The sequence below is a fragment of the Chenopodium quinoa genome, unplaced genomic scaffold (genome assembly GCF_001683475.1).
Source record: "Chenopodium quinoa cultivar QQ74 unplaced genomic scaffold, ASM168347v1, whole genome shotgun sequence".
NCBI classification, from domain to species: Eukaryota; Viridiplantae; Streptophyta; class Magnoliopsida; order Caryophyllales; family Amaranthaceae; genus Chenopodium; species Chenopodium quinoa.
The window spans coordinates 780611-851624 of NW_018742410.1; the positions used below are offsets into that span (position 1 = coordinate 780611).

The window sequence follows — 71014 nt, forward strand, 5'->3', positions numbered from 1 at the left end:
GGAGCGGATTAAGACCCATAGGGGGCATCTCACCACTTGGCCGAATGATACTTCAGACAATGATTGTCGGGGCCAATGGATCTGGGTTTGGGCACCCTTGGAAGAGGACCATCCAGACTATTTTTGTGGGCCGAGTTACTTGAGCGAGCCTGATCCCCAAATGAGGAGCATCGGGCCTAAAGAGTTCGATGATCATGAGAAAGAGTTGTTGACTCTCTTCTTCAAGAAGAGGAATCCAAGGGGCACGGGCCGAATGGCCTAAGTTCCCACCACTTGGCTGCCTTGCTACCATTACATCTTCCAGGAGAAGATGCTTACCGTTGTCGGCCTCAGCTGAAAATACCAAGGGGGTAAGGAGTTCGGCCGGGACCGAAGGCCTTTGCTTTTCTCTTTTTTCTTTTACTATTTGCTTTCTTCATGCCGACTAACCTTTGAATTTTGGCTTTTCAGTGCTGCACGAGGGAAATTTTGGTATTAACTACAATCGGCTCGGGATCAATGCTGCAAGGCGGGTGACGAAGAACGCTCCTGATATAACTGAGTTGTCAGACCGGCCCCCTTCTTTGCGCAAGACTAAGCTTCAGATAGTCAGCACTGCTGAGTACGAGGCGCAAAAGGTCTGGTGGAAGAAACGTGACCTCTTCTTCCTTCTGAGCACTGCGGAATAGATTGTTGTTGTTGCTGCTGCTGTGAGGGCGGCAAGGGTTGCCGAGGCCTCTAGAAGCGGTGCTAAACCTTCTACCTCTGCTGCTGATCCTCAGGCGGAAGAGGAGAAAGCTGAAGAAGAAGACGGGGCGGCTGAAGACGAACGCCTGTTGAAGACTTTGGTGAGCCTTCTAGACTTGTCTTGATGCTGGCTTTCTTTCTCGTTTTGTTGTTGCTGTTGTTTTGTTTTTTTTTTGACTTGGTGTTCATACCACTCTTTCGCCCCCCCCTATTCCTTCTGCTGCAGTCTGACGAAGAAGAAGGAAATAGAGGAGAGCCGGCTGAAGAAGAATCCTCTTCAGACGAAGAGATGTCCGGCCTAAAGAGAAGAAGGGTCGTTTTTAACCCCAGGCAGTTTCAACCTGCCCTTGTTCTTGCCAAGAATCCTCGGCTTGAGGAGGACAAGCCAAAGGAAAGGAAAAAGAAGACTTCTTTCCCTCCTGAGGTTCGTGCCGAGGGAGATAATCTGACGAAGACTCCTCCTCCTGAGGCCATTGGGGAGGATGAGGCTCTATCGAAAGCTCATCCTGAGACTCAGGAGGTTGAAATTTCTAGCTTAGCTCCTCCCTCCTCTCCTCGGCACGTGGCCGAGCCTTTATTGACGAGGTTTAGAGGGAATCTGATGCATTGCTCGTCCACCCTAAGGACGAAGAAGTTCCAATTTTGAATGAAGACCCCAAGGGTCTAGGTGCTGATGGTCTGAAGGAGGCCGAAGGAGAAGAGAAAGCTGAGGAGGCCAAGAACATCGATATGCCTTCAACTTCGGAAACTGAATCCTTCACGACATTTCAGTCTACGGAGATGGGGTTCGGTTCTGCCTCTTTGGTACCCGTTCCCGACTATGCCAGGAACGTCTTCGAGTCCAGGCGTAGCTCAGCCATGGAACACTTCGGCAACCTCTCTAGCATGTCTGAGCTGGAGAGGGTTAGGGCTTGGACCGTTGGGACTGTCGCTCGGGCTTCTGCGCCACTTGCTATGGTCCCGGACCCTTTGTTGAAAATCAAAGGCTGCTGATGCAGGTGAATCTTTCGGTTCTTAAGCTTTTTCACTTAAGTTTAGGTTCTCTCTCTCTCTATTTTTTTTTTATTAACTTCGGCTAGTTATTAATTGCTCCTCAACTTTGCAGGTCATTCATAACCACTTCTTGGCTACGGAGATGAACGATGAGCTGAAAGCCAAGGTAGAGAAGGCCGATGAAGCTGAATGCCAAGCAAAGATTGTTGTGCTGAAGAGGCTAGATGCCTAAGATACGGCCACTGCCCTTAAAGCTGACCTGGACGCCATGACTACAGTTTCCGGACCTTCTGCCAGGATTTGGAGCAGACTGTCTTCCCTTGGTTAGACGAGGGTCATGCGCTGGTCCAAGAGTACGGGGCTGTAGACATTCTCAGCTTCAAGGCCCGCATTGAACAGAGGGTGCAGCGGGAGGTTGAGACTCGGCGTCTGATGGTCGAGGACTTCAAAGTAAAGGCTGCCCAGGCCAAAGCCGAAGCTAAGAAGAAGCAGTCTGAGCTTAAGGCTGAGATTCTGCGGCTTAGGAATGAAGTGGAAGCTCAGGACGCGGAGCTCTCTAAGGCTAAGATTGAGCTGGAAGGCAAAGATGCTGAGCTTTCTCAGGCCCAAGATGAGCTGAATGATGTCCGAAGCCAGCTGAAGGCTCAGAGCGAAGGGGATGCCAAGACTCAAGCTGACCTTGAGGCTGCTCGAAAGTTGCTAGAAGTCAAAATCTACACCCAAGATGAATATGACGAGGGTTTTGACAACGGCTTCCAGAAAGCTCGACGCCTTGCTTTCCATGCTGATCCCAACATTAATTGGGACGAAGCTGAGGAATGGTCCATGGATCTTAACGACCCGCATCTACATATGGCCCATCCTGCTGAGATTGCTTTTCTAGCTCGTCAGGCTGAAGTAGAAGCCCGAGCAAAGAAGGAAGCTAAAGAGAGGAAAAGAGAAGAGGCCAAGAGGAGAGAGTCTGAAAAGACTCTTGCTCAGCTTGTCTCCTCTTCAGCTGGTGCTGAAACTTCTAGCCTGATCCTACTAGTGCTGAAGCATAGGGATTCGGGCATTCGTCTTCAGAATCTTGCAGATCAACTTATGCTTAATTTGTTATGTTTGTCGCGTCTGCTTTTGCCTTAATCTTTTGCTTCAGCTTGCCTCGATTATACAAATACTAATTTATTTTTGCTTTGAGTATTAGTTGTACTTAGTTTGGCAGTTGTATTTTTCCGCTTGTGGGCGGCTGCCGATATAGAATTTCCTTGTATTTGCTTTAAAACTTTTAACTTTGATGTGGCTCGGAGATCTGAGCATATTTGAATTGCTGTTAATGCTTTGCTTTTCTTCCCACTTCCTTGCTCTCTTTACTTAGTTCTCTTGTCCTTTTCTTGGATTTTGAACATTTTGCAAAATTTTCTTACAAAATTTTCTAAGTATCGAACCTCGCCTTGGGAATTCTTTCGCAGCTGAGTATCTCTTGCCCCCCCAGGAATCTGAAGTTGAGGACTTCAGGTTCCTAAGGTGCTTGACTGAACTATTTCGGTCAGATGAACGTTCGTCTCAGCCAAATTTCAAGGGTTGGCATAATTTTCGGAGTTTGGGCTTTTTCTTTTCTCTTCTTTTATTTGAGGAATCTATGAGTTCACTGCTCAAAAGTCTTTGACTCCAAGAGCAGCATCTCTCGATTCTTAAAAAAATTTCCGAGGGAATGACTATTCGAAACATAAGGCCATCATTCTGGCAATGTTTCGGATATAACTCCCCTGAAGCATAGTGCCAATGTTTAGGCTATACCTCATATTAATCCATGGCCTCTTTATTTGCCCCCAGGAACTGACTCATCCGAAGTACAATGCCAACGAGTGGCTATAGTTCGGGGGTGAAGTCATTGTCCCCTATTGGGCTGGTTCCTCGCAATCCGAAGCACGATGCCACTGTTGGGATACACTCCGGACAGTGCCAAGGTAAACCTTTGTTTCAAAAATTTAAAGAAGATAGAGAATAGCAACTCGCCAATTTGGTGGAAATAGTGGCTTAAAGGCCTTTCATTGATTTGAAGATGCAATTACATAGATTGTTCTGCCCTGAAAATTTTACACATGATATTTCTTAAGTACATCAGCATTCTAGTGATTCTTCAGCTCAGTCCCATCCAACTGCCGAAGTTAGTATGTTCCGGGCTGAAGTTCATCATAAATTTCATAGGGGCCCACCCAAGTTGCTCAGAGTTTCCCATGAATGTGTCCTTTTTGCACAGCTGCAGCATTCTGAAGAACAAGATCACCAATTTTGAGAAGTCTTGCATGAACTTTTCTGTTGTAAAATTTGCTGATCCTTTGCTTATATGCAGCCATTCTGTTTCGAGCCGAGCCCCTGACCTCATCAAGCAAAATCAAGGGATTCTCTCATGAGCTGTTCATTTTCCTCGGCTTAGAACAGATTTACACGTAAACTCTCTGTGCCGATTTCCAATGGAAGGACGGGTTCAGATCGATACACCAGCTCAAAAAGTGAATATCCCGTAGCCTCTTTTTCAGTTGTCCGAAGTGACCAGAGGGTTCCTAGGAGTTCCTCTATCCACTTGGACTTTTGATCTTCAACCCTCTTCTTGAGAGCATTGAGGATTTTCTTGTTTGTAGCTTCGGCTTGATCATTGCTCTGCGGATGGCACACTACCGAGTATGCCAACTTAATGACGAACTGGTCTGTGTACCGCTTCAGCGGCAAATTATCATATTGCCTTCCATGATCAAAGACAAGAGCCTTCGGAACCCCGAAGCGAGTGATGATATTCTGCCAGATAAATTTCCTGACAGTTTGCTCTGAGATGTTCGAGGCTGCCTCGGCCTCGATCCATTTGCTTAAATAGTCAATGCCGACTATCAACCATATTTTTTGATACGGGACATTAGGAAAGAGTCCCAAGATATCCAGCCCCCATTGGGCGAATGGAAGCGGATTCAGGATCGGCTGAAGATCCCGGGCCGGCTGATGGATGACTGGCGCAAATTTTCGACATTTCTCGCATTTTTTGACCAGCTCCTTAGCATCCGAGATTATGGTGGGCCAATAATACCCTGCCCTCAATGCCTTGTGGGCTAAAGCTCTCCCCTTGATATGGTTTCCACATATGCCGAGGTGGATCTCCCGAAGGATGTAATCAGCATCCGTTGGTCCTACGCATTTTAGTAGTGGGGTTGAGAAGGATTTTTTCAGCAGTTTTCCTCTGAGGACGACGAACCTTGAGCTGATTCGTTTCAGTTTGGAGGCCAAGCTCCTGTTCTCGGGAATTTCTCCCCGAAGCTTGTAAGCTAGGATGGGGTCCATCCATCTCGACTCGTGTGTGACGCAGCAAACCTCAGGCGCTTCGTCCATACTTCTTTCTTTGCGCACCTCCACGTACATAAATCGGTTCAGCTCAGTTAAAGTTGAACTTGCAAGTTTGGATAGTGCATTGGCTTGTGCGTTCTGACCCCTTGGGATCAGCTCGACTTCAAGAGTTCTTAGCTTCGCAATAACTCTTTTGATCTTTGCGAGATAAGCTATCATTGAGGGCTCTTTGGCCTCATATTCGCCTCGGATCTGATTTGCGATGAGCTAAGAGTCTGTCTTTAGATAGACATGCTCGGCTTCTAATGATATGCACAGCTCTAATCCTACGATTGTCGTTTCATATTCAGCTTCATTGTTTGAAGCTTTGAATGAGAATTTCAGTGCATACTCAAAGGACTTGCCTTCGGGTGAGATTATGACTACCCCTGTCCCCAAACCATTTAAGGTGGAGGATCCATCCGTGAAAACAGTCCAAACTTTCTTTTCCTCGTCCAGTGTCTTCTGGTAAGAACATTCGGCCAGGAAGTCCGCTAGGGCCTGAGCCTTGATGGATGTTCTCGATTGGTAGCTGATGCTGAACTCAGTGAGCTCGAAGGCCCACTTTGCTAGCCTACCAGATTTTCCAACTTTGCCGAGGACTTTTTCCAGCGGCTAATCAGTCAAGACCACTATTTGATGGCAGTCAAAATAGGGCCTAAGCTTCCAAGCGGCTACCACTACTGTATATGTAACCTTCTCGAGTAAGGGGTAGCGAGTCTCAACATCCGTCAGAGTGGGACTGATGAAATAGATCGGCTGCTGGACTTTTTCTTCTTCTCTCAGCAAAACTGCGCTTATAGTGGTCGGGCTAACTACCACATATAAATGCAGAGCTTCTCCTTCGGCTGGCGTGCCAGCGTCGGGAGTTGAGCCAGATTTTCACGGAGCTGCTTGAAGGCTTCTTTTTTCTCGTCTTCCCAAATGAGCTCCTAGGTTTTTGGGAGTTTTAGCGCTTTGAAGAAGGGTAACCCCTTGTCTGAGGCTCTGGAAATGAACCTGGACAGGGCAACCATTCTCCCGGTGAGACGTTGAACGTCCCTCTTTGTTCTCGGCTCGGGAAGGTCGAGCGCCGCCTGCACTTTGGCGGGATTGGCATGAATCCCCCTTTTGTTGACCATGAAGCCGAGGAACTTGCCTGACTTCACGCCGAAGACACACTTCTTCGGATTCAGCTTCATTTGGTGTTTCCTTAGGGTGGTGAAGGTCTCGGCCAGGTCCACGGCATGGTCTTTGTCGTTTTTGCTTTTGACGATTGAATCGTCAACATAGACTTCCATGTTGCGGCCTTTTTGCTCGGCGAAGACCTGATCAACCAACCTTTGTGTAATACCCCGTATTTTTATACGTATTTTAATTTAAATAATTCGAAATGAATTATTTATGGTGTTTCATTAATTTAAAAAGAATTATTTTAACTAAAAGTTTAATTTTAATTATTTAACAATCTTGAAAATATTTTATTTCATAATTTTGGAAATATTGGGACATATTATTTTATAAAAGGAAATTTAATAGCCAATGAGTTTTTAAATAAAGTCAAATACTAGTTTGACTAGGAAGGGGATCATTAAAGGTAAAAAGGGAATTTAAGTCTAGGAGGGTTTTAGAAAAGAGAGTATAAATACCCATCACATAGGCATTAAACTTTTCCCAAGGTGGAGAATACCCAAAGGTTACTTTCTTTTTCTCTCCTCTTATTTTCTGTCTTTATCTGTTAATTTTCCCTTCCCCTTTTATTTTATTTTTGGTTTATCACCACCCACACACACACCACCACCGCCGGCCACCACCACAGCTGCCCACCGGCCGGCGGCCACCACCACCAGTACTCGCCGGCAGCAGCAGCCACCAGGCGGGCACGGCAGCAGCCTGCCATGGTGGTGTTGTGCGTCGGTGTTCGAACAAAAAAAAATCCTTTTTGATTTTAAATTAAATCTACCCTTAATCTAACTATTGTTTTTGGGTTTTGTGATGATTTTTATGATGTTTGAAGATAAGTATTTGAATATAAATTTTCATATTTGGTTTCGAATTAAAAAGCCCCAAATTATAAACCCTAGGTTTCTAAGTTTATATATATTGATGAAAATTATTTATGGGTGATTTAAATTATTGAAATAGGTGTTTTAAAACACGATTATAGCAATTTTAGATGATTTAATAAAGTTGGAATTTTTATATATAAGCTATAATTATGTTTCTTGAAAGGATTTTAATTACCCATTAATTGAGAATAAAAGTAAGGGTTTTTAATTAAAGTTTAGCTTGTTTTAGAGGGTTTATGAGTGATTTAAAGAGTCTATATGTTGCTGGAAATTTGTGTGGAATAGGTATTAATGCCTCTTTGTAATTTTGGTTTGTAGGAGTTTTCCAAGTGAGTGATTTTATTTAGTTGTGGCGATTTTGAGATCATATTCAAGGTACGTTCGCATACTCGGTAATTATTTAAGTGTTTAGAAGCATGCTAGCCTTTGTTTAATTAATTCCAAGGTAGTATCATGATAGGTAATGGTTGGAATTGTTGATTGGATTGATGTTAGTGATTGATTTGTGAAGTATGAATTATTTGTGGTGAATTGATAATTGGAATTAATTATATTGGCATGTTGGATATGAACTATACTTTTATTATTGGCATGATTGAGAGCATGTTTAATTAAACTAAATGTTTAATTTGGTTTGGAATATTGAAAGGGAATTTTATTATGGTTCATATAATTTTTATTGATGCTTTAAGCATGGGAATTGAGCTATCAAGAGTCTTAGTACACAGGGATAAATTATATTGCGGTGCCTTATGCACTTAAGGTGTTATTTAACACCGAGGTAGTTTAAAAAGGATTCAACATTAAATTATGTGGTCACTAATTATTCAAGAATTAAATTGGTATGTTTGGTTGCTTGAATGATTTATTATGATTGATTTTGTGTGATGGTTTAAGAGTCGTCACCAAGTCTAACAATATGTAAACAACGTAAAGTGAAAGTGATTGGGCACCAAAACTCTTGGAACGTATATACCTTGAGTATGAACATATGGGGGGAGTTATGGGGTTTTATATTTAACCATGACATCTACTGGGAGTACAGGACGCTGTATTTTCCCTTTTATTTTATGCGCAGGACGTCCAATCACTTCATGTGACATTTTCTTACCCAGTTAGCTCCCGGTGTAGTTTACCTCAATTTATTTGGGGTAGGGATTTGGTTGGAAACCCGTTCGATACGTAATCAAAATTAAATGGACAATTGTATTTGTCTAGTTAAGTGTTGAGTGTCTTGTACGCTTGTAAACAGGTGCAACAAGGTAAGTTGTGTGATGATAGGATGAAAGCATGTTAGCGTGTTTTTATTATTCTTATTGATGGGCGTTAGAACGGTCGCACATTCCACACTCATTCAAACACATTTATAAGCAAACACCTTACAAACCAAGCACAATGATAAGTAAGAGTTCGGTCCATAAGGAACGGGGTATAATTGCTAAAAATCTTAACACACAAGCTAATTCGAAGTCTTTTGTTGAAAGGGGTGTTCGTCAAGTAGACAACAAACTATTGTTCTAAATCAAGTAATTAAAAGCACTAGGGAATGGGATCCACTCAACCATGGAAATTAGGTATATTGGGAGTAAAAGAGACAAGAGATAGCAATGACTATATGTAAGACCAACCTCATGAAATTAAGAAAACAACTCACACCACTAAACTTAGATCCCTCATTAGTTTAGCAATAAGAGATACATAATCAAATTGCAATAAGTAATGACATACTTAATCTACATTTCCATGTCAAACTAAGCATAACATGCCATCAAGCTCCTAAATCAAAGGGTAGCTAATCCAATCATGAAGAACTAACAAGCAATCTCATACAATCAATTTTATCACAAATCAAATATCAATACTTCTCCCAAATTTACTTAACTAACCATTAGGTTGAGCTTCACCTAACCCCTAGTAAAGAGGACTACTCACAACTCATTTCAAGTGACATGCAAACCAAGATTAAAGTTCTAACTAGTTCAATAATTAGGGGAAAGTGATTAACTAATCATAAAACTAACATCCAACAACAATTTATCAAGATTAAGAGAGATTCAAGTGACTTGCAATAAAAAAATAAAATCAGAAAATAAGTAGAGACAAGTGAAAGAAGTTACTATTGAAGCTTCAAATGTTGAATAAATGCTGAAAATCTGAAAATAAACCTTGAAGTTTTCTTCCACAATGATTAGATTTGAGAGTTTCCAAACTAAATTATCAACTAATTTAATGAAGTAAGGTGCTAACTAAAAGGAATTTTGCTGAAATCTATTCTAAAACTGCCTCCTAAAAATGAACTAAAGGGATAGAATTTATACTCCCCGAATTACATAGGGAAGTTCGTCAAAACCCGGATTCCCAGTCAGGAGCGCCCGCTCTTCCAACCAGGAGCGCCCGCTCCCCTGTTCTTCAAAGGTTGGCAGATTCAAAACTCCAGGGAGGAGCGCCCGCTCCTCGTAAGATGCGTGCCCGCTCCTCGTTGAGGCAGATTCTAGCAAACCAGCTAGGAGCACCCGCTTCGTTCTGACTACACGCCCGCTCCAGCTATTCTCAGAATAAAGACAGAATGTTGAAGCCTTGGAGGAACGCCCGCTCCAGCTCGAGTGCACGCCCGTTCCTCACAGGTTAAGAAACATGGCAGAATTATGTAAACTTTGCAGAAGCGCCCGCTCCTGGGGAGGTGCACGCCCGCTCCACCAAGAGCGGCCTCTCCCTCCATCACATTTTGCCTCTAATCTCGAACCATGAACTTTGTTTGCTTTTCAAAGCTAGTCTTATACCTGCAATCATGGGCAAACACATAAAAAGAGGTGGCAAAGCCAAGATACAACATTTATACGCAAAAGGGGGTTTGAAAAAGGGGAAAAGATTACAAAACTGGGTTAAAATCACCACAATAAGTGGTCTAATAAACCACTTATCACTTATGTACTCAGCATTGTTGATTGTGTGTTGTATGTTTGTTTGGCCTTGTCTTTACCTTGGCCCTACGACGATCCATTTCTAATGGCGAGTAGTGGGGACAAGTAGAGAAAAGCTTTTTTAGGTGATGAAGCATTTTCATGATGGGCACGAGTGAAGAGCGAATCATGCTTAGTTCTGATAGGAATATGATGTGTTTTATTTGCTTTGAATATTATTTATTTTATTGTGCTCATGAGACTAACGTAAGGGTTTTCAGTATTGTTTGGTTTTAAGGGCCTACAATGGTTCTAAGTTATAGGTTGACTTTGGTTGACTGTGTTTGACTTTAATTTCTTTTGGTTTGACTTTTTAAGTTGACTTGTTTTGAATGGTTTTAAAGATAGTTTTTCGCTGTGTGTGTCTTTGATATTTTGCCTTAGCCGTTTTCACGGTGGCGGTAACGTCTTAGATTTTCCTATTTCGTATTTTAAAAGGGCAAAATAAGTATTTTAAAGGAAAGGAATTTCTAGGGTGTTACACTTTGATATGTTGCCCCCGCATTTTATAATCCGAAGGGCATCATTTTGTAGTTATACACGCCGGTGCTTGTAACAAAGGCCATTTTTTCTCGATCGTCGGGGTGCATGAAGATCTGATGATACCTCGAGAATGCGTCCATGAAACTAAGCAGGGCATGCCCACTTGTCGAGTCGATTAGCTGATTGATCCTCGGCAAGGGATAAAAGTCCTTCGTACAAGCCTTATTTAGGTCCGTGAAGTCAGCGCACATTCTCCAAGTGTCATTTGTCTTCTGAACCATCACCACATTGGCTAGCCATTCCGGATACTGACAAGGTTCAATGATCTTAGCACATGGAAGGGCGTGATGAGTATATGATTCGTATCTTCCCACGAATGGGGTTTTTTCTTTCTTCAGCTTGGGAGCCGAGGATGGTTCTGAGGCTTTCGCCTTCCCTTTCCTCTGGCTCTGGCTTTCGGACTGTTGTCCCTTTGTCTTACCAGCCTCGGCTTGAGACTGGGATTTGGTTTTGTTCCAATCATCGGCTCGGATGTATTTATCCGAGGCATCTAGAGCTTCCTCCAAGGTCTGCGGGGGATGCATGACCATGAAGTCAAGGAACTTTCCAGCTTACAGCCCGTTTTGCAATGCAAAAACGGCTAGCCCTTAGTCCAGACTTGTAATTCTAGATGACTCATTGCTAAAGCGAGTCAGATAGTCTCGGAGGGTCTCGTCCTCCCCTTGCTGCAGACTCATCAGTTCTACAGTTGCCTACTCTCGGCAGTTCGCCGTAGAAAACTTGCTCTTGAACTTGTTGGAAAAGTCTTTCCAACCGGTTATCGAGCCTTCCTTTACTCCCTTGGTGATCCACGCTTGTGCAACACCTTTAAGAGTGGTCGGGATATATTTGCACCAGGTCGCTTAGGACCTGGGGTTCAGATACATGTGCCTCTCGTAAGAGGCAATGTGGTTCTTCGGATTCGAAGTACCGTCATAAGTTATGTGTGCCGGGATTTTCACCGTTGACACATGCTCTTCCAAAATCCAACATTGGAAGGGTGAGCTGTAGGGAACCATCACGGCCTTTCCCTTACGTCTAGCCAACATGACCTCGCTCCTCCTTCTCAGAGAGGTTGAAGTGGTTTTCGTCCTCGGCTGGGACGATCCGGGACAAGCCTCAGTTCCCTCAGGGTAGGTGAGACGACTGTGTACGCTCACCTCCCTTGACCCGAGACGTTCGTGAGTTCGGCCACGCGGAGGTGGTGTTGCTGCTTTTGTAGCTTCGGGAGTTTTGGGTTTCAAAATTTTCGAAGAACTGAGGGTTCTTTTTCCTCTCTCGTTCAGTCCTCCAAGTGTCCTCCTCCCATATATCCTCGAGCTCCTTGAAGGATGGAGCTCATCCACTTTCCACTTGGCCGGTCCTCCTTCTCAAGTTTCTCGGCGGAAGAGGCGAGTAGTCACGGGATGGTGGAAAGTTGCCTCCTTGGGCCTTCATGAGGTCCATGAAGACCGCAACGGCTTGTGCCACTTCCTCCGTAGAGGGCCCCGTTTGAGGAGTTGTTCTCGGCTAAGACCGAGAATGGAACTTCGAGGGGGACTCTTAGCATTAAACTGACTCGGTCGATATGAGCTGGTCGGTTGGCGAGTATGATGGGATGGTGACCTCTCCGGCGTTGCCCTTTCCTGGGAAGAAGGAGCTTTTGAAGAAGAAGAAGAAGGTTCCGGTGATGGTGGAGCAAGTGGATTCCTCCTCACCGGAATTGGACCTTTACTCGAAGAGGAAGGGCCATTCTTTTTAGTATTCTTAGCACTCTTACCACTCTTAGTCATTTTTACTAAGGTTGGTTGATTTTTGGTTTACTTTTGAATGTCCTTTCCCCACAGACAGTGCCAAATTATTTCGGGTAAAAACAATTGAACCTTCGGCGAGGTCCTTTTCTGTGGGTTGAAGACTAATCTCGGTCCAAGTGATGACTGGGCTGAGGGTTTCCTGCAGAGCAAACACACGTAAACTGGCCTCGGGGATTGTGCCGAGGAAGGCCCCTCCGATGCCGAAGTCAATACAGTGTTTAGAGAAAGAAAGCTATGCAAGAGTATCAATTGCTTGAGGCTTGAATTGAATGAATGTAGAGAGAAAAGATTGAAGGCTTTTATACCTTTGCTCAATAGATAAATGGACCTTAAATCAAGTGAGCTTGCCACGTTGACTGACCCTGATTGACTTGACAATTGTTTGGAGAGTTGAACCTTGCTTTGAGCTTTGTGACTAGATCATTTATAGACCGGCCCAATTGAAGTAAATTGGACCCAAACAAAGATAATCTAACAAAATTGTAATTATAACTCTCCTAACAAAGATAGATGATTTGAATCATAGAAATTTGCCCTCTTTGATACAGTTTGTTTCAGTGCTATATATCATTTGGTTTACAAAACATCATTTTAAATTTGACTATGCAAATATGGTAACCACTAGTGAGTAGTGACTAATCCACTAGGAATTCAATACTTTATTTATTTATTTATTTATTGAGGGAATTTAATACTTTATTTAAGCTAATCCTAACATTTTTTTTTACAAAAATATAAATATCCTAATTATTTCATTGGTTGAGTATTTAATCTAATTTATTAAGGTAACCCCGCTCAAAGGATCTTCTTAAAATGGGAATACAACCTCAATGAGTTTGGCTCTTTCATTTTCAACGTTACATTATAAAATATAAACCAAAATTCGCTTTATTTGTAAATTACTACGTAGTTCTTATTTTCTTAACCTATAAATTCTGTGATAACGAGAAGAACTCCTTAAATTTTCAATGGCAAAAGGTGGTAATTTTTGGTTTTACGCAATTCTCATTTTGGGTCTCCTATATACAGGTACAAACTCTGCTTCTTTTTGGGTTTTTTTTTTTTTTTTTTTTTTTTTTTTTTTTTTTTTTTTTTTTTTTAAAATACCTTTTGGGCTTTTGGTCATGGAATTTTAGGATGAACCATTTTTTCAATTACGGAATACCTTATCGTCTAATTGTCTGAATTTAATAATTATGCTGATAATGTAATTGATTTGAAGAAACAACATTATGTGGAGTAAAAACTAATTTTTAGATGAAGTACTAGAAACATTTTATGATTTTTAATACTCAAAAAGCTTCGTCATTAAATTTACCAAAATAACTCTGCATGATATACTTTGTTGTCTATACCAATCATATATTGAGTTGCCCTCTTCACTACACGAATATACGCCTATACGGCTATACCACTATACCAGTCATATATTGAGTTGTCCTCGTACTATATATGGTCCATCACATTCGTTTATTCACTCTTCCTACTTTGGAGAAATGCATGATAGTTCAAAATATCTAGTTACATACAAATTTTTTACCATGAACGCGACTTGTATTATTGATAACATCTTTGTTTACAAAATTGACAAGGATTCACGTGTGATTTGAACAACCTCCAATATGAAGTCGAAAGAAGTGAAAGAGAAATACTAGGGAAACAAGAATGGAACGTGACAATGCTACACACCTGCCAAGATTGTTCATTAAGTAACATAACTTTTAGAAACTGCAACAATTGGCTAACTGTTGAACCAGTTGATCCAACTATTTTCTCTAAAAATGGAGATAAATGTGTTCTTATTAACAATAATATTTTGAAGCCAGGTCAACATGTCAACTTCTCTTATGCTTGGGATACTCCTGTTGTTTGGGTCCCAGATTTTGCGGTTGTTATTTGCTAGTAAATGTGGTTAATTTGCTAGCTTTAATTTCAACTTATTGACATCGTTTAGAATAAATCTAGTGTTTGTTGTCTTTTACAAGAACTTGATCGATCAATGTATGTTTTTTCTTAATGTCATGTGGTTATTCCGAGACTTCGAGAGTATATGTTGTGTGAACTCTTTTCCCCGAGGTATTGGTACTTATTTATTAACATTACCAATCATCGCTTCTAATAAACCATATGATTTTAGAATGAGAAATTTCTAAAAAATATTTTGAAAATCCGTGATTAAGGGGAGGGATCTAGGTACGTGTTAGATGAAAACATGGAGAGTAAGAATCAAATGAAGATGATACTCAATTGCTAGGAACAAATCCCATTTATAATACCCAATTTCTAGGATCGAATTCCATTTGTATCGCTTTTATAACACCCCGTTTGTATCGCTTTTATACACCAAACAAGACATACTCCGTACGTATTGATAAAACAAGCATGATGAAGAAACGGGGAAGAGTATTATATTATTGCTAAAAACATGAAGTGGTACACTAAAAAAAAGTAATTATTTTCTAAAATTGGTAACATCACATGGGTTAATACATCAACACTTCAATAATTTTTTTTTTCTACATTCGTAACAAGCTTAATCCTCGCATTTGAACAAAGGCTACCCAACATTTTTCAGAATCCTCACCCCTTGAAAAGAAAATTGAAAAGGAATAAAAAAGTGTTAAAAGGGGTTTCTCTATTAAGCTCCTTTCCTCTTCTTAGATGGTGGCTCCTCTCCCTCTTCTTCATCTTCTTCTTCCTCGTCTTCTTCTCCACCATCCTCATCATCATCGTCGTCGTCGTCATCATCATCATCTTCCTCCTCATCGTCATCATCATCTTCTCCCTCCCCTTCAACTCCTTCTCCATTGGCCTCTGGCTCTTCCTCATCGTTCACCTCCTCACCTTCGTCCTCACCACCTTCTTCACCACCAGCCTTCTCATCACCTTCAGCGTCGTCATCATCGTCGTCATCATCCTCTTCGTCTGCATCTTTATTCTCTGAATCAGGCTTTTCAGAATGGTGGAACTCGGATAATGGAAGCCTGCAAAGACATTAATATTGCAGTTATATGAACTTGCAGCCTCAGCATGACAATAGTTTTAAACCCTAAAGGGTTACTGACCAATTGAACAAAGCAGGTTCCTGTGGCAGCACAATATCACCTCGTGGCAAAGATCCTAGCTGAAACAAACCAAGTTGCCAAGGATGAATGTCAGCTGAGAAATATTAAAACACGATAATAGCTCTCAAAGATAGACAAGAATAATCAGACAACAAAAAAAAAAAAAAAAAGACCCAAGATTAGCTAGGATTTGAAGAAATTAAATTACAAGTAGCATCACTTAGATTAGATCTGCTAGCCTATGGCTCTGTTTGGCAACCAGCCAACATTGCATCAGATATTCTTAAGCAAAATTCTCTTTTGATATCAAACATTCACACTTGTCACGGTTACAAAACATCTGGGCCAATGTATCCTAGTATTAGGTTATCAGATTGAAAAAAATACATACTACGTAATTAAATTGCCTAGGTTTGCCAATCAATCAAAAGCAAAATCCAGCAGTTCAATTACATGTGCAACCAGCGTCATCTGGCACTATCATTTTATCCCTTGGTCTGGATTGGCTTCACTCGTTGATTGCCATAAATTTGTTCTATGGAAAAGCCTTGAGTGGATCCGAACTCCACATTTAACCCAAATAAACAGATATGGGAAGCCCTTAATTGAGGATGCTATTGTAAGCGTATATATCTTAGCTTTAATAAAGATCATATCCCAAAAATCAATCTCTTGATCAATCAATTTTCACAAAAAGTCAGAGAAAAAGCCCTTTATATTATTGACATTGGCTTGGCTGCAACGCTAATGAATATTATCTCAACACCAAGGGAAGTCATGCCAATTCAAATTCACATCACATCAGATGATAAATAAGCAGTGACAGTACCATCGCTGATTCGCTATAACCAGGGATCACAAATCTTCTCATTAATATATCATTTTAACTCTAATGGGCTTGGCAAAAGTACATCTTGGAATCTTCAGCGGGGCAATCGTCAGTTTATATGTTCCACTCTTCCACATAACCACCCATAAGCCTTTTCCCACAACAAATCTCCTTATACATGCCAGATACTCCACTAATATAAGGGTAGTATTTACGAAGTTTTGGATAACTAATAATGCCAGACAACGTAAAAAGACATCTAATAGAATGAAGATAGGAGTGTCGAAGTCAACTTTGGGTTGGATAGCCAGCACATTAGACAAGGCAACCCACACAATATGGGAGGAAGGCAAACCATATTGAACTATGGAGACAGCAGGTTTATTCAACAGGAACAACAAGGGAGTGCGTAGCAGAAGAAATCAATGGGAAAAGGGGGGAAAAGATGGAAACACTCAGATGAGTTGACAAGTCAAATCCTTACCCAAAGACAACAATGAATGCTCCCAGCACAAGCTGGCCTGAACTGGTCAAGTATTGCACAGTGACCATGCTTACCTTTATGCTTGCTTATTGGTTTTACAACTTCAATGAAAATGTCACTTATCTAAGCAGAGCAAACCACCTACATTTTGACTAGATATGCACCCAGGTAGGCAGTTCTACTTCAACACATTACTCATTGTTGGCAATCCTGCATGAATTTTCCGTCAAGCAATCAAGACTAGAAATGATACAACAGAAATTATTGACCAAGCTTCTTTCTCTATAAGTCCTAAACTAAAACCCTCATCACTGCTAGCAGACTCATGGGGAACCACAAATCTTCCACTTTCATCCTTGAAAACTTTAAAGTGGGCTTTTAGGCAATCTTTGAGAGACAGCCTCAGATATTATAAGGCAACAAGGTCTTTCTTAAGTAAAGCAAAAACACAAATTGTCTAATCCCCCTACCACATTTTATTTGTTAGCTTTGAAATTTGAGCTCACAATATTTCGTAACCAACCTAAAGTCATAATATAAATGCAGTGGATAGAATATAAGAAACATGACAAGCAACCTTTGAAGAGCCATAACCTAGAACTTAAATCTTCACACTCCTACTAAACATAACACAGCATGATTTTCTGTTTGTGTACCAAACATAAGGAAACAATACATATTCGTAGATACTCTAAGCCAAAGTGTGTCCAAACTTGAAACACCCAATATAAATATTCTTCTTTGTACAGCGAAAAGATAGAGAGTGTACAGAATTAACAAAATCACAACATCAAAGACAATTGACCTTTCAAATATGAACCCATCATAAATCTCAGCCCATAATTACTTAGCCCCTAAAACCTTAGTGATAATCCTCAAAGACTCAACTCAGCTCAAATCAACTTGCATTTTCTCTCATAAACAAAAGCCATTAATACATAGTTTCTACTTCTAGCCTGCTTGATGATAGCTCAACAAACAAAAGGAAGCACGAAATACATCTATTTGAGAACCCATTATACCATTTGTGTCTTTTTACACCAGGATACTACTGAAAAACAATGACCTTCCTCAATGTTACTACTTCAAAATCCAGAGTACCAAACTAAACCACCATCCATTATCTTGAGTTCGTCAGTATTTACAGGAAGCTTCCACCTTATATTAGCTTAGCATACAAAGAGACATATTTCCCTTCTGCTACAAGTCTTAATGAAAACAAAATTCTAAATCAATATTCGGCAAACTCTTACCAGCCTAGCAGAACTCAATTTTATAAAGCACCTCAAATTAGTTCAGCAAAAAATAATAATTCAGTGGCTCAAACAACCTACAGGCTACAACAAACCGCAAAGCCGCTAAACTTTCAGACACCAATGATCAATCACAACTCCACGAAAACCACTTGTACTGCAACATAAACTAACCTAAAGCCCCAAATCAAGTAATAATTCTTAAATGATCCAAGAAAGCACTTTTTAATTAACATTCTCCTTCCAACTATCAACAAATCCTGAATACAGGCCAACATTGCCAGAAATATTAGGGTCAATCACAGGAGACAGGACCAAAATGCTTAAATTACCAGTATTTGGTCATGAATTAATTTCATCTTCCTTCCAATATAACAAACTTTAATTAACCCAAACAAAAACCTCAAAAATGTTACATAATATCCACAAATAAAATAAATTCCCCAGTTTGAAAATTTTTGGCTTGTAATTTTACAGTACTTAAACTCAGATCTACACCCAAATATTACAATAAAAATACCCAAATTGCCTTCAAAATTTATTAAAAGGAAACCAAAAAAAAAAGGGGGGGGGGGGAGCTTTAAAAATTAATAAAACAAATAATTCTAACTCTAATTATATACAGAAATAATAATTAAAAAAAATGAAAGAAAAAATCGAAAAAACCAATTGAAGTAAGCAGGAGCCAGAAACTTTACTAAATTAAGGAAAAAGTAGTGAATTTTGCGCTTAATTATACCCAAAATTAGCAAAAAAAATTAAATTTCTAAATTAAGCTAAAAGCGAAGTGAAAAGAAGTGAGGAGCGAGAAAGAAATTATATACCATAACAAGGGCAAAGGAGAGAGACTGAGCAGCAACAGTAGCAACAGTCTCAAGCACAAAACTCCGCAAAACGACATCGTTTGAGCTCGCCATCATCTCCATTGCAAATTTCCTAAGAAAACTGGGAAATTGAAAGAAAGAGAGAGAAAGTGATGGAGAAAGAGAGAGAAAGAAAAAGTTTGGAAGAATTGATTCTTTCTTAATTTAATTTGTAAAAACCCTAAAAATAGCGGAATCATATGAAGGAAAAACAAAAAGGGGTAAAATTTAGGGTTTTCCAGATTTTTATTATTATTTTTTTTTTAATTTAACTTTTTATCTAATCTAATCTAATACTGTATTTAAGTTACTTGTACAAGTGTTAATTAATTCAGTTGACTTTGACCTATTTCCTTACTCCCTATTCCCTAGTGTTTAGTTAATATTTGTTCTTTAATACTAGTAGACTAGTAGTACTTTAGTACGAGTATTATATTACTCCTTATTTTACTGTACTCCGTACTTGTTAATGTTACAATAAGTAAGAACGGAAGATATTTTTGTAATGAAAAGGTTGTTTGTGAGAAGTAATATCGAGTAAAATAGTACTTTTGCAAAAAGATTGAGAAGAAAAATATGTTTAATTCGTAATAACAGAATAGAATATTGAGTGAAGTGATAGACAATTTAAATAAAAGGACATGAAATCTTAATAATAGCATAATTTAAAGATAAACTATGAGTATAACAAAAATCTTGTTGTCAATTAATTGAATTAATGATTAATCTAAATGTGTAACCTATGTAAAGAACTCCTCAATTGTTAACTCATATATAGTGGCAATAAAATTTTATCGTTATATCTAACAATAACTCTTATTCAAAGACTATTTATTAACCTACTTTATTATATATTAGTCAAATACAAGAAGTTTCCATTGTAATTTGTTGTAAGGTTTATACAAGTATTAGATATTCATAGGTCATCAATTTCGTTTTATTTAGTTTATTAAACTTTTAAAGATAATGCCTCTACAAGTTGCTGACATAAACGTTGTTTTAAGTGGTAGAATAACAGAGAAAGTGAAGTGAATTAAGGCCGTGGGATTGATTTCAACGGCTACGATGGGATGTGATAAATTGATGATGAAGTATTAAATTGACAGTAGGTAGAAATGTGAGCGTGTGACATGTAAGAGAATTCTTAGGAGGAGTCACATGTCATAGAGGGCCCACCTACATTTGTTCTTACTACGTAGTAAAGTTTTTTATTTTGTCTTTTAAATATTAGTCCCGTTTCTCAATCACAACCTCATTTATGCAACGGTACTCTACTATTCCGTAACCGTTATGACATTAAAATACGTGAATTGCTAAATACCACCATAAAAAAATATCACTACGGCTTTTGGTGTGAATGGACAACCATAGCCTACTATTTCACCACCCTTTATCCTCCCTGGCGACTCACCACCCCTTTTGACTGGCGACAACCACCACTACCATGACCGGCGACTCACCACATCCCCCTTAATGACCAAAGCCCAAGACTGGTTTTTTTTTTTTTTTTTTTTTTTTTTTTTTTTTTTTTTTTTCCGACAATTGTAGTAACCAAGTCCCAAAACCCGTTACCGGGCACGGTAACCGGTTTTGGGCTCCACTTACCGTGCCTAGTAACCGATTTTAGGCTCCGGTTATTGTGCACGGTAAACGGTAACCTGCTGACACGGTAATATTTTTGGGTTCTGGTTACCGCGGTTGTCGGAAATAAAAAAACCCACCACCTTTCCATCGGCGAGGCGAGGGAAGATGGTGGATCGTCATTAAGGGGGATGTGGTGGGTCGCCGATCAAGGTGGTGGTGGTCGTCGTCGACGATCAGTGTGGTGGTGGTGGTCGTCACCGATTAGGATGGTGGTGTCAAGGTGTTAGTGATTAGTGGCAAGAGAGAAGATAGTGGTGAAGTACTAAGGGCATGGTTGTCCATTCACACTAAATATTGGCGGTTTTGATAATTTTTATGGCGGTATTTAACACCCTCCTAAACTACGGAGTACACCGTAGCATCTAATTGTACAAAGTATTATTATTCTTCCTCCTGTTCCAAAATCATGTCAATACTAGGGAAATATATATTAATAAAAAATTTAAAAATTGATATTTTGAAATTTATACTCCGTATTAATATACATTAACAACAAAGGCAATCAGTGATTAGCTTGAGAGCTTATTATTCTAATTGGTTTTAGAATGAAACCTCTCATGAGTTTGTATAATAGGGCGAACTCTCAACCTCCTTAGGTTGCCCATATCCAACATTGTATTCTCTAAATTTAACAACCTAACGCTTGATCAGGTTCTTATAATTTAAGCTATGTACTTCACATTCCTTTAATTTACTCGCATACTTATACTCCCACCTTTCGAGCATCTAATGCTTTTTAATATTCAACTACTTTCAACTAATGTTATAATTGGTTATAACAAACACAGTCTTCCCATACCTACAATGAGACAATGTATCAATAACATAGGATTTAATGTTTGAGCACATTAACAAACAAACTTCAAGAAATACAATTTAGACTTTGGACTAAAATTTTACACTAAAATTTTCAGATCAAAATGTATTTGGAGCAAGCAACCACAATCTACCAACTTTTATTTAACAATATCAAAGTATAATTTCAATTGTTGTAATTGGTTGACAAAGTAAGCAATTCCCCTCAAACATTAATGAGTTTCTCTCCTAAACTGTTGACTGATTAGTTGGGAGTTTTAAACCTTAATTTTTTTGCATTAAATTTCTGCACTTGTTTTTGTTTGCCTAGAATTATGATCTGGGTTTTGCTTCAATTTGCTGTCTAAATACAGAAATCAGAATTATATAGGTACTAATTTAGTAGTTTAATGGTTTAATTACTTGAATTATTTGTCCTTTTGGACAGCTTAAAACTCTAAAAGGTTCGAGTTGTATTGAAAACCAATAGAACCATAAGATTTAATTGACTAATGATACATTGTGACAATCTTTTGTGTATAGTTGCTAATTTGGGAAAGTATTGTTTCATGACTAGTTATTAGGTGTGTTAGTCATGAAATTGAAAGCAAAACTGATTGATTTAATGTACTACAACTACTGTAGCAGGTGGCTTGTTAAGAGTTTTAATCACTGCATTATTGTTCTGATACCTAATATGACTGGAGGTTAACAATACATTAAAGAATTTGATGAGTTACGCGACTATAATTAAGTATTGTTCACTATGATGAGGTGTGTATTTCGTTAATGTACTAGTAATGAGTTTGGGGGGAATTTTGTAACAAGCCGGAAAGAGTTCTCTGATCATACTAATACTGGATTTTAATTTGGCAGTAATCACCTCTATTGGGTTTGTGGCACCATATTGGTCATGCTCTGGGGGTGCAGACTACAGAGAGGTTCTGTATTGCTTATAGGATGCCGATTTAGGGTGCAAAGGGCATGGATTGAAGGTTTATAGCCCCTTGATTGTGCTATGATAATAGTATACAGACGCGCATTTTGACTGCTTTAACATTGATAGAAGTGAATTTATCCTCAAGGCTAAAGCTAAATGTATACCAAAGTATGGTTTATTTTGATGAAGCTAGTAAGGCCCTTAAAGTACTTTTAGCCAGTGAAACTGTGATGTTACTCCTAGCTTCAAATTGTCTGTTCCTAACATTGAAGAGGCCAATTCAGAAAATTTAGTGTAATGCTTAAGAAATTGCCCCTGAACAATTACTGTTTCTTGGTGGCTTGTGTATGAAAAATGTAAAGGAAGTTTAACAAGAAATGTAGGAAAAGAGGGGGCATACGCTTCGTATAATCTTGGATATTTTATTTCTAAGCATAAACTTTGATCACTTCACTTGGCTCAATAAGAGTAATGCCTTTAATTTTTGCTTATTTCCTTGCATGTTTGTTTAACACATACAATTCTTTGTGCTCACTCAGCCGGGGAAGTATGATGACCTGTGGGATTGACGTGCAAGATCCAATCGGAGACTAGATTGCGGATATGTCGTGCAATGCAATAAAATAGATTTCATCAAGGTATCTCAATCTTTCACTTGAATAATGTTCAATGAGTACTTCAGTGGTAAGATCTTTGACATACTACTTAAAGTGCCAACTCATGAAGGTGGATAGTGACACTGAGATGTATGTGAATATGATTGTCTACAAAAAGGGGGAAGGAATTAGAAAACATTGGCCGGATAGGAGCTGCCTGTTTGATGTCTTACTCGTCATGGATGTTTCTTATACAAGGAACTGAGTACTGAATATGATACCTTAAATCTGGCGCGTACATGCAATTTTGAAAAGATGCAGTAGTTGATGAATACTTATGCTTGAACAGAGCTCGGAAACTGTACTGTTGATGTTTTGCATTAAGCAATATATACACTGATATTATGAACTGTCTGTTGTATGCTGGTATGATGGTATCCATTTATCCGGGTTCTGTTTTTTGTAAAATATAGCAAAACCATCTTACAGAACCCCCCACCCCCCAAAAAAAAGCCGAAAAAAAAGTGAGAAAACGACTGCATTAGAGGTATCAAAACTTAGAAAAGTGCATAATACCTAATTTATAGCTGAAGAGAAAGGCAGCTAGTCTCAGATAATGATAGTTAGTAACACCATTTCATGATGAAAGGCGACTAATCAGAAAGCATCCAAATCTGTATTTGGTAGAAGGTTTTGTTTTTAGTTTTATAAGGTAATCATATAAACTCTAGATTTCTCTATGGTTATATAAGACAGGAAGCCTACAAAATTGATGGGTTACCTTTCACAAAGGCTAATTACTTGATTTTATTTGCTGTTTAATTAAGTAATACCTACAGAAGGCTTTGCTTAAAACTCTCTTAAACTAACCAAATGCATAATCTTTGATTTGTTTCTTGCACTTCTTTATTCATTTTCTTAATCTTGTTATTAATTTCATTTTTGTTTTTTCCTTGAACTGTTATACCACAAAATGGGCAGTGAATACAGTTCCAGAAAACACTTGTATGATATCAGCAAGTCTAAGAGAACCAGAAGAGCGACATTGTATCTGTCTACAGTCGAAGAAGATGTTGTTGCTCCAAAATTTTCAAGAGGTCCTGATCAGAAGAATGAAAATGATCAAACTCAGACCAGTGAAGGGCAGAAGAATGACCATGTAAAACTCAAGCAGCTTATTAGTGTTGATGGCAAAGCAGACGACACATCTGATGGAAAAGATAAAGGTAGGGCTATACTTGGCCAGTATTTCGCTGATGAGAAGCAACTTCAACTGGTAGTAAAACAGCCTGATGATGGCCACCAAGGAGTGAAACTCAAAAAATTTGTCAAGCGGTATGTTAAGGCTCTAAGCCAAATGGTCAAATCTAAGCGTAACCAACGCCTAGAGAACCCTGCTATCCGCCTTACTATGTAAATTAAAAGGCCAAACATCTGAATATATAATAGCAGATACACAATCTTCCTATTTGAGAGTTATTTCTTCATCAATATTGTTATGACTTGAATAAAGCAAATTTTGTAATTTTACATGTTGTACCCTTGCACCTGTACTTTGCAGATTCGAGTGCAGATGAAAGTTTCAGCTTGCTACAAAATATTGGTGTAACATAGAACCTCAATTTTTATTGAAAGAGATAATAGAAATTAAGAGCACAGGGTCCTTGAAATTGAATCTTGCACATAAACAGAAATAGGTGTACAGCTACTAGTTCTTTTACTGTCTAAGTACCACTGCAACTGTGTAGTGCACACATAAACTAGTAGCTACAATGCCTAACAGCAACACAGAAAAATTTACCTTAAAATCTTGAAATTCAATAACCTTAATAATCTGGGGATTCCTTAAAATAATTTGTGAAAAAAAGACGATGATGATGATGGTGTCAGGGTTGAAGCCCATCGCCTAGAAGAGTTCAATCTATTTATAAGACAAACACAATTTTCCTCTTCACCTGTAAAAGTTTGGATCTTGTAATATACTAAATCAGTCCAGGTCTTTTGGTAATTAGAAATAGGTAAATTCTAAAACTTGATGTTTAGTGGTTGCAGACTTGCAGTAATTGTTAATTTGCAAAAGGGTTCAGAGTTTCAGTGTTTATTAGACTTCTCTTGCCCTGAAGCATTTTCTCAAAATCATGCACCATTATCAGTAGTATGGAAAATTTTGGATGTATCGGCACATAGTTGGCTATTAATGGTAAATCTTGATTCTTTCCTCGAGGTTGCGGGCTTCTACCTTGGCTGAACTAGATAGACTACCTTCTTGTTACAGGAACTTATCTACTTCCGTCAGCAATTAGTCAATGGTAAAACTAAAATCTGTAAAAAAAAAAAAAAAAAAAAAATAGATACACCGCATAACGAAGAAAAATCTGAAGAATTGGCAATCGAATAATGAACCCATCTGAACAAAATGCCTTCGGGACAACTATTTTTGGAGAAAGTTTCATTATTAATAGACTTTTGAACTAAGGTACAAATGGAAAACCAAGTTTTGGCTTTAAAGGATGAAAATCAGAGATCAAGCATAGACAGCCCTTCAAAGCAACTAAAATGCATAGCAGCCTAGCAGGAGATAGATAGTCCTTGAGGTTTCAAGGTTCTACCTTGGCTGCTGCTGAAGCATAGCTTACACTACTGTCTCTCATGCTCTTGCATTGGCTTGATTGTTCGTACCGCAAAAATTTAATCTTTATCTTCGTGGCAGAGTTCATCAACATCTGAAAATATAGAAGATGGAAATTATATGAGAAAGTAAACAGTGAAGCGGTACCTCGAGCATTAAGACTGCCAACTTAGCTGTAATTATAAGAGAGAAGAAAAATAACTGCCACCAAACAGAAGTAATTGAAGGAGACAAGTAAACACGTGAATTGGTTCTTAGTTGAATTCAGTAGAATACTCCATAACGGTACTTACATGGAGGAAAACACTAATTGGATGACGACCACAGATGGTGTTATCATATTTGAGTAAATACTGCTTGAATGCATCCGGATCTCCTGTTTCTATAATTTCCATCCCCATACGGTCCAATGCTTCAATAGACTTGTGGATGGCTCCATGTTTCTTGTCATAGTAAGTGTAGTTGAAGCTAAAGCAAGGAAAAATAGTAGGGGCTTTTAGTTTTTAGGAACAGAACTAAGAATATACTTGGAAAAATCTGGCATCATATCAGCCAAAGAGAAGTAAGAATTGTGACATACCGAGATCCCCAGTGACAGAAGTCAGAGGATACTGAGAAAAAATTGCTTGAATCATCCACGTATTTAGCTAGCAATCGGCCATACATGGCTTCACTTTCAGCACTAACAGCACCAACTAAAATTGGAACAACTTTCACTGAACGTCTGCAATATTATTATCAGATGGTGAAACTCAACAAAGCAGATGGTGTGGTCCATAGAAGAGACTAACATAAAGATATTAGTTACCCTTCAAATACTTTAGCAAGATAAGGCAAGTGCATCTCCATACTGTGCTCAGCCTCATCAACCCGAATATCCATCATTTCAAACTCCTCAGTCGCCTTAAGCTCCTCAATGACTGGTTGAATAATAAAAAAAGGATACAAGTGAGTTCTCTTCACAAAAGCAAATAATGAGGTTTTTAATACAAGGAAATTTGTAGAAGTGGGAAATAAATACACGCCGTTCATTGGAACCATCTCAACAAATAAATTAACCATAGAATACTAAAAAAATGGTGTCACTGAGCTTTCCTTATTAAGAACCTGTAACAGTTCTACTTCCCCCCCCCCCCCCCCCCTCTACACACACACACCTTTCATAAGATTCACAAAATACAGGTGAGGGAAGTTTAAACACCCCCCTCCCCCTCTCCACACACACACACACACACACACCTTTCATAAGATTCACAAAATACAGGTGAGGGAAGTTTAAACCATCACAATTAGTCCATGAAAGCAAATTTCTGTTGCTAAAAGAATGTACAGATTATCCCCCCCCCCCCCTTCAATTACAAAAAAAAAATGACGAATATAGACTATTAAACCGAAATTTTATATTTTCAGTTATTAAGGTTTCCATTAAGTTTCTTAGGAGATTACAGAAGGTAGCATATATTTGATGAAATACTTCCTTTACCAAAGGATTTTCCCATGCTTCCAGAGAGAGAAAATAATAACTAATTTATCTATATGATTCATGAAAAAGTTTTGGATAACCAACTTAAAGCAAAGTCTGACAATTGATACCAATTTTCATCAAAGTTTCAAGAAGACATTTACTTCAACCAGTTCAATCACACTAGAAGAGACAATGGAATTAGAAAAGAAAGAAACTATATGTAATGCTTGACCATACCTTCCAAATCAATGGGCAGATCTCCAATAGGAGTCTTGTAGACAGTGGCTCTTGAAAGAGCACATTTTGGAGTATAGTAGTGATGCGAGGGACCCAAAAGGAACACCCGTGAACTGGATCAACACACATTTTTTTTTTAAAGTTAAAAAGCAGCACATTAAATAGTAACCCTCACCACCACCACCACCACCACCCCCAAAAAAAAGCATTTAATGCATGATAACATAACTAGGCTGTTGTTCTCATTAATCTGAAAATTTTAATTCGCTTTTCAGTATAATATAGGTATATAGCATTAAAAAAGAGGTAATGATACATAACAATTGAGTTTTGAAGAAAAAACTCACATGCTTTTAGGGTCTATGTTGCCAAATGCATAAGCTGCAGCACGGCCTGAATATGAATATCCTGCATGCCTGGTCATATGGAAGCATTTCCTAAAGTGAGGATTATGTCCATCGCAGTATTTAATGTCCTTTAAATGAGGGGTGAAACAGAAAAAAAGCCTTACGGAGCAATAACACCTCGTACATCAGAAGATTTACTAAGGCCAGCTTCATTTAGCCACCCTTCAAGTTCTTCAGCTAATTTGCTAGCTGAATAAGAGACATAAAATCTGCTTAGAAAAGATGAAGACTTTAATGACAAAGACAAAAAGATGTAAAAAAACTTTAAACTGCAAGGCAAGATTATAGAACCAAAAAATTCCAACTATACAAATCTATTTCATTCTTAGAATCACTGTTCTACTGATGTTATGGGAAATAGCACAAGCTTAATAATGACGGAAACAACAATGCTACGATGAAAAATACCTATGTCATTCATACTCCTCAAGTCCTCATGCAGAATGGTGTATCCAAGTTACAAAACTTACAACACCAGAAGGGAGGGGTATGATATCACTATTTACTAAGCAAATCTCACTAATTACTCCAAACCACCAGCCAAACATCAAATTAATCTATTTGAGAAACACTTTTGTTTAAGCATATCTCCCGAAATATCTATAGATGTAATGTAGTACTTTCTATAGCACCATTATTTTAAGTTGGACCCATTTGCTCCAAGATTATATCTTAAATCAGAGAAATTAAGCAATATTGAGGAAATTATCGAAATTAGTAAAAGCAGTTCGCGGTAGTACACATGATCTCTATTTTTATATATGCATGCAACAAGCAATTAAAATTGACTCAGTGGACTGGAATCGAAAATTTCACTTTAACTCATCACACAAAAACAACTCAATTGCACTAAAATTTCTTTCCATGCTTAGCTAGGTTTAGTAAGCAAAAGTTTATTACAAGCATTTTAAGCATTAAATATGTCCTGCAAATCCACAACAATCAAACACAAACAACAATTCAGAACAATGTTTAACAATATAAGCATCTTAATTACTGTTTGATCAGCTACTAATCTTCACATTTATTATCATCCATTTTCCTAATTTCTCAAATGATCCCATATAATCAGTTTTCGATACACTTGATCATATTTAGTTTTCTTTATAATTCAATTGAACTCAAATTTACACTTCGTATCACATAAAACCAAGCTTCAAATTCCATAGCCAAAACACCGAAAAACAAGAAACATCACAAAATTAAAAATCAAAATGAACCCAGATAAATATTTAGTCGAAATCAAGGTTTTTACCTTTACTACAGATTTTTAGCATTAAAGTAAAGAAGGGATATTATAGAAAATTAAAAAAATAGAGAAGATGGAACAAACATACGATTGTTGGTGTACCAAGAACCAGCGTGAGAAGCTCTTCTTGCTATCTCCATTGCCAAATTCAGGAGGAGAGAGAATTTAGGGATGAATCGGATTCAGAGAAAAGAGGAATAAGTAGTGAAGATTACAGATTCTTCTATTTGGCTTTATTGATTTTAATAGCGATTCCTCTCTACCTATAACGATTCTTCTCTTCAATTACAAAATTTTTTTTGCTACCTTTTTCTCTCTTTTGTGTTTTCTATTTTATACTTCGTGTACATTAAATACGTACTTAGGTACGTATATCGGTATATGTATATCTGTTTATGCAACCTTAAGATTTAAAAAAAAAAAATTAAAAATATATTATTTAATCTAGTAAATATGAAAAAACAAAAATCATTCAATATTCCACTTAGCCAAAATAAGCTTTAGTTAACAAAAATAAGTTTAAATAATTCAAAGTTTAATCAGAGAAAAAAAGAGCATAGAAGTACTACAACCAACAAAGTCTAAAATGATGTGAAAAACAAAAATTAAAGAAAACAAATAGAAAGGAATGAGCCGTGAAATAGCAGCCTGCCAACACCACTAATATTCACATCTAAAAATCTTTCGAAGTTCACTTATGTTGTCAAATGGCCAAATTAGGTTATTAAGCAAAATGATAAAATTTATTAAGCAAAATTGATAAATTTTAACCATATTTATTATCCAATTGTGACATACGACGCATTTGAGTATGTCTTGTCACTTTTGTGTATGGTTGGCTAATTCAAGTTGCATCAGTTTTATCAAGTCTAATCTTAAACGATTGGCCGCTAGTTACATAATAAAGTATATTAGTCATTAGATTTTATATCTTAAAATTGGTATATCTTTTGAAAATTATACATTTTTCACATGCCAATTAGTTCTATTAATAATACTTTTTTTTTTATATATATAATGCTATTAATAATACTATTTCATTATTTATAGCTTATATTACAATTCCTTTTTAGATAAATGAAGGTGCCTAGGTTAAAGTTGATCTTGGAATGGGCCGAACTAGACCTCATGAGACCTATTCACCTACCATTGAATCTTAGTCCGAGCATAATCTAAATATCTAATTGAAGCAATCATGTTTGCATCTTTTTTTCTCAGGAAGATCAAATAAATAGCATAACATTAAGTGGAACCCTTTCACTTATACATTGTTGCAATACAATTAACGGATCATCAGTAATTGCTATGTAAAACCAGCAATATGACAATGAATGACAAAGAATAACACCAAATGACCAAAACCACTGCCAATATCCTATATGCAAATCTTTCATGAACAACTTTACAAATTACAATCTTGCTAGTATGCAAATACGGCAACAAATTATCTATAAAGCACAAAAAAATTATCTGTGACACTCTTCTGTAATCTGTAGTCCTGTGGGGAAACAGCAAGCTTTTGAAGAAAATGAACTGGCACCGCAGCTCGACCACACTTCAATTACAACACCAATGCTATGACAGACTTGTATACGCTAATAAGCCAAAAAGCCATGGACATCAACACTATTGTCCCGCTCCTTGAGAATAAAAACCTGCTATGGCAGTCGTGTGAGAATATTGAACAAAACCAAATTGCACATCGGTAAAGCACATATAGTCATTACGGAAGTCATGTAGAAAAGAGCATTTTAAATGAAAAATTTATTAATTCACCTCCCTAGTTCAATAAGAAATTAGGAATTGGATGGTCCAAATGTAGTAGAATCAACTATACGTGAAACGGTGAAAGTGTTTATGATTTGATATCAAAAGCGCCATCAATCAACTTACATCATCAAACAATTTCTTAAAGTTTCATTTTAAAGAAAAAAAAAAAAAAGTTTAACATCCTTGGTGAACGAAAGTAAGTCAACATGGCAAGTTGAAAATGGGAACAGGGGATGTTCAATAGGGGAAAAGAAAAAAGTTGAGTTGTTACCTATTCTACTAAGCAACAGCAGTCAGCAATGGGATGCCATGCTGACCTACTTTGCCATGTCCAAACATGGCAGGCCTTTACCAACACACTCAAAGATGCTCCAAGATGTGATGGATTTTAGGAACTCGCCGGCGAAACAATGGCTCCAACCTGTTAGATGGAACTCCAAGCTGCCACCGTTTTGCATCATACATCTCATTCCATGCCTGAACAATTTCATCAATTTTGAACTCCAGACCTAGAGCCATAGCAAAAATATAATTATAGCTTACGTCTTCATGTTCAAAATAAAAGCTATTGTTATTACAAATCATAGAAATAAAGTAAAATAAGATGCAGTTAATCAAGGAGCAAATATATTCAAGAAGTATATACCTGCTGGTGCAGCTTGGTTCGAGCAATGGTTCTTTATCATAACAGTTATATCTGTATGGGAAGCACCAGCAAGTTCAAACTTCTCAACTGCAACCTCTAAACATTCCTCCCAAGATGGTAAACCCAACTTGAACTCGACAATAGAGCGCTCATACAGCAATGTGCCCCATAGAATGTATATTTGTGATCTTAAAATTGAAGCCTGTTCTTTAGCTTCATCAGCAGACAAATCTCTCAGCAAACCATCCAATCCCAGTTTCTGCAGCTTAGCCTTGTACTTTTCTTCCTTGGAAAGTCCATTCAAACGTCGCTCCTCCATTTCCTCCCATATCTGCATGCCTGCTTCCATGCTGTCTTCAGCTTTATTATAAAGAAGAAGAATCTCCTGAGTTGCACCGGACTCAAGATCAACCAAGTCCCTTTGTGCATAATGCCAGCAAAGCTTAGCCAGTTCAAACTGCTGCTGCCCAAGAGCAAGGTGACCTTCGTAGAAATCAGGTTTTATCTTAAGAGCTTCTTCGTATTTCGAGCAGGCCTTTGTATACTCCTTCTTTGCCCACTCAAAGGCAGATTTAATCTGTAACAGCATTGATTCACCCAAAGGATCCTCTGAAAAAGATACCTGCTTCCTTGCCTTGGACATATGAACATTGCCCATATTGAACAAGGCCAAAGCTGCCATTTCTTGAAATTTATCAGAAGCGATGTCAAAAAGTTCTTGTGCGTCTTCACTTGAAATAGTGTCTTCTATTGCCTCTGAATATATCTTCATTCCAATCTCATGCTGGTCCAAGTATGGATCCGAATCGAACCCAGCATGGTTTTTGAAGAGCTGAGCAAATTGGATAATCCAACTGTCAATAGAAGTTGTTTCCTTCTCACTGTCACAAATTTCTGATTGCTCACTCTTTACAACATTCCCCTTAACCTTAGAAACTTCCTCACCATCATAAGTAGGTTCTTGGTCAGGGCTAACTTCTGAAATGTATAGCCTGAGAGAGCCTTGTGAATCCCCAGACCCTTCAGCTTTCCTCAATTCTTCTGTAGTAGTAATAGTGACCAAATCACCTTCTGAATCCCTATATTTCACAAGAGAACCCTCCAAATTCGGAAATCGGTCACGGACAACATCCCTCATCAAAAACACATTACAGTTGATAGGTAATTGAGCATATCTTATATCATCACCATAAACTAACTTGACAGACCTTGAAATAACTTTTGCTTCCTTAACCATAACTTTCTCTTGAACAACTTCCTTATCCTCAGACTTTGGCACATCCTCCTCAACCTGTTCACGTTTTGACCGAGCATGCACCTTCTTCTCCTTAAATTGTTTACCAATTGACTTATGTCGCACCTTCTTCTCCACAACTTGTTCAGGTTTAGGCTCATCCTCCGCCTTCTTCACCTCAACATGCTCATCTTTAGCATCCTCACCTCTCATACTCCTCCTCTTCTTCTTTGACGACTTCTCTTTGGTCAACTTCTTCTCCTTCGCAATCTTGCGAGAAGGTGTACTACTAGGGGAAAGTGTGTGCTCAATAGCAATAGCAATTTCCTTGTCATCCAGCTTAATACCCCTCTCTTCCATGGTCTTCTTCAGGCTATCACTAAGCTCCAACGCGGTCTGGTTATTAGGCTCCATACTCAACACAATACACACATCCCTCCAAGCTAAATCCAGCCTATTGAAACCCTCAAAACACTTGGCCCTCCTTAAAAAAGCTTTGGTATACTTAGGTGCAACCTCTAATGCCAAATTACACTCATTAATCGCTCTCGGGTATTCACCTAAACCCATTTGCATATAACAACCAGCCATATTTGTCCTCAAATTAGCTACATCTATATAATTACTAGGAAGCAATTTAAGGGCCTTTTCAAACTTCAACATAGCCCCTTCATAATCATGTTTCTGATACAGCTTGTTACCCTCTTCCTTAAACTCCTGTGACATATTAATGAAGATTGCTGTATCTTCATCAAATGCTTTTGAACTTCTATCAGAACCCTTGCTCGGCTTCGCCGCCGAGCCCCCTTGCTTAGGGGTTTCAGGTTTCTTCTTACCAATAGGCTTCCCCATCACTAAACAAACTATTCAACAATTAAAGCAATACCCAATACCCTAATCAAGATTTTAACCAAAACCCAAATCCCAAAACAATCAAATATGCACAAAAAACCAGAAATTTCAAGTTTTGAGGAAAATACCCAAAACCCCAGAATCTAAAACTGCCAAAAATAGCAGAAATTAAAGCTAAATAAAGCTAAATAAACATGAACAATTAGAACAATAGAAACTATTAGCAGAAGTCAAAGCTATAATAATAGATTTCAAGAAGTAATTAAACAGGGGAATTTTGGAGGGAAAAGAGGAGAGAGAATTACAAGTGAGACAACAGAGAAGCAGCCACCACCGGTTTTGCAGAAGGTTGGAGAAGTAGAAGAATTCAATGAAGTGAATAAAATAAGTAAATTGCTAATCATCGCCCGCGAATCTCCACATAAAGCCCACAAAATTAGAGTGAATTGTCACTTTTGCCCTCAAAGTAAAAAACACAATTTCTTCTCTCAATTCTCTACTTCCACTTTCTCTCTCTAAAAAACTTTCCGAGCGATGTCGAGGCGGCCCGGCAAGGAAGTGGCGGCACATGCGGCGGGTGGACAGCGGTTTTCCGGCGAGAAGGTATTTTTTATTAATTTTGTGTTTTAAAAATTAAAAAAAAAAAAGGTCGGAGGCGGTGGCGGCGCCTAGGCCAGACGCCACCACCACGGCGGCGGCGTCTAGCCCAGACGCCACTACCACGGCGGCGGCGCCTAGGCCAGACGCCGTGACGGTGGCGGTGGCGTCTGGCCCAGGCGCCAGAACCACGGCACCGACGTCTGGCCTAGGCGCCGCCGCCGTGGTAGTGGCGTCTGGGCTAGACGCCGCCGCCACCGTCACGGCGTCTGGCCTAGGCGCCGCCGCCTTTTTATTTTTTTTATTTAATTTTTTTTTGGTTTTAAATTTGAAATTTAATTTTCGAAAATAATTATTTTTTTTTTTGATTTTTTTTTAAATTTGTTTTTCTTTTTTTTAATTTTATGTTCTTGTTTATTGTTCTTGTTTTTTTTTTTTTTGAATTAGTTTTTTTACTTAAAAAAAATTTTATGTTCCCTTTTTTTTGTTATAAATTTTTTTTAAAATTTTGATGTTCTTCTTTTTTTAAGTTTTTATAATTTTATATTTTTCACTTTGTGTTTTCCAATTTGTTTTTTTTGGGTAATTTTTTTTTTTGCTTTGTTTTTTCCAATTTTTTATTTATTTATTTATTAGGTTATTAATTTTTTTATTTTTAGGTTGTTAATATTTTGTAATGTTTTTAATTTATTTTCCATCATATGTATATTGTTTTATTTATTTATTTTAATTACTTTTTTTATGTTTATATTACATGTTTATATTGCATATTACATGTGTTGTTATTTTGTGTTAGGCATCGTATTTTCGTTCTGGGGCTGGGAAGAGTATGGACATTATGAGAAGTACGATGAACTCAATGGAGAGCTCGGGGCCCAGACACGTTAGATCCCGTGGTATTTCGGCCTCGGCTCGTAGAGAACGGGTGCACTATTCTGAGGATGATGAAGATGATGATGGTGATGAGGAGGAGGAGGAGGAGGATGCAGATGAGGATGTGGACGATCAGAGTGGACCATATGATGATTACGGTCCATTCAGTCAGAGGCTTGATGATGTGTATGAGACGCGTAGGGTAGACGTGCGTAAGGGTAGAGATGGTAGATTTGTTAGTAGATCTGGCACATCATCTGCGTCCACTGTGTCTGCGGTTAGCAGAAAACGGTCGAGGGCCGTTAATGATTCTTGGGTGGTGAGGGGCGAGGTGGCTGGGGGACCTATAGACGGGAGTGTGATTCCTAGCTTTCTAGGACACATCGCTACCCGTATTTGGGAGGACCAAGAGCGGGCTTTGGATAGCGGCATTTTGAAATGCCAAACCCGGGAGAGGACTTGTAACTTCTTGTGTAGTTGGGCTGAGGCTTGGCCGGAGGAGAGCGAGATGGTCGGCCGATTGAGGGCCACTAGAGTGAGCCACCTTCCTGCCACCATGCATGAGAGGATTGACTCGACGCTGATCACGGCTTTCGTTGAGCGATGGCAGCCGGACACGAACTCTTTCCACCTTCCGTTCGGTGAGATGACGATCATGTTGCATGACGTCGAGGCCATCCTTGGGATTCCCGTAGAGGGAAACCGAGCATCTGTTGTCACAGATGCGGATCAGGCAGATTTATTGGCGGAGCTGTTGGCGGTGGATAGGGCTGCGCTGTACACAGCGGCACTTGGTGTGTGGGATCACGGCGGTGTTAAGATCGCAGCAGTTTTGCAGCGATGTTTGCACCCCACTTCACGTAGGACGCAGGACACACAGCTGGCTGCATATGTTTTTCTTCTTCTCGGGTGTACCTTGTTTCCGGATAAGAGCGGAAACAAGCTCAGGCCACGCGACATAGTTGACGCGTGTGAGCCCGACAGAGTAGGCCAGTTTTCTTGGGGGTCGGCTACATTAGCGTACATGTATCGCCAGTTAGGATTCTCGAGCCGGGCTGATGCGGCAGGTATCACTGGATGTATGACGTTGTTACAGACGTGGATATACGAGTATTTCCCGGCGTTTCGACCACACCGCGACCCGGTTCCTATTGGGGATGGCCAGCCACGTGCCTGTGCGTGGAGTCCGCGTGTCGAGAAGAAGTCCATTGACCGCCTGCGATCGATACGGTTATTGCTTGACAGGATGTCCCCATTAGAGGTAAAGTGTTTAAATTATTTCTACTTTTATAGTTTGATGTGTTTATTGTACGAATCTTACTAATTTTAAAAAAATGTGCAGGTGAACTGGATGCCTTTCGGCCAGAACCCTAGTAATAGGGTACCCAGGACCCTCTACACGGGACTGATTCAGTATCGTGAGATCGTAGAGGCGTACATGCCGCAGCGCTGTCTTCGCCAGCTTGGATATGTCCAAGTTGTTCCTCCTCCACCAGCATGGCCCAGTAAGGCCGTCCGATCTGCGTCGTTGAAGGAGTACGTCGTCCAATGGCCGGCAAGCATGATTGGCACGTGGGAGCAGTTTCCGATGGTTGCCCGCATATGGATTGAGCAGTTGCAGCGGCCGCCAACTGGGGTGGCTGCCATGTGTGACCAGCACTACATGGAGTGGTACAACCGGCACTCGCACCCGAGGTTGATCAGAGACGTCCACCACGGCGACGACGCCGATGATGATGATGTGCCACCGCCCACTGCCGTGGATGCGGTACGTCTCATAAAACATTTGTAGTTGTGTTTTTTTTCATATAATATGTCTCATAATACGTCGTTATTGAATTTTATGTGTTTTGTTATGTGTAGTGGATGGGAAAGATGACGCAGTTGGGACACAGACTTTTTGAGGAGAGGGACAACATGACGACTGCAACAGGCAGAGCTGTTATTGATGAACTGGAACGGGCCCTTGAGCAGTGGCAGTGGGCGTCACAGAGAGATTATTGATATGTCGGCAGTGCATTTATAAAACATTTTCCTAGTTGTTTGTAAAAGTTAACATTATCTGTTCTTATAATTATTATTTTAAGTTCTTAGAATTTGACATTATATTTTTAGTTTTTATAACTTTTATTTTAAGTTGTAATTAGTGGGCATACGAAAACTAAATACAGGTTCACATTTAAATGGGAAAACTAAATACGAAAATTAGAATCCGAAAATTAAATAAATGGGAAAAACATAGCAATAGCAATATTAGGTCACATAGAAAAGGCAACTAGATTGTTCCACTGCTGCACCCGGTCATGATATAACGCATCCCAGCCCTCTACGCTTGCTGTACGAATGGTGTACCACGTTGGTATAATCGGTGGGACCGGAAAATCGGGTGACAGGTCCAGTCGGATGAAATGTCTGTATGACGGCCCCAGAAATCCAATAGCAACCTCTCTTACCGGTCTGGTGACGGTCTCACGCGAACACCAAGGCAGAACCGTGGTACACGGATAGTAAGCTCGACCATGCAAACCAAGGCCGAAATGCATCACTGCACACTTGTAGATGTTTGCAACGGCGAAGAGATCAAGGGGCGCGTCGAACCAATGATTTTGACCGCAACGTCCTCCTCCCCACCGGATACGCTGCAGAGACCTATCCAAGTCCTGTCCGTACACGTGGCGATAAACAGCTCGGTTTGAGGCGATTTCACTGTACATCAACTGACGCACTAAACCGTAGTTGTCTTCACCCATCTGAAACACATCAGCCACAACCCGAAATCCACAGTTACCATCTGCAACCACATCATTCCACCCGTCCAGGAACGGCATCATGATGTTAGGGATCCTGTCTTTATATGGAAAATGTTCAATGTCCATTCTGCCTGTTGCACACATCAAAAAACACAATTAACAAGTTAGCAGAAAACTAAACAAACACTCTAAAAAGTAAATTAAACTAAAGTACCGTACCGGTGCCGGGCATATTCACCGACGAAGATGTTTGACTACCACTTGATGACGATGTACGACCACGGCCACGACCACGACCACGACCACGAATGTACTCAAACGCACTCCTTTCCCGCCGTGGTTGTCGGCCCCGTGGTCGCTCGACCCCCTCAGGTTCCTCATGATCCAAGCACGACGAGTTGAACATGTCATGAAGTACGTGGGTAGCACTACGAATGACTGAAGGGTGGCTGGAGGACACTTGGTCAAACATCGAACGAAACTGCTCCAACTCCTCCTGTTCACGGTTGACTGTCTGTGGAACAGCATGCTCTCCGATAACGAGCGTCCGCCAGAATGGATGAACCTGATCAACATGTAACGACGCCCTATCTTGCGTAATTACGCGGTGAATGGTGCATGCACAAGGTAGTCCATGAGTCACCGATATAGCACATCCGCACCGAATAGCCACTTCATCACCCAACTCCCTCATCCTGGTGTGCTCGCTCAGAATCAACCCCAAGCAGTAGTGTGACACACGACCATGGAGAATCTTAAATATGAAATGGCTATACATCGTGCCATGTCGCCGTCTGGAGTCCTCGAGAGAGTTCTTGATGCCGTTCCTCTGAGTATCAATAGGGGCAAAGAGACCTCCCTCACAATCGCTGACGATGGCCGATGGCTGAACACTTGGGCCGATGTAATTTCTCAACTTCTCCAACACCCAACGGTAACTCGCAACCGTCTCATCCTTCATAACTGCATAACCAATCAAAAAGTTCTGGTTCGTTGGAGTCATCCCAACCATCTCAACCAGTGGAAACTTATACTTGTTTGTCTTGTACGTTGAATCGATCAGAATCACAGATGGCCAAGACGAAATCATATCAGCACAATCAGGATGCACAAGGAACAAATGAGTCACCTCCGATGTGTCTTCATCAGATTCAAACCAGTACAGGTAACCACGTGCTTGTGCCTGGTGTAGAAGCTGCTGTATAGGGTTCCTTCCCTCTGACCGTTCAAACCTCAATTTATGTCTGACGTTGTAGATGTGTCTTCGGTTTGGCTGGTCTTCAGGAAATTTCTCCAACACAGATGCTAATATTTTAGCAGGCTTCACTTGAGCATCACTCATTTCTTTTACAATTAGTTTCGCAGCAGGACTTAGGCCACTTAACTGTCGATGACCCACTTCATATGCGATCATCTCATGGTTGTGATACCCCCATTTACCGTAACTCTTCACTTCCCAACCGTCACCCCTTTGCTGTTGTCGAACCTTTACTCTGAACTGACACCCACAACCTTTCCGCTTTGTATCAAACCGAATCGCTTGACTGAAATCTCGTTCCTCCCTTTTGCGATAACGGTCGCATCTCAAAATGCGATCCATTCTACCATCCCGTTGAGATTTATGAGTTGCTACTACTAAACAAAAACCTGATCTAATTGCAACCTGTTTCGCCCAATCAACCGCTTGTTGAGCATCTTCGAACAGACCATCGTGTACAAAAATCCCACTATAATCATTTCCGTCTCCACCATAATCCTGCAACAATAACATATAAATATAATCACATAAGAGTAGATTCAATTAATACATTTGACACAACATTAGCACAAAAGCAAAAACAATAATAAATTATAAACAACAAACAAAGAAATAAACAAAAAGTATTCAAAAAAAAAAAAAAAACAAAACACAAAAATAAAAAACATAAACAAAACTTTAGATTAAATAAATAAAAATAAACCAAAAAAAAAAAAACAAAAAAAAAACATAAAACGAAAAAAATTGTAAAAAAAAAAAATAAAAAATAAATAAATTAAAAACAAAAACAAATTAAAACAATTAAAAACAAAACAAAAAAAAAAAACAAAAAAAAAAGAAAAAAATTGTAACACAAAAAAAAAAAAATAAACAAATTTTAAATTAAATTAAAAAAAAAAAAAAAAAAAAAATAGTGGTGGCGCCTAGCCAGGACGCCGCCACCGTGGCGGTGGCGTCTAGCCAGGACGCCGCCACCGTGGCGGTGGCGCCTGGCCAGGACGCCACCACCGTGGCGGCGGCTTCTTGGCCAGACGCCACGGCCACGGTGGCGGCGTCCTGGCCAGGCGCCAGAGTTACGGTGGCGGCGTCCTGGCTAGGCGCCACCACTACGGTCACGGCGTCCCGGCAGGACGCCAGCCGCCAATTCGTGGTTTTAGATGGCATCGTACCTCCTTTTCCGGCGTCAACGGCGTCTCTCCGGTGCATCTACCCGACGTTGAGGGCTCTTCGGTTTCACTCGGCGATCCAGTCCTGCTCCACATTTTTTATGAGTGAAAAATTTTATTTTCGGTAAAAATTAAAACAAGGGCAATAATGTCAACATTTTTAAAAAATGTGGGCTTTATGTAGAAAAACGCGGGCGATGTTTAACAAATCCCTAAAATAAACAGTTTTTTTTGTTTAAGACAACAAATAAAAATGAGGTTTGTTATCTGGGTGGTAGGAAGAAAGTATAAAGAAATGGGAATTTAATTTATTTGAGCAATAAAAGACCAAAACTTGAAGCCACTGTTTTAGGGTTCTTTCTTCCTTCAACAAGAAATGTCAACGAAACTTAACAGTTGGACTCACGCGATTTGTAAATGCGTGTAGAAAGTTTATCTCTTTGATTACCTGACATGGTTAAATTGAATTTCATCAACATCACAAGCTCGATATCATTTATCGCTTCTTATACACCACAAAATAAACTATAGTAAAGATGTTCGAGTAAACTATGTTACTACTCCCAAAGTTTCGATACTCTGTTGTTTTGTGAAGTTGTGAGCCATCCAGGGGCGGATCTAGGGGGGGTTCAAGGGGGTTCATTGAACCCACAGATTTTTTGGAAAAAAATTATAAGTTAATTTTTTTTAAAAAAAAAAAAAGAAAAAGGGTTAATACAAATTTCTGTGAGAATAATAATCACATGGGTAAGTTTGGTGCATTGGTAAGGCTTTGAATAATAGAGCAACGCGCCCTTTTAATGTCTTAGGTCTTAGGTTCGACTCCTATTGCCTTCTTTTTTTGTACTTTTTTTTTTTTTTTTTTTTTTTGGTTCTTTTACTCCTTACATTCAAATTTCAGATTTCAGAAATCAAACATCGACATTTCTTATTTTCCCCAAATTCCCAAACACCAAAACCCTAATCTTGACACCCTATGACCCTAGCCACTAGCCGCCGCGGCACCGCACACCGAGACACCAACCGACGACCGGGAGCACTGACGACCTCACGGAGTGACGGAGACACGGACGAGGGACGACTGTTCTGAATTCAGACTTCAGAGTTCTTCTACAATTGTGAGTCCTCTTAATCTCTTATTCCTCTACTCCTATTAATTCTTAATCTTGGTTTGCTTGTTTTATTTTTAAAATTGGTTTATGGTTTTGATATATTGTTGAATTCTTGAATTGTTGAGAAATTGAATTGTAGAAACTTAGAAGTTAGAATTAAAAAAAATTTACTTGTTTTTTTTTTTTTGAAATAAAATTTTCACTTGTTCTGTTAATTGAAATTTGATAATTAGAAGAAGTTTATATTATCAAATTTGTGTTTATTGGGGACTTGTGATTTTAATTGATAATTAATTGTGTATTATGTAAAAAATAAGTTGCGGAATAGTACGGGTGATCAACTATTGAATGATAGTTTAGTTACTTATCCTGAGAGAGACTTATTTGCAAGAGTTAGTGATGATGATGTATTAGCACGCTTTCAAAGTAGGAAAACTCGAAGAATGCTTTTGTAGGTTTTTTTTTTATTTTTTTAATTGTGTAATTCATCCGTGATAAAAGTTTGATTTATGTATTGAATTTTTAATCAAAATATGATCATCGTTTTTTTTTTTTAAGATTTCGAACCCACAATTCGAAATTCCTGGATACGCCACTGGAGCCATCCTTATATGTTGCATGTCAAATTCACCCTTATAATATATATTCTCTAATTCTTAAGTAAATGCATGTTACATTCACCATTATATTATGCATGCATAACGTATAATTCCCTATATTCTCTCTAATCCTCAAGTAAAAATCTTTTGGGTATATTATGTGAATAACCTTAACTTTAAAAGTTTCCCAACTTTAAAAGTTTATTACTAAAACGAACCCAATTATAATGATGATGGGCTCCTAACATACATTGTAAATTTCCTAATGTTTTTACTGTCAATGTTTAGAAATTTATGTGGCATATACTGGCATCTTAAATGACAGCTTAAATAAACAACATTGGCTATAATAAATAAGAAGATGTGTCACGCGCCAATCATGCAAACAACCATGAATGATGAAGCCAGAGTATTGGAAGCAACTTACAGCCTAATACTACAACACAATTTCCTCACATTTTTTAAAAATACTTTTGTTGTATTTGGGTTTGGTGTGGGTTTGAAATCCAAATTGCAGCTAAACCTCATTTTTTTGGTCCACTAGTACCGACATTATAAATCACTAATGACCCTTATAAAAAGGAGGGATTATGATTAATATTAATACTATATTATGCCTCTGTTTTTCTCTAAGTTATTTAACTTTTTTCTTTTCACAATAAGGAGTATATACAAACTTGATTGAAACCATTGTTTATAATTTATACGAAGTACATAAAGAAAAATATACTAATATTGACTAAAAAATTTATTACTTCGTAATAAACATAAGACAAATTATTGAATTAAATTAGGTAAAATGACATTGGATTATGGATAAGGTATAGTTTTGCAATATCAATTTTTCAAATAGACAATCAAAGTTATAAACAATCGCTTATGCATTTGCAAATGTACAGGTGAGCAAAGATCCAGGGTACTCGGAACCGGTTAGGATCCGCCGAGTCCGGACCCAGAATTGGTTTCACAGGTTGCGGGACTGGGTCCAAAATTTCGAACCCGGTTGTAACCGGTTCTGGTTCCAAATCCTAAAATTTTGGACTCGGTACCCACTGGGTATCCGGTTGTATATGATATAGTATGTGGATTGTTTGTGTTTTTAAGAAACTAAAGAGTTATGTACAACCCATTTTAATTTCTAAGCCTAATTGCTTATACAACTCTCAACCCACTATCAAACAAAATCCTAAAACTTCTAGATTTTTCTCATGCTCTACTATACCGGTTACCGAACATATATTGTACAAAATATATTTTAAAAAAAACAAAATATGTTGAATGTAACTAATTAGTAAAATAAATAAAAAATATTAATATTTAATATAATTAAAATAGCTTAATATATATAAAAATATAAGAATTAAACGCTAAAAGTAAAAATAAACCAAAAAAAATATTATGATTTGTATTATATTTCAACACTTATATATATAAGTGGGTACCCGGAATCGGAACCAGTATCCGGTGTAACCAATTCCAATTCCTAAATTTTAGGACTCGGTTGTACCGGTTTCAATTCCGGTTCCAAATTTTAGGACCCGGTCCCAACCAATTCCGGGTCCGGATCCTAAAATTTTGACCGGGTACCCGATTTGCTCACCCCTAAAATGTAGTAGTCAATTAACGAAAGAGAGTATACATTATTAACGAAATCTCACCCACCCTATGACATAAGAAGATAATATATGGTCTTATATTTTTATTTTCCTAAGCTTTTATTATGACAAATTTGGTGAGTGCCTGAGTGGTATAGTCAAAAATCCGTGGGAATCGATGGAATTAAAATCTGTGGGAAATTAAGAACTCATAGCTCCACCACAAAGAATATGAAGAATTTTTGGCAAAAAAAGTAGGATACCCAAACACCAAGCTGTCCCTATCAATGAGCCTTTGCGTGATTACCTGTTCAAGTATTGCCCATTTCCTAATTATTTTATTTTATGCTGTCATTCTCACTTTATGTTGGAAAGATCTTGTTTTTTTTCTTTTTAATTAAGTTTTCCAAGGATTTATCAAGAGTATTAGGTTTCTTAGCATCTTATTGAGTTTTGAACCTTTGACTTGGTCTACTTCATTAGTTTTTGTCAATAATTCCACTTGGCTAAAATTCGTTAAAATTTAAGTGCATAATTGATAAAATAAACATATTCTGTAAATAGATTATTTTCAATTAATTGACTATTTTATCTAAATTTGTAAGTGTATGAATAATGCTAAAGTTATTTTATTCAAGTTTATCTAAGATAAAATAAATTAATTGCGTAAAACACACCCAATTTACCATTGGCCGAATGGAGTAGTCGTCATATCTATACGGCACACAAGGAGTCAAGGACACAAGGTCAACTAAATGAGAAAGTTGACCACTAAACATTAAGAAAGACGAGGACTTTGACAGGAAAGACAATCTCATCTTCATCTTCATCTTGCAAGTGTGACAAACTATGAACGAAAGTTATTTGTACATTAAACCGATTCAACCTATTATTGATAAGGAAAAAAGGATCATCAAAATGCCCATAATTTCACTGTTCAAAAATAAAATTGATTGGTATAATTGAGCAATTTAATTACATAATCCATTGTTATTCTAAACTATTTAGGTCATTTCAGCAGTGTTGTTTTTAAATGCATTCTAAAAAATAAAACTCTAATCTAATACAATGGAAAATTCAATGTAAAAATGGAATAACTTAAAAATCTAATACAATGTAAAATTCATCAGCCTATACTTTTAATGTACTCTTAATTTTACTAATTCCTCTGTACCTGTCTTAAAAAAAACTCTGAAAAAGCTTTAAGAGAGAGTATTTGAGAATAAAGGAAATTTCATAACCATAAAAACCCAGAAATATGACAAATGTCAAACAATATAATGTACATAGTCTATATAATTCGTATTTATATAAAGCCATCAACTTATATGGCTCGAACATAAAAACAGTCGGTTGCTAAAACCCAATTGTAAGGGAAATACGTGAAACAAGATATACGAAGTATCTTAATATAACTAGTATTCCTATGAACAAAATTTACAACCACCTGAGTTATGATGGTATAGTCTAGTATCGTCAGGAGCTATGGTTACTTCATCAGATTACAAGTTCACAGCTGCATATAGTCTATTCTATTACTAGATCGTAGTTGAAGACAGGATGAGGTGAACTCCTTCTCCGACTTTACTGTACCCCTCGACTAACTATTGCCACTTTCTATCAACAGTCCAGTCAGACCAATGAGGCTAGCTTCGCAGTTTCAACCTTCCAAATTTGCTACATCAGGTTCCTATATCATGGAACTAAACCATCATTATGTGTTCCTGAAAATTAAGTTCCAAATCAGGAAAACAGCTGAGAGAAGGAACAACTCTTTGCACAGTTCTGGCAGCATGACAAAAAGCCAAAAATTCCTGTCTCAACTGGTTGGGCAATGTCTCTCTCCCGTCTATGCATAACTCTCAGGAATTCTTCAGCACACAAGTTCCCATCACGGTTCGCATCAAAAACGTGAAATATTATTTCCACCACATTGTCATTGAGATAAACACCACACACCTGGAATCCCAGACCCAAAAAAATTCATCAAAAACTGGAAAAGGAAAATAGGTTACATATATACTCAGTTATGTCACTTCAGGCATCAAGACAATGAATCAAGTTGTCATGCCACGGTAGTAGTAGTCGACAGGAGTACTATTTATTCTTTGTTATGTCGGTTGTACTTTGGAAAACGAGGGTTTGGCATCTATGCCAATGAATAGGGTCTCTATAGGGTTGTATTTGAACACTGGCAATAGTGAATACTACTAAAAGTAGGATGACACACAAATTCCTCATCTAAGTCAAGAGTCAGTACTAAAATCACCAAATCTCCAACTAATCTAATGCTGGTAGGCTACATTACACCAAAAAATGTGTCAAACATAACACAACATTACAAAAGATGGAGAAGGCCCAAAAGACATCAGTATAAGGCTAACAATTCCCAAATAAAGATAGCTTAACAATTGATCTTTCTCTAGCAATACTAGTAATGTTTTTAGCATAATCAGACTGCTGGCAGCACATGTATATTGTGGCGTATCTTGTGCATTGTGCTCCAAAAGAAGACATTGTGTATTCACTAATTGAACATTTTCTAAAAATTTTTGGATTTGTATTTGTGTTCACAAAAACCAACAAAGAAAATTTTAAGAATAATCCAACTTTATAATAACAACAATATTCAGGAATGCAATACCTGAGACGCAGCTCGTTGAAAGTCCTTTCTTGTCAATAAACCATTTACTTTACCATAAGCCAATAAGGCCAAAGCAAAAGGCTCTAGCTTTGTACGCAGCTCTGCAAAGTTGCAGAATTCGTCTTCTGAAATGCGTGTACTCCTAAGTTGTGGGTCATTGTCTAATTCATCAACCCGTTCAAGCAACTTGTTTACATGCCTTATGTCAGCAGAAGCAACCATAGAGAGAGCAAAATCCTTGGCTGATATAGTCCCTTGTGATCTATAATCATAGTGGGAAAACTCTAATCTCACAATCTGCAAAAATGATGATTGATCCATTTCATTACTCAAAATAAGAGAGAAACGTAATGGAGATACGCAGATTCATAGACAATGAGCTTACTTCGTCATGCAATTTTCTTAAGAATCGGACAAAGTTGTCATATTGTAATGGCATTTCACCATTCTCACCAAAGAAATACTCAAGTAAGCCTCCATTTTCTACAGAACCTCCAAGTTTAAAAACCAGGTCTAAGTCCATCACAATGACTAGATCCTTGCCTGTTTTGATTTCTCATCAGAGCCATAACTTTTTTGAATTCATCCCTGTCAATCTCTCTACAACAAAACATGTACACAGTAAATATTCTAAATTCCAAAGTAAAGAAAATGCATAAGACAGACTGTAAGAGATCTGGGCAGTTTTATAATCGGAAGAAATATGTGAAGGCCATGACAGCACAGAAATTAAAAATGATAGAAGAGTGCCATGCAAAATAACTGACGTATACACACCCATTTTTATCAATATCAAACATCTTGAAAGCCACGGAGAAGCTTCGTACCTGAAACAAAGACATCTAGGATCACTTCGTACACATCGCAGGAAAAAGAGTACATGGACTGAGAACTAACTTCTCTGACATAGATATAAACAAAACATACTGAGAATTCATACACATTGACTAGTACCAAGCAACTCACTCTTTAAAAGAAATTAGTCCATCATTGTTCACGTCAAAGAGCGTAAAAAACTCAGAAGTAGGACATCTTAGCTCGCCAGGACACCTCTCCCCTGAAAGAGACCCATCTCGGACCAGACCTGATTCAGATGGGGGAAATACAGGGACAACAGCTCGCATTAAATCTGCCGGTGTCATCAGTATTTCTCCTTCAGGTCTTTGAACTGATGCAAAATACTCAAATACCTTCACAAGAAAAATGAATATATTTAAGTGCAGAACACGCTAGATAGTGACATCAGCTAGTCTCGTCAAAGCTTCAAAGTTATAATCAACCAATTATTAGTGTTCCTGTTATGGGCAAGAGGCCTCACTGACTTAGTACAGGATATTGTATAATGTCAATGGCAAATTAAGAGACAGCCAAGGTGGATGATTAAATCCTTTGTGAAGGCATAAACAACCATAGATTTAACTTCGAAGGTGCAACAGAAGCCACCCATGCAGACATTATAGCTTACCACATTACTTTAGAGACCCCCAGTAGCTGCTTAAATGATTTTAAACCATGTTTCTATCTCCTGACACAAAAATCACTAATCAGCAGTGAAAGCTTCCATTAAGGGTCTGTCAATTTTTACCAAGCAATTCAATGTAGTCTATATTAGGATATTTGGAAGTTTGGCTTTCTTCTTGAGTCCAATATGCAAAGTAAGAACATAAAATTAGAGCGAACTTACAAAAAATGTAATTATAATAAATAGAAGCACACGAGCTTTATAGATACCTTCTCTGGAGGACTTCGCATTCTTATACGTTTTTCATATTTGAAAAAGACCTTCCTCCTAAAAGCATCTGCCAAAAACAAAAACATATACAAGGAGCGTAATGAACATCAAAGGTACTAAACATATTGAAATTATTTTAATTAGGAAAAAAAAAAAAACACAAGAACAATTCTACGAGGATGACAAAGACAATAATTGCATAACTAGTAAGAAAAAACTACAGATGTGCATAAGTGTGCTGATCAATGACAAAGACAATATTTGCATAACTAGTAAGAAAAAACTACAGATATGCATAACAGCATAAGTGTGCTGATCAATGACAAAGACAACAATGTAACTTATGCAAATTTTTATTATCCAGCCTTCTGAAGTTCTTAAAAAATTTTACTTGAGCTTTACGCGAATCATGACACCATACAATTGTTATAATACATTAGATGAAATAACATAAGTCTAACGAAAAGGCATAACAGTCCAGTGTCAAAATTTCAAGTGGACAAAGTACCTCACATACATTGCATACTACAAGTAGATCAAAGTTTGAAAGGAGACAGACTCTACAGGGGTAAGATTGCATACACCTGAGTACCTAACACACTCACAACTGACCCACAAGACAAAAACCACTTTATAGACATTGGGTTAGTGTTGATATTGATGAGGTAAGAAGGCCTTGAATTTCTAGTATCAACTATCAAATACACATTCTATTAGATTGCCAGGCATAACTAAAAAAAAAAAAAAAAAAGAAAAAAAAGAAAGTGGCAGTAATCCAATAATGGAAAACTCTTTGCAGTTCCAAGCGTAAGGCTAAGGCTGAAAGCATGTATTTGCAATGGTACAAAGGTAGTATTATCTGACACACACACGGAAAAATAAATGCACCTAAAGAGAGTATGTTCGGTAGTTGGAGAAAGTTAGAATGCCATTGTGAGGAGGATATAAAAGGCTGTTATTGTAGTCATGGTATATTATACAAACAACAAAGTAGTAAGGCAAGCAACCAAAAAATAACATTGATTAAATGATATAGAAAAAGAATTTTCCAAATATAATAATGGAGGTGCAAGAGCTCTGAAAAAAAAATATACTTGTATATAATTCCAATGAAGCAGTTAGATTTGCAATTTGATCCTTTGTCTACAATTGATTTGCAGCTTAAGCTACTAATTCTAAGAAGCAGGTCCAGTGAATAAAATAAAAATAGCATTGAAGTACAAGAAGCAAGAGTTCTCCGATCAACCCATTCCCAGACAGTAACTTTGCTAAACAAGCAGGAAAAAATGTACTACCCATTACCCAATTGGAACAACCTTGCCCATGTTCATTTCGAAGGTAGCATATCAAATGCAAGTTTTATACTATATAATAATTACTCAGCAAAATTAAACAGCTATGATTTACCATAAACAGGAACTGAACCTAGTTTCAGAAATTATACAAGAAAGCAGAGCAGGAAATTGGTGTGCAAAGATTTCAGTTCTTCACCATGAGTAATCTACATAAGGGAGCAGAAATTGCAAGAGGTGGAATACAAGAAGACAATAACATGGAGTTAGCCAACAAGTACACATTTACTGCAATTACCAAAACCCATTAAAAAATGGTGGGTGGCACTAAATACTGATGGGTCTACGATTTGGAGTCTAGGAGCTGCTGAAGGTGGAGGTATTATTAATGACCAAGATGGGTTGTTAAAGACTTAAAGTCTGTTTTAATAGCCAAATTTGGGTCTTGTACTGCACTCACACTGAACTTAAGGTCCTACCAAGGGGTATATCTTGCTTGGGTTCTAGGCTATCAAAAGGATTCTAGTAGCATATGCCAATGCCCAATTCACATGTATAATACTGAGGATGTGCATTGCGGTGAAGTAATGCACAAAGTGAATTACTGCACGATGTTAGCCAGTAAGGAATATTCAACTATTTGATTAAAGCACACCTTACACCAATTGGGAGGCCAACAAAGCAGCGGATTAATAAGCCAATAAAAGAGTGGAAAGCCGTAAACAAAAACAAAATCCATTATAACTCTGTTACATAGATCAGTTATTCCGATTCATACACCTCCCTCTTATTGTCAGGACATTGCAGATTCTTAAGTTCAACTCTTTAACACATCTTTCACAATGTTCTTGAAACCACAAAAATAGTTTCCTAAGATCAACCATCATTAGTAATTTGTATACCACATTGCAATCAAAAGTAACAATTTTGCATTCTAACACAGTTCAACTGCGGAATCTTCCCCATTAGAAACATTAGTAATTTGCATACCACATTGCAATCAAAAGTAACAATTTTGCATTCAAACACAGTTCAACAGCGGAATCTTCCCCATCAGATTGTATTATCTCCTTTTCCTAAGATATTCATTTTGCAAATCATACCCAATTGAGCATATTGCATTTTCAAATAACACAATTCATGATCAACACAATTCAATCACAAATGAGACATCCACATTATTTATGGAACTCATATTGCACTATAACTTTCCCAGCAACATATCGAACATAACAAATTAACAAGCCCAATTTCACCTAGCATCAAGCCAAATTCTACAAAACAAAACAATAACCTAAGATTCGACGTGGATACCAACTACCTTAGTCGGTTAAAGTCTCGATGGTGGTATTCAAAACCTTGGGGTTGAATCCAATCTACATCATTGCCTTTGCGACTCCCTATACACCAACAAAAAAACAAATAACCTAGAAATTTTCACCTAATCTAGATAAACATTCCCAAATAAAACATTAAGCAATCATCATAATTCATAACCTCAAAATCAAATAATAGAAATCAAAAAGGTAAAAAAAAAAAAAAAAAAAAAAAAAAAAAAAAAAAAAAAAAATACCCGGAAAAAGAAATCTGGAATTCTTCAAGGAGAGAGAACAAGGAGCAGATTCCAAAGAAGAAATCGAAGTAGCTTCTGTGGGAGCAGATGACCAATCAGCAAAAACTAACATTGATTTTCCTTTAAAATAATCAAAAAAAGATGATGGAAATGAAGAATTAACATTATCATTATCATTAACATCAACATCATTATGATTAGGCGAAATTGGGTAAAACAAAGCCCCTAAACTTGATCCAACTGCAATTCCAGAAACCAATTTCAGAACCCATGATTTGTTGTTGGTTTGAAAGGAAGATGATTGTGGGTCCCCCTTGATTGAGCCACTGGCAGCGGCGGAAGAGAGGAGGCGAACAGGGAGATGTTGAGCGGAAGATAGAAGATGAATTGATGGTTTTGATGTTCGTAGAATTGAAGAGGAAGACATTGTTGGTGTTTGATGAAGGTTGCGATAATGGCGATTGATCGGTGGGAGGTGGATTCAGAGGAAGTTGGAGATGAATTGATGAAATGGGTTGGAAATTTCTGGGTAGGAGTATATTTATCGAGAGGTTGACTATTAAGACCACAGAATTTGTAAAATTGCAACTGTGATTCTGTGAGCGCAAAACCTCTTGCAAGGTAGGTGTAAAATGTTGGTTGTGCACACGGTCAAAATAAAAATATTACGAGTATTGTAAGTTATTTGTATGTATTTTTGGATTAGATAGTGAGGATAACTAAAAAATAATACGGAGGGCTTTTTGTGACGAGGAGGCTGAGATTTTCAGGGAGGCTGTCACCTGTTGTGAACTTGAAGACCTTGGCCCTTGGGTATATTGGGCATGACTACACTTGGTCGAATAACAGAGGAGGGCTGGAGAATATCCAAGAACGCCTTGATCGTTTCCTTGCAAATAGAGCGTGGAGGGAGTCTTTCCCAGGCACCTTTGTCACGCATCTCACAAAGAGAAAATCAGACCATCTCCCAATTCTCTTGTGTGTTAGTTAAGGAGGCGCTGAATTTCCCGAAAAAAAAGAAAAAAAGGAAATTGTACAGGTTTGAGGAAATGTGGCTACGAGATGAGAGTTGTTCTGATGTGGTCGCGGAAGCGTGGGAAAGAGGAGGTGATATTTGCTCAAAAATTTCCTTTACTTCGGCCAAGCTAAGTGGGTGGAGCAGGGAGAGGTTTGGTGACTTTATAAAGGAGTTACAGGATTGCAGGGGTCAAATGGAGAAGCTTATGGTAGAGACCTGAACTGAAGAAGTCATAGCTCAGATGAAAGCAATCGATGACAGAATGGATGAATTGGAGAGGAGGGAGGAGATGTACTGGAAGCAAAGGAGTAGACAAGACTGGCTTCAACATGGAGACAAGAATACCACTTTCTTCCATATGAAAACCAGGCAACGAGCTGAACAAAATAATATAAAGAAGATTAAAGATGATGCTGGGAATGAATTCGAAGATGAAGAGCAGATTGCGGAGGTCTTTGTGGACTATTTTCAGGGCCTTTTTGCTAAGAATATTCTCATAGAGCCAGAACCTGTTATTGAGAAGGTGGAACAGGTAGTCTCGGAACAGCAATTCAATGCTTTGTTAGCTCCCTTTCATGCTGAGGAGGTGCGAAATGCCCTGTTTCAGATGCATCCGACGAAGGCCCCTGGCCCCGATGGTATGTCTGCAATCTTTTTCCAAAAATTCTGGGATATTGTTGGTAGTGATGTAGTAGAAAAAGTGTTAAATATTTTAAATAATGATGGTGATATAGGTCCAATTAATCAGACTCACATTGTATTAATTCCGAAAGAAAAAGATTGTGAGTCTCCTGTTGATTATAGGCCTATTAGTTTGTGTAACGTTTTGTATAAAATTGTTACCAAAGTATTAGCTAATCGTCTGAAGTTAGTACTACCGTCAATTATTCATGAGTCACAGAGTGGTTTTGTTCGTGGAAGATTGATTACAGATAATGTCTTGGTGGCGTATGAATGCTTTCACTATCTCGGAAAAAAAAAAAGAAAAGGGAAGAAAGGTTACTTAGGGCTCAAACTCGATATGAATAAGGCCTACGATAGGGTGGAATGGGTCTTCCTTGAAAAAATGATGATAAAATTGGGCTTACCGGAATCCTTTGTTACTTTGGTAATGAAATGTGTGAGTTTGGCAGTGTTTGATATTATGGTGAACGGGCAACCGTCAAGGAGTTTTAAACCGAGTAGAGGGCTAAGGCAAGGGGATCCACTCTCTCCCTTCCTATTCATCTTGTGCTCGGAGGGACTGTCGACCCTGCTAAGAGATGCAGAGAAAACGAATGCTATCCACGGGGTAAAAATAGGGAGGCATGTCGATCCTATTTCTCACCTATTTTTTGCAGATGATAGTCTCCTGTTTGTTAGAGCAACGGAGGAAGAGGTGGATACCGTGATGGGGATCCTTTCTACTTATGAAGTGGCTTCTGGGCAGAAACTGAATATGGACAAGTCGGAAGTGTCTTTCAGCCGAAACATTGAGCCAGAGCGGAAAAACATGCTTCAGATGAAGTTATCCTTTAAGGCTGTCGAAAGACATGAAAAATATCTTGGTCTACCAACTTATATTGGTAGCTCTAAAAAACAAGTTTTCAATAATATTCAGGATCGAATTTGGAAGAAACTAAAAGGGTGGAAAGGCAACTTTCTATCACAAGCTGGCCGGGAAATTTTGCTAAAATCAATTGCTCAGGCAATTCCTACGTACTCAATCCAATGTTTCCTAATCCCGATGAGCAATCCCGATGAGCATTCTTAATGGAATTGAAAAATTATGTCGATAGTTCTTTTGGGGACAAAAAGGGGAGGAAAGGAAGTTATGTTGGATTGCTTGGAATAAATTACATTTAGCAAAAAAGGAAGGGGGCCTTGGATTCAGGAATATGAGAAACTTCAACAGAGCTCTCCTGGGAAAGCAAGCGTGGCGCATATTAACGAGTGAGGGTTCCTTTATGGCTCGTGTCTTAAAAGGGAAATATTTCCCTCACTCTTCTTTAATGGAAGCCAAAGTTTCCTCAAGCTCAAGTTACACTTGGAGATCGATCATGGGAGTCAGAGAGGTCCTTTGGAAAGGCGCAAGGAAGGTGGTAGGTAATGGCTCTACGGTGCACATTTGGAATGACCCATGGGTTCCAACCCTCCCAGCCTTTAAGGTGATCTCACGCCCTAGAGAGAGTGATGGAGGACCAAATTTTGTACGAGATCTTTGGGTTGATAATTACTGGAATAATGCAACACTGAGTTCCTGCTTCTCCCCTATGGAAGTGACTGCAATCCGAAGTATCCCGATCCCTCTCTACAACAGAAAGGATGTGTGGGCGTGGCATTTCACAAAAGACGGCTGTTACTCGGTAAAGAGTGCTTACAACTTACTGATAATGGAGGAGGCAAATGACACAGCAACCTCTTCAAGGACTAGCTGCAAGTTTGAGTGGGCTGCTGTGTGGCAATCTGACATCCCACCCAAAGTAAAAATCTTTGCTTGGAGATCCATTAAAGAGGCAGTGGCAGCACGGCATTGTTTAGTACAGAGGGGTATGAGTCTTGATCCTATTTGCCCAATGTGTGGTGTTGAAAATGAAACGGTGTTGCATATGCTAGCCTTATGTCCTGAGGTAAGAAGAGTTTGGTATCTCTCGCCCCTAAGATTAGAAGTAGATAAATTTGAAGGGCTGGTCTTTGGTGAATGGTGTGTTTCTATCCGAAAGCATTATAATGATGCTCACTGGTGGAATATCTTCCTGGCTATCTTATGGGGAATTTGGCTCCGTAGAAATGCGTGGTGTTTTGAGAAGAAGAGGAAAGATGTGATGGATGTTATTAATAAAGCTGTGAGTATGGTGGGAGACTATGAACAAGCTCAATTGGCAAAGAATACATCTGAAAACAAAAATCAGCAATTGGAGTCTAGATGGAAGCCTCCTATTCAGAGAGTGATCAAGGTAAACTCTGACACAGCGGTGTTTGGAGCAGAGGCAGTGGGTTTGGGTGGCGTTATGCGTGATGCTGAAGGAGAGGTAATGGCATCAACTTGTCTTCGTCTTGCAGGAAAGTATGATGCTGATGTAGCTGAGGCATTGGCGATGCGGCATTCTATGAGCATAGCTATGGAATCGGGATTCAAAAATCTGTGTCTGAAACAGATTGTTTAAAAGTTTACAGCCATATGACAAAGGGAAATGCTCCCCCAACGGCCTTTGGTATGATCATTCATGATATAATGCAACTAGCTCGTGAATGCCTTTCGTGCTCTTTCTCTTTTGTCAAGCGAAGTGGTAATGGTGTGGCTCATGCTCTAGCCAAATTGAGTTCTTCTTTTGTTGATCTTAGAGTTTGGATGGAGGAGGTTCCTTGTGATATAGCCAATATTGTAATGGGTGATTTAGACCCTTAGCTTTGAGTAATAATATTGTTTTGATCGTTTTCCGTCAAAAAAAAAAAAAAACTAAAATATAATACGAGTAATGTAAGTTACTCTTATGTTTTTCAGCTGGTTAGAGATTATTTACGGTTGTAGAATATCACGGGATTGATTTTTGTGTTTTTTTCTAATTTAGGATCTGTAGGATATCTGAAAATCAAATTAATAGAACACACTTTTATAGAGAAGCTAATACTTTGTGTATATTTATTTAAACGTGTGTAATTGATCATTCACAATCCCTTTAACTGTTGTATAAGTTTGATCGAATTCATTTTTAAGTAAGTTGTTAATGGCTTTTAGTGATAAACTTGGCGAGGCCAATAAGTCGCCATCTATCCCATGTCAATTAAAATTTCTATCATTAAAGATGATGTTTGCTTGATGGGGTTACCATGAACTATGGAGACACCACGACAATGGTAAAAGATAATCGAAAGCAAACACATCAAATCATCAACTACATTACATGATTACATTAAAGTCCAAGTCTTGCCAAAAATTGATGTTCTATTATTCTATATTATTACTCCTTTCTTTAGTTAAAATAGCTTCTTATATACATTACCATTTTCTCCATTACACACTTATGAGTTATGACAAATATCTTAATTTTGTATGTGACAAATAATAACAATTGTTTTACAACCGACCGTAGGTAATTTGCTGTTAGTAATTTGAAAAGCAGTAAGTAATTTGCTACTCACTATACAACTGATAAACTGATTATATGACGGTACGCAAAATCGTTAGGCACTAGTGCATTTCTTGTAGCAATAGATAGTTGATAGAGAACAAAAATAAATTCATAAGACCACATGTATGATCGCAAGCTAAGGACTACAAGTCTACAACCTTTGAAGCCCAAATCACAAATTAAAGGAGTTGAATTGCCTTACAATTCTTACCTCATTTATGAAGGAATTAAAAGTAGTGGCTGTTTTCACCATGAACAATCAAACATTGACGTCTCAACCACCATAACTCCTCCTCATCACGTAGAGGGTAGAGCACGGCAACATAAAATACCCTACTCCCGAAGTATCACGTAGTCACGTAGCTTTAACTCCTTTAAGGCAAGTGGTTTTTTTTTTTTTTTTCACAACACGCTAATGACCCTCGTTCCTACTCCATGCATGATACTTAGGACATCATACCTTTCATGTCAATGCAACCATCAAGGAGGGGAAGGGGATTTCATGATTGCAATTTGTATGTTGAACAACAATTCTGTTTTTTGGTGAGTCGAATTAATTAAAAAAAAAAACTTATTTATTGTGATAAATTATAATATATATTTAAAATAGTAAAGAGTCACTCATAGTACTCTTTAGTTTTACATTAAAATATTGTAATTAATACTTTCTCATACCAAATTTGTCATTGAATATAATCACCTTTTTAGTTGAACACTAATTTAGATCTCGTGCCATGCACGGTTATTGTTAAAGCTATCATAGCATTAATCATTTTGACTTAACAAAACATCTTATATCAATCACTAATTATAGTTTTATGAAGATTATCATATTCAGTACACTAAGGTGCAAAAATATTTCTTGCTCATTTGATAATTAAATGAACAATATTTATCAAAATACGCAAAAGATAATCTTGAGTACAAATTACACCCAAATAAATATAAGAATCTCTATCACTTTTCTTGATTTGACTTTTGCACAATTTACGTACATCACATTGACCAACGTTTGTTATAATCATATCAATGTATAGTTTTCGAACATTTGTAAAAAAAAAATAGAGGGAGTATAATCTTCATATTTCAAATGTTATTTTGCACAGTAAATAAAAGAATTTGACTCAAAAAAAAAAAAAAAAAAAAAAAAAGAAGAACGAAAGTAATATCCTAAATCCCTGACACATTAGCTATATTATCGACAACAATAATTTTATTGTAATGTACTGCGTAGCTCGTTGGATTATTTAAAGAATAACAACAAAGTTTGATTATTGATCTAATCGACTAAAGGTTTGCTTATTTTCGACAATTGTTTAATACAAATTTTATTTATATCCATATAGCAAACCCATGGAAAGGATTAATATTGCAGTAAAAACAATATTAATCTAAAAATACCTTAATAAAAAAATATATTTATAATTTCCAAATTTTTATTAATATAAGATGTACTATTTTCCCAATCTATGTGATCTTTTTCTAATATAGATCTACTATATTTTTTCATATAGGGGAAAAAAAAATCATATCAATAATAATATAGTATAACATGTCACAAAATATGTCTAAAATCTGATCACAAAGTACCTTTTTATTTATAATTGTCATTATTGTATGTTAAAAGAAACGGAGTATATTAAATCTTTTTTTTAAGTAATTACTATTTTTTTAATGGAAGTAATTACTATATTAATGAATTGAAGATAGTTATTATGTGAGTAAAAGATCTTTTTTAAATATTTTTTTAAAATAATTAAATTAAGGACACACCAAAAAATAACACGTGTCATTGCTGGTGTGTCTTTTAATATATAGTTATTGATCGATTGATTTCTTGCATTTGACGAGAAATTAGCGCCCTTTGCCTTTTTTCTTTTCTTTTTGATAAATAGCACCCTTTGCCTTTGTAGAGCTTGAATGGCCAATTAATTAGCCACCACTCTAAAGTTAAGCCAGATGTACATAAGTTAATAATTAACTACTTCAAGCATATATCAATGTTGAATTTCAAATAATATATTAAAATCATTATAAGTCATTCTTTTTTTTTTCTTTCTTCTTCAAAACGTTTGGAATTCAAATGATCAAAATAAAGCAAGAAGTTTATAGTTTGTTAGAAATTTTGAACTCCAATACAAAGGTTGATACACCAACTTTATATTAGCTTTAGAATCTTCTTTTGACATGTACTTCAATTCAAAAACTAACGTATAATTAAAGCATGAGTTTCATAATACATTTCATTAGATGAAAGAAAGTCAAATCCGTGGGGGGAGCGTATATATTGACTTGCTGACTTTAGCAAAATAAATAGTGTGGTCATGATGTTTGGAATTGTATCCCCTTGGCCCCACATTTATTCGAATGACTACCCAATTGATCGAGCATTGCTTTGATTTTAAGCTCTTGGTAAAAAAAAAAAACAAGAGACAAAGTTTTGTATATACTACGTGTTTCGGTTGAAAACAATGGGACCTTGCCGAAGGTCCGCTGAGATGGAGAAGACTGGATTCGGTCCAAGTTGTGTTGGGCCGAAGGTTTCCTGCACAGTGAACACACGTAAACTAGCCTCGGGGGTGTTTCCGAGGAAGGCCCCTCCGATGCTAAAGTCAGTACAATGTGTAAAAGGAAGACACTATGCAAGAGAGTTTGTAGCTTGAGGCTTTTGTGGAATATTTCCGAATGCAAGAATGAGCATATGAATTGGAATATGAATGTATGTGTCATGTCCCCTCTTGAATGTGTCAATATGATGGCTTTTATACCTCATCATACATGGAGAGATTGGGCTTTAGCCCAATTGGCTTACTTTGTGGGCTGACCTTTGACTTTTGAGCAATTGGAGAGTTGAACCTTGACCTTGGGCTTTTAATTGGATCATTTAGTGCCTAGGCCCAATTTTGACTAAATTGGACCCAAACAACTTGCCCCCCAGACCCGATTTGGAAGGATGACGGGTCGGGTTTGATTTAATTCAGAAAAGGAGGGAAGTAAATGATTTAATTGATCCAAAAATTTGAATTTAAACCGTAATTAATGAGATAACAACGGTTAATGATTTGCGGAAGTTGGACGGATAATGGGCAGTTTAATCACAAGACATGTGTTTAATGGTTACTTAGTGGATATTTAAGAGAAATTAAAGCACAGACTCTTCGTATCCCGTACCTGGAGATATAAACAGCGGCGCGTCATTCTCCTCACTTATTCACCAACACAAACCCAGATTTCTTCGAGAGAGAAACCAAGAACCCGCATCAAAACTTCGCAAATTCCCCGAGCATTGAGCTTAGAAACTGAGACTTGCCACTACGAACTCGTAAATCGGCAACTTTCGCTTCAGATTAAGGTAAATTCCTTTGATTTCAGTTTATTTTTCTTCGAATTCGAACTCCTTCCCCTTTTCTTTCGACTTTTCTATTCGAAATAATCCATGGCAAGAGGAGTTAGAGGTAGAGCCCGTGCTCCAAGAAGAGCAAGGCCGATTCCCGATCCTAGGAACAGGATTGGGACCTGGAATGGTCGAAGGCCGGAGTCTGACCCTGCTGATGGGATTAGGGCGACTCCCCTTTCCTCGGCTCCTCCTCAAAGAACGGATGAGCCGAGTGCTTCTGGACGGGATGATGAAGTTCCCGCTGTCCTTTGGGATATCCTCCCTGGGTTTTCAGAGTGGGAGAATGCCGAAGTTGTTTCGGCCATGATAAAGAACCGCCCCTACTCATGGTGGGTAGAGAACGCCGATCAATATCGATTTGCTGAGCAAATTGAGTTGCACTACGGCATTTTTGAAGCTGATGGATATTGGTGCCGAATGCCCTCAGCATCCGATAGAATCCATCGTCCACCCCCGGGGTATGTGGGGGTGTACACGAGACAGCTTCAGTATGGGCTGAGGCTCCCTTTGGACGTTTTCGTCCGAGACTTGCTGATCCATTACAACATTTCCCTATGTCAGCTAACCCCCACCAGCATCCGAAGGGTGATGACATACTTATGGGTCTGCAAGTTCTTCAAATATGTGCCGAACCTGCACTGCTTCAGAAAGCTCCATCGGCTAGTGCCAAATATTCAAAGTGGGCACGGAAGCCATGGTTCTGGGTGGTATCGGATTGAGTCCCGGCCCCAATACTTGACCATGTGGCCAAATGACTCTTCAGACAAAGACTGGAGAGGTCAATGGATTTGGGTTAGGGCACCCACAGATCCGGGCCACCCTTGCGTCTTCAGCGCCCCCCGGTACTTAGCTGAGCCTGATCCCGAAATGGGAAGTCTAGGTCCCCCCGCAGATAACGGGGCGGATCCGAACCTGGATCAGCAACATATCTTCGGCAAGCTGCCGAACCCGGGGGGGAGTGGTCGAATGCAGCATATCCCGGAGACTTGGCTCCCCGATACGCATTACGTTTTCCAAGAGAATATGCTAGCAGCTGTTGGCCTCAGCCGAAAGTTTAAGGATGGTAAGCTTCTTCGGCTGGGGCCGAGGCTTTTAACTACCTCTTTTTCTTCTCTCGCTTTGCTTTTTTATGCTGTGCCAACATATCTGAGCTAAACTTTTTCCCTTTCCTTTTTTCAGAGCGGGACGAGACCAACGTTGGTATTAACTACGCTCGTCTTGGTGTTAACCGAGAGCGAGTTGTAACTGAACGGGCCCCGTCTATCACTGAGCCGAGGCATAGGGAAGTTCATCTGGATTCTTCCCACTTCCAAATTGAGGCTGTTGCTCTGTATCAGAGGCAGAAGCCTTGGTGGAAGAAGAGAGACCCTTGGTTTCAGCTGCTGAACGAAGAAGCTGAAGCTGCCCGCACAGCCGAAGAGGTTGCACGGGTACTTGAGGCTTGTGAAGGAGGAGAAGGGTCCTCCAGAGCTGCTGAAGCCGAAGCTGCAGCTAGAGCAGCTGAAGAAGACGAGGCTTTGCTGAAAACCTCGGTGAGCTTTCAGAAAACTTTTCTTTTCTTTTCTTTTTTTTTTTTTTTTTTTTCTTCTTTTTTTTCTTTTTTTTTTTTTTTTTTTTTTTTACTCACACTCTTCTTCCCCCCTGTCTGTTACAGTCTGAAGAGAGTAACAGACACAGAGAAGGCAAAGCTCCTGCTCGTCCCGAAGATCAAATACAAGAGTCTTCAGACTCAGATATGGACGAGCAGCCTCTTCTGAAAAGGCGCCGAAGGATGGCCATCATCGGCCCTCATGACTTTCAGCAGAGGCCGATGACCATCGGCGTCGCAATAAGGGAACCTGAGGAAGGCAATGGATCGCCGAGGGTTCCCCAGCCAACACCCCAATCTCCTCAAAAGACCCCTCCGCCACCTCCTGAGATGGAGGTGGATCAGAGAACTCCCGAACCTAAGGGAGGGGTCCAAGAAGAAATCAAGGAGAGTGCTGCTGAGCACGAAAATAAAGATGCCGTGATGTCAAGTGCTGAAGGCTTCACGGCAGATATCGCAAGAGAGGTTGAGGCTTTCGTCCTCACCCCTGAAGAAGAGGAGGTCATAGTACTTGACTCCTCTGAGAAGGACGATGCTGAGACAGCCAAAGCTAATCAAGCTCCATCGTCGTCCTTCCCTTCTTTCCAGACTCTGCATTCTGGAGAAATGGGTTTCTCGGCCCCCCGAATTCCAATCCCAGATCACATCTGGGACCTCATATGGGGCCAAAACCGAGAAGGAGCTGCAGCCTACTTCGGCAATTTTGCTGGCATGTCCGAAGTAGACAGGGCAAGGATCTGGTCGCTGAAGGCCACTGCTGGGATGGGCGAATCCAGCAGATCAGTTCCTGACCCAGCCAGGTCTAACCAACTGCTGATGATGCAGATAATTTTCCTTCATTTCCTCCGAAATTCAGCTCTTCATATATATATATTTTTTTTTATTTATTATATATTTTTTTTGTCTTCCTGTTTTCAGTTCGTGCACAATCAGACTCTCACTGTAGAGCTGATTGATACCCTACAAGATAGGGTAGACGCTGCTGTGCACGAAAAGAAGGTGGCTGAAGAGGAAGTTAAGCTTGCTAAGCTGAAGCAAGCAGCAGCTGAAGAGAAGCAGCAGGAGGTTGAGGAGTACGGTAAAAAAGCTGCCGAAGCTCTGAAAACCTTCTGCGATGCTATGGAGATGGAGGTTTTTCCCCCACTGATGGAAGGGGAAAAATTCCTCCAGGAGCATATGGGAGTGGACGTCTCCAAATTCAAGGCTGCTATTGAGAGCCGAATTCAAGAAGGAACTGCTGCACAAGCTGAAGTGCAGCAGCGTCTAGAGGCTCTTGAAGCCAGCCGAATGGCTGCTGAAGAATTGCTCCTGGCCAAAGACGTCCAACTCTCAGAGGCTGCTGCTGCTGCTGAAGCTCAAAGAGCTAAATTCCAAAAGGCTGAGGATCAATTGCTGATCCAGAAAGTTGAAGTGGCCCAGGCCCAGACAAAGGCTTTCCAAATTCAGCAAGAGCTGAATGAGCTGAAAGGTTCCTCCTCCCAAGTCGCTGATGAGCTGAAGAAATCCAAGGAAGACTTGGAGGAGACCCAGAAGAAGCTGGCTGATGCTGAGGCTTTACTCAAAGTCCGTGTTTATACCCAAGAGGAATATGAGATGGGTTTCAGAAACGGATTCCGAGTATGCCGAAGAGTCTGCCTTCATGCTGAGCCGAAACTGGACTGGTCTAAATGTGCCGAGTGGGTCCAGAATCCCGAAGACCCTCACATGAAGTATGCAACTCCAGCTGAAGCTGAAATTCTCAAGGCTGAGGAAGCCGAAGAGGAAGCTGAAAGACTGGAGTTGGAAGCTGAGCAGAGGGAAAGGGAGGCTCGGCAAAGTGCAAAGCCCGCTTCTTCTGCTGCTGGTGCTGAGGCCACCATGGGACTCAACGCTGATCAGTCTGATCCTCCGGCTGAAGCATAGGAACTCGGGCAGTCGTCTTCAGAATCTTGCGGTTCATCATGTGCTTAACTTTAGACTTGCCGCTTTCTGAGTTTTTTGCCTTGTTTTTTGCTTCAGCTTGCCTTGTCGTACAGCAGTTTTATTTTTTTTGCTTATGTACGTATTTCGGCAGCTGTTATTTTCCGCTTGTGGGCGGCTGCCGATACTGAATTATTGAACTTGTAGCTCAATTTTTGAGAAATATTAATCTAATGCTCTTTTCTTCAGTTGCTTTATTTTTGAATGCTTTACTGTTTCTTTTCTTCAACTCTGCCGAACATAGTTGCACTGAGTGCTTCTTGCCCCCACAGAAATTGAAGTATGACTTCAGTTAAATAAGCAATTTCTGAACTTCTTCCAAATGGGTATCCGAAACACAGGGCCAACTGAAGGCAATGCTTCTGGGATACAAGTCTTACTGAAGATTGACTGTCTGAAAGTTGGATATCCGAAACACAGGGCCAACTGAAGGAAATGCTTGGGACATTAGCTTTCTGGGACTAACCTCTTTAGAACAAGTCTTACTGAAGTTTGACTTCAGCTGAAAGACCAGCGTTCTTAAAGAAGACGCATATCCGAAACACAGGGCCAACTTAAGGCAATGTTTCGGATAATGGCTCTCTGGGATACAAGGCTCAGTTAAGGCAATATCCCAGAATTGTCCATGGACTCATGTCTTTGGAGAACAGGTCTTACTGATATTTGATTTCAGCTGAAAGACCAGTGTTCTTTAAAAAGACTGAGTTTTGTAAGCCATCTGAAACCCAGTTACCCGAAGGCGAAGGTTTCAGACGAGGCTGATTTAAAAAGGCTGTTATCCTTGATTTTCTGTCTATCTTTGAAAAATGGATACCCGAAACACAGGGCCAACTTAAGGCAATGTTTCGGATAATGGCTCTCTGGGATACAAGGCTCAGTTAAGGCAATATCCCAGAATTGTCCATGGACTCATGTCTTTGGAGAACAAGTCTTACTGAAGTTTGATTTCAGCTGAAAGACCAGTGTTCTTTAAAAAGACGAGTTTTGTCAGCAATCTGAAACCCAGTTACCCGAAGGCGAAGGCTTCAGACGAGGCTGAATAAAAAACCCTTAAAGAGTAGATAGAACAAAGAAAATTTTGAAAGGATAAAAAGTTGTAAATATTTATATAAATGGCGGCTCCAAGGCCTTTCATTAGTTCAAAATGTACTTGCAAAGATTGTTCTGCCCCGAAGGGTTTACACATGATATTTTTTCAGTACATCAGCATTCCAGTGATTTTTCAACTCAGTTCCATCCAACTGCCGAAGTCGGTATGTCCCTGGCTGAAGCTCATCATAAATTTCATAAGGTCCCTCCCATGTAGCTGAGAGCTTCCCATGGATTCGGCCTTTCTGAACTGCAGCAGCATTCCAAAGGACAAGATCTCCAATTTTGAGAGGCCTTGCATGGACCCTTCGGTTATAAAATTTGCTGACTCTCTGCTTATAGGCGGCCATTTTATCTCGAGCTGAGTCTCTTACTTCGTCGAGGAAATCGAGAGATTCCCTCATCAGTCGCTCATTCTCAGCCGAGAAATGGTGCACTCGAAGGCTCTCAGAGCCAATTTCCACTGGAAGGACGGCTTCGGCACCATACACCAGTTCAAAAGGTGAGTGGCCCGTTGCCTCTTTTTCAGTTGTCCGAAGGGACCAAAGGGTTCCAGGGAGCTCCTCTAGCCATTTGGACTTTTGATCTTCCACCCTCTTCTTGAGGGCATTTAAGATCTGTTTATTTGCTGCTTCGGCTTGTCCGTTACTTTGCGGGTGGCATACTGCTGAGTATGCCAGTTTGATGCCGAACTGATCTGTATATCGCTTCAGCGGTAAGTTATCAAATTGCCTCCCATGATCGAAGACAAATACTCTCGGGATGCCAAAGCGAGTGATGATATTCTGCTAGATAAATTTTCTGACAGTTTGCTCTGTAATGTTCGAGGCTGCTTCGGCCTCGATCCATTTACTGAAGTAGTCGACACCAACTATCAGCCATTTTTTCTGGTACACAGCCTCTGGGAATGGTCCCAGTATATCCAGTCCCCATTGGGCAAACGGGAGTGGATTAAGGATCGGCTGAAGATCCCTTGCTGGCTGATGGATAACTGGAGCATATTTTTGACATTTTTCGCATTTCCGAACCAACTCCTTAGCATCTGCGATCATGGTGGGCCAGTAATATCCAGCCCTCAATGCCTTGTGGGCTAAGGTTCTTCCCCCAATGTGGTTCCCACAGATGCCGAGGTGAATCTCCCGCAGGATATAATCTGCATCTGTTGGTCCCACGCATTTCAGCAATGGGGCTGAGAAGGATTTTTTCAGAAGTTCCCCCCTGAAGACAATGAACCTAGAGCTGGTTCTCTTCATTTTGGAGGCCAAAGCTTTGTCCTCAGGAGTTTCTCCCCGAAGCTTAAAAGCTAAAATGGGTTCCATCCAATTAGGCTCTGGATCGGCGCAGCACACTTCAGGTGCTTCGTCGACACTTCTTACTCGACGCACTTCTACATATACAGACCTGTTCAGCTCGGTAAAAGATGAACTAGCAAGTTTGGAGAGTGCATCGGCCTGAGTATTCTGACCCCTTGGGATCAGCTGAACCTCAAAAGTTTTCAGCTCTGCAATGACTGATTTGATCTTGGCAAGATAAGCTATCATGGAGGGCTCTTTGGCCTCATAGCTGCCACTGATCTGATACGCAACTAGCTGAGAGTCTGTTTTTAAGCAGACATGATCGGCTTCCAAGGAGATGCATAATTGTAGGCCGGCGATTGCTGCCTCATATTCGGCTTCATTGTTCGAGGCCTTAAAAGAAAATTTTAGTGCATACTCGAAGGATTTGCCTTCGGGAGAAGTTATCACTACTCCTGCCCCCGAACCGTTTTCGGTGGAAGACCCATCCGTAAACACGGTCCAGACTTTCTTGTCACTGTCCAGCACTTCTTGGTATGAGCATTCGGCCAAGAAATCCGCCAGGGCTTGAGCCTTAATGGCAGCCCTCGGACGGTAGCTGATGCTGAATTCGGTGAGCTCAAAAGCCCACTTGGCTAGCCTACCGGATTTTTCAACCTTGCCAAGAACTTTTTCCAACGGCTGATCAGTTAAGACCACTATCTGATGGCAATCAAAATAGGGCCTCAGCTTCCGAGCAGCTACCACTACCGCGAAAGCAACTTTCTCGAGTAGAGGATAGCGGGTCTCGGCATCCGTCAGTGTATGACTGACGAAATAAATCGGTTGCTGACTCTTACTCTCTTCCCTCAGCAATACTGCGCTGATGGTGGCTGGGCTAACGGCCACATATAGGTATAGAGTTTCTCCTTCAACTGGGCTAGCCAGCGTTGGGAGTTGAGCCAGATGTTCCCGAAGCTGTTGAAAGGCGTCTTTTTGCTCTTCCTCCCAAACAAGCTCTTTTGTTTTCGGGAGTTTCAGGGCTTTGAAGAAGGGTAACCCCTTATCCGAAGCTCTAGAAATGAACCTCGAAAGGGCTGCCATTCTTCCGGTGAGCCGCTGAACATCCCTCTTCGTTTTCGGCTCAGGAAGGTCGAGCGCCGCTTTGACTTTAGAGGGATTGGCATCAATCCCCCTTTTGCTGACCATGAAACCCAGGAATTTCCCTGACTTCACGCCGAAGACACACTTCTTCGGATTCAGCTTCATTTGATGCTTTCTCAAGGTGGCGAGAGTTTCAGCCAGGTCCTTTACATGGTCCTCTAGTTTTTTGCTTTTGACGATTGAATCGTCAACATAGACTTCCATGTTTCGGCCCTTTTGATCGGCAAAAACTTGATCCACCAGCCTTTGATAGGTTGCCCCCGCATTTTTCAATCCGAAGGGCATCATTTTGTAATTATACACCCCAGCGTTCGTGACGAATGCTGTCTTGGCTCGATCGTCGGGGTGCATAAAGATCTGATGATACCCCGAGAATGCGTCCATGAAACTAAGCAAGGCATGACCACTTGTCGAATCGACTAGCTGATCGATTCTTGGCAAGGGATAGAAATCCTTTGGACAAGCCTTATTTAGGTCCGTGAAATCAACGCACATCCTCCAGGTACCATTGGGCTTCTGAACCATCACCACATTTGCCAGCCATTCCGGATATTGACAAGGTTCAATGAACCCCGCCTCCAATAATTTTTTGACTTCGGCTGCGATGTCTCGGTTCTTATTGGCGGAGTAATTCCGCTTCTTTTGCTTAACTGGTCGACACGCTGGGTCAACATTAAGCTTATGGGAGATGAGGTCTGAACTTATCCCGGGCATATCAGCTGCCGAGAAAGCAAACACATCTCTGTTATCCCGAAGGAGCTGAATAAGTTCACAACGGGTGTTAGGATCAAGGTCCATCCCGATTGTTACACATTTCTCAGCATCTCCTTCGGCCAACTCAACTGTTTCAGTCTGTTGGTCCATGTCCATTGCCGATGGACTGGACTCTTCAGAATCTGGTCTGCTGCCAATGTCAGCAGGTGTCCCAGTCTTTGTGTTCTTCGGCTGGCTCTCTGAGTCTTGCGGCTCAGCTGAAGAGTCAACCTTCTCCCTTTCGGGACCTTTTTCTCTGGGCACGGATCCTTGGGCCGAAGCACTTAGGCCTTTCGGCTTTTTTGTGCTTGGCTCTCTTTCTTTTTCTTCCTCATCCCTGTCGTCATCTGGGCGACTACTGGATGGCTTGAGGTAGTTGCACCTTCGGGCGTCTTTTTGGTTGCCCTGTATCCTTTCGGGGAAGCCGGCGTCTGAGACGTAAATCATCAGCTGATGATAAGTTGAGACGACCCCTTGGATCTCGTGAATTATGGGTCTCCCCAAAATCACGTTGTACACTGAAGGAGCGTCGATGACCAAAAACTCAATCATGACGTTCCGGGCTGCCTCATCGCAACCGATGGTGACAGGAAGCGTCACCTTCCCATCTGGATAAGTTGAAGCCCCATTGAACCCGGATACCGGATAGGGTACCGGCGTAAGGTGCTTGGGCTTCAGCTTAATTTGGTTGTAGGCCTTTCGGAACAGAATGTTTGCTCCGCTGCCACCGTCAACAAGGACCTTACTGACGTCGTGGTTGGCCACCGTGGCGATGATCACCAACGGATCCTCGTGAGGGTACGTAATCCCCCGGCAGTCGGCGGCTGTGAACGTCATGTTCGGCACCGGCGACTGGGGAGATTGAATGTCAGCGTTGTTCACCTGGTGAGTCAAAGCTCTAAGGTGACGCTTGTGCTCCCTCCGAGAGTATATTCCTCCCGAGATAACATTGATCGGAGGGAATTTCCCCTCCGGTTTTTTACTGTTTTTCCGGGGGAAATCAAGGTCCTGCCGAGGGTCCTTTGCTAGCCTCTCGGATTCTTTTTTCTCGCGGTGATCCGCGATGTATTTTTTCAAGTATCCCTTCCGGACCATGTCCTCTATCTGGTCCTTCAGCTGGATACACTCCTCAGTGTTGTGGCCCGAAGACTCGTGGAACTCACACCACTGATTTTTATTTTTTCGCTGATACCACTCTGGGAGTGGTCTCGGCTTTCGGTAACTCTGCTCCTCCTTCGTCACACTGTAAATTTTGGCGCGTGGAAGAGAGAGCGGAGTGTAGGACTCATATCTGCCTGTGTACGAGGCAAACCTGTCCTTCTTTGGGTCGCTGGCCGGAGATGGCTCCGGAGCCTTTGATTTTCCCTTTGCCTTATGGCCTTGGCCTTCAGACAAAGGTATTTGCCTCTGTTTCCCTCCCCCGGATTGAGGTTGGGTTTTTGCTTTATTCCATTCTTCGGCTCGGATGAACTTATCCGAAGCACTAAGAGCTTCCTCCAAGGTCTGCGGGGTATGCATGACCATGAAGTCTAGGAATTTTCCTGGCTGAAGGCCATTCTGCATTGCAAAAACAGCTAGCCCCTGGTCCAGCTGAGAGACGCTTGATGACTCGTTACTGAAACGGGTCAGGTAGTCTCGGAGGCTTTCGGTTTCCCCCTGTTGCAGACCCATGAGCTCTGCGGTAGTCTTCTCTCGGCGGTTTGCCGTGGAAAACTTGCTCCTGAACTTGGAGGACAGATCATCCCAACCTGTTATGGAGCCTTGCCTTACTCCCTTGGAGATCCACGCTTGCGCGACCCCCTTGAGAGTGGTTGGGAAATATTTGCACCAAGTCGCCTCGGATCTGGGGCAAAGATGCATATGAGTCTCATACGAGGCCACGTGGTCCTTCGGATCCGTGGTCCCGTCATATGTGATATGCGACGGTATTTTAACCGTGGGTACGCGCTCTTCCAGTATCCATTGCTCGAATGGTGAACTAGCGGGAAGCATAATGGCCTTGCCCTTGTTCCTGGCCGAAGGGACCGCGCTCCGCCCTCTTAGAGAGGTAGGAGTGGTTTTCGTCCCTGGCTGGGAAGTCTGGGCCTCGGCTGCAGGGAACGTGAGGCGACTACGCACGCTCGGTTCCTGGCCGCCGAGTCGGTCAAGGACGCTTCTGCGAGCAGTCTCGGGTTCCCGGCGAGTAGATTCTGGCCGAGAAGCTGAGCTGCTGCTCTTATGCGCTGCTGGTCTTGAGGATGAGGATCCTTTAAATAATTGAGAGTTCTTTTTCCTCTGTTTTTCATTTTTCCAAGAATCCTCCTCCCACTCTTCCAGTTCCCGGAAGGAAGGAAGCTTCCCACCGTCATGGTCTAACTTCCTCCGCTGATGCCGGGTATGCGGAGGAGTTTGATCACGAGGCGGTGGCATATTCTGTGCCCTCATTGCCTCCATGAGTACTGCCAGCGCTCTTGCCACCTCTTCCGAACTGGGCCCCGTCAAAGGGGTCCCCGGCCGAGTGTGGTAATGAGGCCGTGCAGCCGATGGTTGGCTTTGGGACACTGAATATGTCCTATGATCAGACTGACCCCTGCTAGACCGAGAGTGGTCCGGCCTATATTGAGAGTCATGCATTATAGGAGATAGGGAATCCTCCTTGTGTGATCCTCCCCCCGAGCCGGCACCCTTGGGAGAGTTCCGGTCCGGCGAGGGCGATGGGGTCTTAGGCTTTTCGCCCGCTCCTTGACGGAGGCTTTTGCTCTTGCGGTTCTTAGCCATGGCTGCTAAGATAATTGCAAGATGATCTTGGTTAGGAATTTGGCTTAAAGATTTTTGAAAGTCTTCCCCACAGACGGCGCCAAATTGTTTCGGTTGAAAACAATGGGACCTTGCCGAAGGTCCGCTGAGATGGAGAAGACTGGATTCGGTCCAAGTTGTGTTGGGCCGAAGGTTTCCTGCACAGTGAACACACGTAAACTAGCCTCGGGGGTGTTTCCGAGGAAGGCCCCTCCGATGCTAAAGTCAGTACAATGTGTAAAAGGAAGACACTATGCAAGAGAGTTTGTAGCTTGAGGCTTTTGTGGAATATTTCCGAATGCAAGAATGAGCATATGAATTGGAATATGAATGTATGTGTCATGTCCCCTCTTGAATGTGTCAATATGATGGCTTTTATACCTCATCATACATGGAGAGATTGGGCTTTAGCCCAATTGGCTTACTTTGTGGGCTGACCTTTGACTTTTGAGCAATTGGAGAGTTGAACCTTGACCTTGGGCTTTTAATTGGATCATTTAGTGCCTAGGCCCAATTTTGACTAAATTGGACCCAAACACTACGTATATAACAAACGTAGGATTTATATAACTATTATATTATAAGTAGCTAGTATGTTAATAACATAGAGCTAGAATACAGTTGTAGTTCTCTAGCTATGATGGTGATGGTACTTGATTTGAGGCCTTTGACTATGAGGAATTGAGGATGCATGTGTGTGTTGGTGACCTTGGTGTAAGTGGTGTAGTGTATTAAAGAAATAAAAGAAGATGGCTCTTAGGGGGGCGGGTTGTGTTAGCGTTAGGGTGGTGGTTTTATTTGATATTCGAAAAACTTTGAAATCAAGAAAAGATCAAGTAAACAAATAAACAATAATGACATAAAAGCAAAGGTAGTACCAACATTTATAAATTTGTTCATGATCGATCATATCACGTATGTTTGAGCTTGTAATAAAGCATATGTTAAAAGACTTGTCTTTAAATATGAACATTATTAATTTATTATATTAATGCTAGGCTCGCTAGTTGCATGCACTTAAAAATATATATTATAGAATTTGTATAGATGAGAATCCATTTCTTGAGTAAAGAACTAACCATTCAATTGCATGTATACATGCTAATGCCGCCTCTTCCAATGAAGTTGAATAAGCCATGCCAATATGCCGTAAATGCATCCCCCTAACTAAATGGCTCTAACCTTCTAAGGACCGCTCCATGCATCCTCACTCAATTACGTATTCACCTTCTTCCATGCCCCTAGCCCTTCAATTTGTAGACTGAAATTCGTCACCCTCCTTTTTGATATTAGGGTAGTGATGATTGAAATTAAAGTTGGTCATCAATAGCCCTGTATGG

General features: G+C 39.7%; 6 protein-coding genes and 1 pseudogene across 6 annotated transcripts; 2 read left to right on the top strand and 5 right to left on the bottom strand.

Annotated features, from left to right (window-relative positions):
• The first annotated feature begins 13207 nt into the window (after positions 1-13207).
• LOC110704626 lies at positions 13208-14458 on the top strand. The gene is made up of 2 exons (XM_021882446.1): positions 13208-13425; positions 13989-14458. The coding sequence occupies exons 1-2, from the start codon at positions 13365-13367 to the stop codon at positions 14297-14299; spliced, it is 372 nt and encodes a 123-aa protein (XP_021738138.1). The 5' UTR covers positions 13208-13364; the 3' UTR covers positions 14300-14458.
• Positions 14459-14782: 324 nt separating this feature from the next.
• On the bottom strand, positions 14783-19075 carry LOC110705516 (phosphopantothenoylcysteine decarboxylase subunit VHS3-like). The gene is made up of 3 exons (XM_021883405.1): positions 18852-19075; positions 15462-15520; positions 14783-15380 (listed from the first exon to the last, which is right to left on the bottom strand). The coding sequence occupies exons 1-3, from the start codon at positions 18951-18953 to the stop codon at positions 15035-15037; spliced, it is 507 nt and encodes a 168-aa protein (XP_021739097.1). The 5' UTR covers positions 18954-19075; the 3' UTR covers positions 14783-15034.
• Positions 19076-25226: 6151 nt separating this feature from the next.
• LOC110705524 (protein MEMO1-like) lies at positions 25227-29182 on the bottom strand. The gene is made up of 8 exons (XM_021883417.1): positions 28941-29182; positions 27708-27792; positions 27544-27612; positions 27197-27309; positions 26303-26414; positions 26075-26218; positions 25788-25962; positions 25227-25588 (listed from the first exon to the last, which is right to left on the bottom strand). Exons 1-8 carry the CDS (start codon positions 28990-28992, stop codon positions 25463-25465), a joined length of 876 nt encoding a protein of 291 aa, XP_021739109.1. The 5' UTR covers positions 28993-29182; the 3' UTR covers positions 25227-25462.
• Positions 29183-30074: 892 nt separating this feature from the next.
• Positions 30075-33737, bottom strand: LOC110705534 (protein PHOX4-like). Its single transcript, XM_021883427.1, has 3 exons — positions 31269-33737; positions 30894-31131; positions 30075-30507 (listed from the first exon to the last, which is right to left on the bottom strand). The coding sequence occupies exons 1-2, from the start codon at positions 33352-33354 to the stop codon at positions 30983-30985; spliced, it is 2235 nt and encodes a 744-aa protein (XP_021739119.1). The 5' UTR covers positions 33355-33737; the 3' UTR covers positions 30075-30507; positions 30894-30982.
• A 125-nt stretch (positions 33738-33862) lies between these two features.
• LOC110705543 (protein MAIN-LIKE 1-like) lies at positions 33863-36930 on the top strand. The gene is made up of 4 exons (XM_021883437.1): positions 33863-33957; positions 34748-36085; positions 36167-36592; positions 36688-36930. The coding sequence occupies exons 1-4, from the start codon at positions 33889-33891 to the stop codon at positions 36826-36828; spliced, it is 1974 nt and encodes a 657-aa protein (XP_021739129.1). The 5' UTR covers positions 33863-33888; the 3' UTR covers positions 36829-36930.
• A 91-nt stretch (positions 36931-37021) lies between these two features.
• On the bottom strand, positions 37022-38381 carry LOC110705554. Its single transcript, XM_021883447.1, has 2 exons — positions 37794-38381; positions 37022-37705 (listed from the first exon to the last, which is right to left on the bottom strand). Exons 1-2 carry the CDS (start codon positions 38350-38352, stop codon positions 37083-37085), a joined length of 1182 nt encoding a protein of 393 aa, XP_021739139.1. The 5' UTR covers positions 38353-38381; the 3' UTR covers positions 37022-37082.
• A 6138-nt stretch (positions 38382-44519) lies between these two features.
• LOC110705564 lies at positions 44520-51190 on the bottom strand (annotated as a pseudogene).
• Between the last annotated feature and the right edge of the window lie 19824 nt (positions 51191-71014).

Excerpts from the sequence above, each read along its gene's own strand:
- LOC110704626 (XM_021882446.1), top strand. The coding sequence starts at position 13,365 with ATGGCAAAAGGTGGTAATTTTTGGTTTTACGCAATTCTCATTTTGGGT. Across the intron at positions 13,426-13,988 it reads TTTGGGTCTCCTATATACAG|GATTCACGTGTGATTTGAAC; the intron begins GTACAAACTCTG and ends AAAATTGACAAG.
- LOC110705516 (XM_021883405.1), bottom strand. The coding sequence starts at position 18,953 with ATGGAGATGATGGCGAGCTCAAACGATGTCGTTTTGCGGAGTTTTGTG. Across the intron at positions 15,521-18,851 it reads TCTCCTTTGCCCTTGTTATG|CTAGGATCTTTGCCACGAGG; the intron begins GTATATAATTTC and ends GGTTTGTTTCAG. Across the intron at positions 15,381-15,461 it reads GAACCTGCTTTGTTCAATTG|GCTTCCATTATCCGAGTTCC; the intron begins GTCAGTAACCCT and ends ATGTCTTTGCAG.
- LOC110705524 (XM_021883417.1), bottom strand. The coding sequence starts at position 28,992 with ATGGAGATAGCAAGAAGAGCTTCTCACGCTGGTTCTTGGTACACCAAC. Across the intron at positions 27,793-28,940 it reads TTCTTGGTACACCAACAATC|CTAGCAAATTAGCTGAAGAA; the intron begins GTATGTTTGTTC and ends TCTCTTATTCAG. Across the intron at positions 25,589-25,787 it reads CAATTAGTGTTTTCCTCCAT|ATGTTGATGAACTCTGCCAC; the intron begins GTAAGTACCGTT and ends CTATATTTTCAG.
- LOC110705534 (XM_021883427.1), bottom strand. The coding sequence starts at position 33,354 with ATGGGGAAGCCTATTGGTAAGAAGAAACCTGAAACCCCTAAGCAAGGG. Across the intron at positions 31,132-31,268 it reads GAACCAAGCTGCACCAGCAG|GTCTGGAGTTCAAAATTGAT; the intron begins GTATATACTTCT and ends CTATGGCTCTAG.
- LOC110705543 (XM_021883437.1), top strand. The coding sequence starts at position 33,889 with ATGTCGAGGCGGCCCGGCAAGGAAGTGGCGGCACATGCGGCGGGTGGA. Across the intron at positions 36,086-36,166 it reads ACAGGATGTCCCCATTAGAG|GTGAACTGGATGCCTTTCGG; the intron begins GTAAAGTGTTTA and ends AAAAATGTGCAG. Across the intron at positions 36,593-36,687 it reads CGCCCACTGCCGTGGATGCG|TGGATGGGAAAGATGACGCA; the intron begins GTACGTCTCATA and ends TGTTATGTGTAG.
- LOC110705554 (XM_021883447.1), bottom strand. The coding sequence starts at position 38,352 with ATGTATAGCCATTTCATATTTAAGATTCTCCATGGTCGTGTGTCACAC. Across the intron at positions 37,706-37,793 it reads GGTGAATATGCCCGGCACCG|GCAGAATGGACATTGAACAT; the intron begins GTACGGTACTTT and ends TGTGTGCAACAG.